Raw genomic sequence first — 72089 nt, forward strand, 5'->3', positions numbered from 1 at the left:
TGGCCAAGGATATAGCTACACAGCAAAGGAGCTCCCTCGGAACTAAAAGTGAAGCCTCTACCCAAAGGCTCTATTCAGGAACTGTAAGTGGGGATCTCAACCTTCCCGCTTTGGGTAGGAGTCTCCCGGAATGGGTGATCGGTCTCTCGGGCATTGCTCACGACCTGGGAGAAACAGTCCATGTTTGCATGGTCTGGGCGTGTGCAGTACCCCGACTGTCGTGGATTGTGACTAAACTGCAGCGTCTGCTGATCCCCTCGTTATTCAGAGCTTCATTGTTGATTGTGAGGATGACAGTATCAGGGCCAATGAAAATTGTCAGGAGAGTCCACGAGTTCAGGGAGCACAATTGGGGGAGTGGGGGTGGCAGAGAGAGAGAGAATGCAACACAAACTAAGTGGAGGGACAGAATCGCAAATAAGTGGAGGGAGAAAGAGAGGAACACAAACTGTGTGTGGTGGGGGGTGGGGGGGGAGCTCCTGTTGGCCGTGCTGTGCACTGTTGGATAATGTGTTTCATTCTCAGAGTCAGGCAGCTTTGGTGCCTCTTCCTGACAATTGAGCTTACCTCCATGACACTGGGCTTCAGTGGTGGGGGAGGGGGTGCGCATGATGGGAGTCAGTGAGACAAATTAGGTTTGTTTTTTTTTATTTTTATAACTTGTGTATCATTAACAAGTCAGAACATAGTATGAAAACTTCAATTCGAAATCATTTATTAAAATTATGTTTTTGTTGAATCAGTACTTCGTGTTTCTCATTGCAACGTATAAACACCACAGGAGTTTTTACTTTAAAATTATTCATTCCTAATCTTTTGAATCTTTTGTGCTATTTCTTTGATTAATATATGATATTATTCATCTCACTACAAAACAAAGTTAAATATTTTATTCAGAGTTTGATGAAGCAATTGCAATAATATTCACAAACTCTGGGCACATGTCATGTGAACGAGTGTCATGTGATTAAGTACTGTATGAGTGATGTAACATGATCAAGTGCCATGTGATCAAATGTCATATGGTCAAATCTCCAAGACGACATCAAACCAGAACTGGAAACCTTAAACTCTAAGCGAAGCCTCTACCTGAGGCTTCTACTCAATGGCCATAGGTGAGGCCTTGACCTGTGGTTCTTGTGTTGACATGATACACCTAACCTGTACCTGTAGTTGACACCTGTGATCTGTCCCTACAGCCATTACCTGTGGTCATGCTGTGCAGCTACTTTTCTCACTCACACCCCAAGGAAATAATCAGGAAAAACCAGAAATGTCTTTTGTTTAATTTAATTTGTGGTAAAAACTCATTTAAATTAAAATACAAGTTACTGGGCAATGAGAGATGGTCTGTATGTGATGGAGCATATCCACATACACGACACAGCGGATACTGTAAGAGCAGATAGCTTTCAGTGCGAACAATGGAACTGAGTGGTTCTTCCCGATGACACACAATGGCTTTTCAGTTGCTGAGTGACATCAGTGTGGAATCAGGAAAGGTTGTTGATGTAAAGGCTTGGCTGCTTGTTGCTTCTGGTTACTTGTTCACTGGCAATCGCACTGTTCGCCAGAAAGAAAGAAAAAATGATCAGCATTTAGAAAGGAGGCCTGACATTAACTTTCTCAGCACTTCAGCACAAACAAATTAAAGTCACATAGAAATAAATAGTTTACAGCACGGAAACAGGCAATCAGCACAACTGGTCCATGTTGCTGTATATACTCTACATGATTCCCCTTCTACCTCACTTCCTGTTACCCTATCAACATGTCACTTGAGTTTTGATGGCAGCTTTCATAACCTCCAGGTGTCCCAGAGTGCTTAACAGCCAATGAAGTAATCTTGAACTGTAGTCACTGTTGTAATGAAGGCTGGTAGCAAAGTCCCCACAAACAGCAATTAAATAACTAACCAGATAATATGCTTTGGTGGGATTGGTTGATGGATAAACGATGGCCAGGATACAGGGAGATACTCCTTTGTCCTTCTTGGTTTAATAAGCCATCCAAAGTCAGCACCTTGGACAGTGCAACACTCTCTCAGCACTGCACTGAGGGTCAGTGTGGGATTTGTGCTCATGTCTCTGAATTGGGACTTGAGCTCACAACAAATCACAGGATCACAAAATCATTACAATGCAGAAGGAGGCCATTTGGCAAATCGTGTCTGCACCGGCTCAGAGATCAGATAGCCACCACTGAGTCACGGCTGACACTCAATCATGTATAGAAATTATCTGCTGCTAAGGTCAGTAACATGGGTTAGATACAGAGAACAGTTCCGTCTACATTGTCCCATCAAACACTTCCAGGGCAGGTACAGCAAATGGGTTAGATACTGAGTAAAGCTCCAAAGAAAAAAAAACGAGTTAGTTACAGAGTAAAACTCCCTCTACACTGTCCCCATCAAAAATAAAGGGTTAGATACAGAGTAAAACTCTCTCTACACTGTCCCCATCAAAAATAAAGAGTTAGATACAGATTAAAACTCCCTCTACACTGTCCCATCAAACACTCTCAGGGCAGGTATAGCACGGGATTGGCTGGAGAGTTTGGAGCACTTCCTGTGTGTAATTAGGCGAAGTAGCTGCACCTGTACAGGCTGGTGGGATTAGCAGCTGGACAGGAGAGAGGAGAGAGAGCTGAGAACTACACAAGAAAAGAACTGATTCTATCTATTGGATTAAAGGATCTGTGAGTATTTTGAAGAGGTGGGTGTTGGAGCACTGGTGAACTGTTTTGCTTGGACTGTTGGGGGAGGGAGGGACAGCTGGAAGATCCAGGGGGTGGGACGGCCGGAAGATCCAGGGATGGGACTGAAAGGTTCTATAGGGAGCCCCTGTATTTGCTCTTGTGTTTTCCTCCACCTTGCACAAAGGGAGCTCCCTCCCCATCACAACTGTATGGGTTGCTGGAGCCGCACGGGTGAAGGAAGTCTTTGTAACAACAGCAGAAAGTGAGAAGAACCAGGCAACTCCAGCCGACCCAGGTGAGGAACGCTCCCCTGACCAGAAGACTGGGCTTTGTATTCTCTGCAGTAAGGTGCTCCAACCACCAATTTAGAGAAACATTCTCGCAGCCTTTCTCTCCTTCCACCACTCAGCTTCCTATCCTCTCCTCTTCTTTTCCTTTCCACCCCTATTGTCCTCTACTCCCACCACCACTCCCCCAATGCACAGTGGCGCAGTGGTTAGCACCGCAGCCTCACAGCTCCAGGGACCCGGGTTCGATTCCGGGTACTGCCTGTGTAGAGTTTGCAAGTTCTCCCTGTGTCTGCATGGGTTTTCTCCGGGTGCTCCGGTTTCCTCCCACAAGCCAAAAGACTTGCAGGTTGATAGGTAAATTGGCCATTATAAATTGTCACTAGTATAGGTAGGTGGTAGGGAAATATCGGGACAGGTGGGGATGTTTGGTAGGAACATGGGATTAGTGTAGGATTAGGATAAATGGGTGGTTGATGTTCGGCACAGACTCGGTGGGCCGAAGGGCCTGTTTCAGTGCTGTATCTCTAATCTAATCTAATCTAAATATAGGTTAAAGTTTTTAAAACAAAACTGTTCTTTGCTTTGTTTGTTAGGGGTGGGCATGGCTCTTTGACTCCATGGCAAGCTTCTCTTCACCAGTGGTGGGGCCACCTTGCACATATGCTGCTGCGGCTGTTGCAGCTGCACCTGATGCCCCGTCACCATTTATGCTGTTAACATAAAAGCATAGGGTCAAGAGCTACTTCCCCCCCAATATGTCAATCGAGGCATGTGTGAAAACAATGGCCGAGGTTGTCGGCCCCTCCGGGAGCGGGCAGTGAGGCGGTGGACTCCCTCATGCCTCCCACCCAGTCTCCTCTCATCCCCATCGCGAAACTCCAGGACCTCCTCAGGGGTTAAGTATAACAGGTAAGGCAGAGGAACTTATAGCTTCGATTAGTACTTGGAACTATGATGTTGCTGTTACAGAGACTTGGTTGAGGGAAGGACAGGATGGGCAGCTAAATGTTCCGGGATTTAGAAGCTTCAGGCAGGATAGAGGGGGATGTAAAAGGGGTGGGGGAGTTGCATTACTGGTTAAGAAGAATATCACAGCTGTACTGCAGGAGGACACCTCAGAGGGGTCATGCAGCGAGACAATATGGGTGGAGCTCAGGAATACGAAGGGTGCAGTCACGATGTTGGGGGTTTACTACAGGCCTCCCAACAGCCAGCGGGAGGTTGAGGAGCAGATATGTATACAGATTTTGGAAAGATGTAAAGGTAACAGGGTTGTAGCGGTGGGTGATTTTAACTTCCCCTATATTGACTGGGACTCACTTAGTGCTAGGGGCTTCGATGGAGCAGAATTTGTAAGGAGCATCCAGGAGGGCTTCTTGAAACAATACGTAGATAGTCCAACTAGGGATGGGGCCGTACTGGACCTGGTATTGGGGAATGAGCCCAGCCAGGTGGTCGAAGTTTCAGTAGGGGAGCATTTTGGGAACAGTGACCATAATTCCGTAAGATTTAAGGTACTTGTGGATAAGGATAAGAGTAGTCCTCGGGTGAAGGTGCTAAATTGGGGGAAGGCTAATTATAACAATATTAGGCAGGAACTGAAGAATTTAGATTGGGGGCGGCTGTTTGAGGGTAAATCAACATCTGACATGTGGGAGTCTTTAAAATCCAGGACCGGCATGTTCCTGTGAGGTAGAAGGATAAGTTAGGCAGGTTTCGGGAACCTTGGATAATGAGGGATATTGTGAGCCTAGTCAAAAAGAAAAAGGAAGCATTCGTAAGGGCTGGAAGGCTGGGAACAGACGAAGCCCTTGAGGAATATAAAGACAGTAGGAAGGAACTTAAGCAAGGAGTCAGGAGGGCTAAAAGGGGTCATGAAAAGTAATTGGCAAACAGGATTAAGGAGAATCCCAAGGCTTTTTATACGTATATAAAGAGCAAGAGGGTAACCAGGGAAAGGGTTGGCCCACTCAAGGACAGAGGAGGGAATCTACGTGTGGAGCCAGAGGAAATGGGCGAGGTACTAAATGAGTACTTTGCATCAGTATTCACCAAAGAGAAGGACTTGGTGGATGATGAGTCGAAGGAAGGGAGTGTAGAAAATAGGCGACATGTTTAGATAGAGGATCTGGATCGGCGCAGGCTTGGAGGGCCGAAGGGCCTGTTCCTGTGCTGTAATTTTCTTTGTTCTTATAGTCTGGGTCATGTCGTTATCAAAAAGGAGGAGGTGTTGGGCATCTTGCAAAGCATTAAGGTAGATAAGTCCCCTGGGCCTGTTGGGATCTACCCCAGAATACTGAGGGAGGGAAGGGAAGAAATTGCTGGGGCCTTGACAGAAATCTTTGTATCCTCATTGGCTACAGGTGAGGTCCCAGAGGACTGGAGAATAGCCAATGTTGTTCCTTTGTTTAAGAAGGGTAGCAAGGATAATCCAAGAAATTATAGGCCGGTGAGCCTTACGTCAGTGGTAGGGAAATTATTAGAGAGGATTCTTCGGGACAGGATTTACTCCCATTTGGAAACAAATGGACTTATTAGCGAGAGGCAGCATGGTTTTGTGAAGGGGAGGTTGTGTCTCACTAGCTTGATTGAGTTTTTTGAGGAAGTGACGAAGATGATTGATGAAGGGCAGTGGATGTTGTCCATATGGACTTCAGTAAAGCCTTTGACAAGGTCCCTCATGGCAGACTGGTACAAAAGGTGAAGTCACACGGGATCAGAGGTGAGCTGGCAAGATGGATACAGAACTGGCTCAGTCATAGAAGACAGGGTAGCAGTGGAAGGGTGCTTTTCTGAATGGAGGGATGTGACTAGTGGTGTTTGCAGTATATATAAATGATTTGGAGGAAAATGTAGATAGTCTGATTAGTAAGTTTGCGGACGACACAAAGGTTGGTGGAGTTGCGGATAGTGATGAGGATTGTCAGAGGATACAGCAGGATATAGATCGGTTGGAGACTTGGGCGGAGAAATGGCAGATGGAGTTTAATCTGGACAAATGTGAGGTAATGCATTTTGGAAGGTCTAATGCAGGTGGGAGGTATACAGTAAATGGCAGAACCCTTAGGAGTATTGACAGGCAGAGAGATCTAGGCGTACAGGTCCACAGGTCACTGAAAGTGGCAACACAGGTGGATAAGGTAGTCAAGAAGGCATACGGCATGCTTGCCTTCATCGGTCAGGGCATAGAGTATAAAAATTGGCAAGTTAATTGCTGCAGCTGTACAGAACCTTAGGCCACACTTGGAATATTGCGTACAATTTTGGTCACCACACTACCAGAAGGATATGGAGGCTTTGGAAAGGGTACAGAAGAGGTTTACCAGGATGTTGCCTGGTCTGGAGGGCATTAGCTATGAGGAGAGGTTGGATAAACTCGGATTGTTTTCACTGGAACGACAGAGGTGGAGGGACGACATGATAGAGGTTTACACAGTTATGAGTGGCATGGACAGAGTGGATAGTCAGAAGCTTTTTCCTAGGGTGGAAGAGTCAGTTACTAGGGGACATAGGTTTAATGTGCGAGGGGCACAGTTTAGAGGGGATGTGCGAGACAAATTCTTTACACAGAGGGTGGTGAGTGCCTGGAACTTGCTGCCGGGGGAGGTGGTGGAAGCAGGTACAGTCGTGACGTTTAAGAGGTATCTTGACAAATACATGAATAGGATGGGAATAGAGGGATATGGACCCCGGAAGTGCAGAAGGTTTTAGTTTAGACAGGCATCAAGATCGGCGCAGGCTTGGAGGGCCGAATGGCCTGTTCCTGTGCTGTACTGTTCTTGGTTCTGAGTTCTTTGGTTGCCGCAATAAAATTCAGCTGGCCTTCGGCCGGTGGATGAGTTTGGCGCAGATCATCCAGTCCATCCGTGCCGCCCTCATGAAGGGAGGGAAGGGTACGGGTGTGAAACTGATTGAGAGGCGCCAGTTTAACGTGTTCCTCAATGGGTTGCTGGAGGAGTGGAAGGCGAGGTGTACTTCCGCTCACTCCTTACAGTGAGGTGACTGGTTTCCAAGTACTTTTGACATGAAGATAACCATATCCAGCCTCAACATCAAGGCAGCAGGGGGGTCTCTCTGCAGATTTCACAATCTCTCAGTCCTCAGGGAAGTGAGATATGTGGTGAGCTTTCTGCAGGAAACCCACACCGTTGCAGGAGATGAAGCCACCTGGCTCCTGGAGTGGCAGGGTGGGGTCTACATGAATCACCTCACCCCTATTTGTAATGGGGTGGCTAGCTTATTGGACCAGACTTTTCAACCAGAGATCTTGGGGGTCAAGCAGCTTGTACCGGGCCTCTTGCACCACCTTGCCATTCGCCTGGGTAGCGTGTTGCTCCACTTTGTGAATGTTTACGCGCCCAGGCCCGGCGCATTGCAATTGCGCTTCTTTAGAGAAGTGTCCACTCTCTTGAGCTCTATCGATAGTGGCGAGTGCATCATCCTTGGGGAGGGGGGGGTGGATTTTAACTGCACCGTCAAGGTGACGGATCGCTCCAGTCCCCAGCGTGGCCAAGCATTGATGGAGAATTTGAGGGAACTGATCAGCTCCTTCGACTTGGTGGACATCTGACAGAATCTCAATCCCGACTCCAGCGCCTTCACCCGGAGGTCTGGAGGAGGAGGATCCCGAATTGACCGCCTCTACATTTCGCCAGTGTACGTCTCCCACGTCTCTGTGTCCTCCATGCGGCTGGTGCCGTGCTTGGATAACAACCTGGTGTGAACGGAGTTCACTTCACTCCGCATGCAGGCGAGGTCCGCGTACTGGCACTTTAACAACCAGCTGCTGGAGGATGAGCGATTCCAGGGCTTGTTCCGTTGATTCTGGGCCAACTGGGGAAGGAAGCGGGGGGCTTCCCCTCCTTGAGGCTATTGTAAGACGTGGGCAAGATTCACATCCGTGTCTTCTGTCAGGAGTACACGAATGGGTCAACCAAGAGGTGGGAAACCGAGATTAGATGCCTGGAGAGAGAGGTCTCGACTTGGAGTCGCACCTTGGTCATGTTGTTGTGGATCTGGCCCTGTGGCAGACATACAAAGAGAAGAAAGGCGTGCTGATAGACCCGCAGCTCATAGGGTCCCGAGGCACGTACGTGAGGTCGTGGATCCAGATCCTGGAAGATTTGGATCGTGCCTCAACCTTCTTCTACTCACTGGAAGAATGGTGGAGGGTCCACAAGCAGCTCGTTGAGTTGCTGGCCGATAATGGATCCTCCGTCACAGATCCAGAGGTCCGTACCTATTACAGTGCTTTGTTGTCCCTGGATCCGTGCAACGAGGATGCGTGTAGGGTTTTGTGGGAGGACCTGTTGAAGGTCAGCCCAGAGGATGTCGAAAGAGTGGATGCTCTGCTCATATTGGCGGAGCTGACTGGTGCCCTCCACCAGCTCTCGAGGGGCAAATTCCCAGGGCTGGATGGGCTGACCGTGGAGTTCCTCAGGACATTCTGGGATGTCCTGGGGAGCGATTATGCGTGGGTGCTGGGGGAAAGCCTGGCGACTGGGGAGATGACCCTCTCGTGGCACAGGGCAGTCATCATCCAGCTGCCGAAGAGGGGCAATCTCCATTTGCTTAAAAACTGGCATCCGGTCTCCCTCCTCAGCACGGATTATAAGATCTTTGTCAGGGCTATGTTTACCCACTTGGGCTCCATGCTGGCCCATGTGATCCACCCCGACCAGTCCTGCACGGTCCCGGGCCAGTCCATGCAGGACAACATCCACCAGGACCTGATCCATCTTTCCCAGAGGACTGGTCTGTCAGTCACCTTTCTCTCCCTCGACCAGCAGAAGGTGTTTGACAGGGTGGATCACGAATACCTTTTCGGGACACTGCCCGCATTCATTCGGATGCCACCGCAGAGTATCTGGTCAAAGATAATGGGTCCTTGACAGCACCCTTTTGCTTTGGGAGAGGAGTGGTTCAGGGATGCCCCATGTCCGGTCAATTGTATACCATCTGTGTGGAGCCCTCCCTCTGCCTGCTTTGCAGGAGGTTGGCGGGTTTGGCTCTGCGCGGCTTGGCCATACAGGTCATCCTCTTAGCTTACGCCGATGACGTGCTCCTCATGGTCAGAGATCCCGTTGACTTGCGGAGGATGCGCGACTGCTAGCAGACCTTTTCTGCCGCGTCCTCCACGAGGATCAATTGGGAGAAATGTTCCACAGTGGGTCAGTGGCGGATGGACTCCCTGCCGGAGGAGTTGACATCTTTTGCATGAAGCACCACACACCATCCTCTATCTGGGAGTCCGCCTTAGCCCCGCTGAGGAAGCCTGGCCGGCAAACTGGCAGGAGTCGGCTGGGGCGCTGGACAGGACTGCTCCGAGTGCTTTCCTACAGGGGTCGAGCGCTGGTCATAAATCAACTGGTAGCCTTGCTGCTGTGGTACCAGTTGGTCTCTTTGGCCTCGCCCCCTGCATTTGTCACCAAGATCCAGAAGAAGCTCGTTGATTTCTTCTGGGGTAAGAGGAAACACTGGGTCTCTGCCGCAGTCCTGAGTCTCCCGATTGAGGATGGCGGCCATTCGCTGGTGTGCGTCCGCACCCAGGCTGTGACTCTCCACCTTCGGACCCTGCAGAGATACCTGTACGTCGAGTGTCCTCCCAGATGGTATGCATTGGAGATGTAGTTTTTCCACCAAGGGCACTGCCTTCAAGACAACACGCAGCTCCTAGCGGAGCACGTTAGCCACGCCTCTCTGAGGGAGTTGTCTGTCTTTTACTGGGATCTATTCAGAGTCTGGAACATGGTCGCCTCCAGTCAGGGCATTCCCCCACAGGTGGAGGAGAGTGCCTTTACTGTCCGGGTGGCCAGCTTCAGGGACGGACCGACGGGCGGAGGAGTAGCCGAAGCCCCTGGGATGCCTCTCACTGTGGGTGATGAGGAGGCTTGGGAGTGTGGAGTGCTCCCGGCCAAGCTGACCCCCGCTCGGCCAGAACTGCTCATCGGACCCAGGCCCCAAAACACTCCTCGGGAGCCAGTCCCCCACAACCGAAGCCGCCTCTCGGAAATCCCCTCTGCCATTCTACACGGCACGGAGGGGTTTCCTGTATGGGCTGCTCCTGCACACTCTCCACTTCCTTGCCCTCGACAGCTGGCTGGACACGCCCTGTCGGTCTGTGTTGCCATCTGGCGGTGAGGGAAAACCTCGGTGGAGGTCTCTCTGTGTGGGAGTCCTCCTCCTTTACATCGGGAACCTGGGGTGGAGGGTGCTGCACAGGGCAGTCCAGTGCAATAGACTTTTAAGCAGGTTCACGGACTCCCAGGCCACCTGTAATTTCTGCAGCCTGGATGAGTCCATTTTCCATGTATATATGGAGTGTGCGAGGTTGCAGCCCCTGTTCGAGTATTTGAAGGGGCTGCTCTCAAAACGTGGCTGCATTTCAGCCCCAGCTCCTGATCTTTGGGCACCCGGTGCGGAGGGGGGTGGGCCAGGAGGAGGATCTGCTTGTTGGCCTGAGGTATAAAGGCTACCTGATTTTTAAAAAAAACTGGGTTAGTTACAGAGTAAAGCTCCCTCTACACTGTCCCCATCAAACACTCCCAGGACAGGTACAAAAAAAAACGAAAAAAAAAACGGGGGTTAGATACAGAGTAAAGCTCCCTTCTGAGGTCCTCACTATCCGAGATCCCAGTCTTCAACCAAATCGATTCACTCCACATGATATCAAGAAACAGCTGAGTTCACTGATACAGCAAAGGCTATGGGCCCTGACAGCATCCCAGTAGTAGTGCTTCAGCTGATTCTTCAATGACCTATTCATTATCAAACCAGGGGACCAACGTTGGTTCAATGAGGAGTGTAAGAGAGCATGCCCGGAGCAGCACCTAAGGTGTTCCTAAGATGCCAACTTGGTGAAGCTCCAACACATGACTACGTGCACGCTAAACAGCAGAAGCAGCATGCGATAGACAGAGCTAAGCGATCCCACAACCAACAGATCAGATCAATGCTCTGCAGTCTTGCCACATCCAGTCGTGAATGGTGGTGGACAATTAACCAGAGGAGGAAGCTCCACAAACATCTCCATCCTCAATGATGGAGCAGCCCAGTATGTCAGTGCAAAAGACAAGGTTGAGCATTTGCAACCATCTTTAGCCAAAATTGCCGAGTGGATGATCCATCTCGGCCTCCTCCTGAGGTCCCCAGCAACACAGATGCCAGTTTTCAGATAATTTGATTCACTCCACGTGATATCAAGAAATGCCTGAAGGCACTGGATACTGCAAAGGCTACAGACCCTGACAATATCCAACTGTAGTACTGAAGAAAAACAAGAAATGCTGGAAACACTCAGCAGGTCTGGCAGCATCTGTGGAAAGAGAAGCAGAGTTAACGTTTCGGGTCAGTGACCCTTCTTCAGAACTGACTCGAAACGTTAACTCTGCTTTTCTTTCCACAGATGCTGCCAGACCTGCTGAGTGATTCCAGCATTTCTTGTTTTTGTTTCAGATTTCCAGCATCCGCAGTATTTTGCTTTTATTGTAGTACTGAAGACTTGTGCTCCAAAACTATCTGCGCCCCTAGCCAAGCTGTTTCAGTACAGCTACAACACTCGCATCTATCTGACAATTGGGATTGAGTTGACTTAAGGTAGATGGGTAGGGAAGCTACATTGAAAGATATCACAGCAGAGAAGCAATGGCTAGCATCTAAAGAATTAATGCATAATTTGCAACAAATATACATTCAATTAAGGTACAAAAACACCACAGAAAAGGTGCTCCAATCACAGCTAACAAGAGAAGTTAAAGACAGCATTAGATTTTTTAAATATCCGTTCATGGGATGTGGACATCGCTGGCTAGGACAGCATTTATTGCCCATCTCTAATTGACCTTAAGAAGGTGGTGGTGAGCTGCCTTCTTGAACCGCTGCAGTCCTAGGGGTGCAGGTACACCAACAGTGCTATTAGGAAGGGGGTTCCAGGATTTTGACCCAGAGACAGTGAAGGAACGGCGATATAGTTCGAAGTCAGGATGGTGTGTGGCTTGCAGGGGAACTTGCAGGTGTTGGTGTTCCCATTGTGACAGAAAACCTACATGTCAAATGGAAAATATTAATTTTGTCATCGGGAAATCTGCCTGAGGCCTTTTTGCTGGACATTATTACAAATAACTTTTAAAAGGCAGAACAGACCAGCTAAAGATGGCCATGCACAGTTTGCAAATAAGAAGCCAAAGGCTGGCTGGGAGTCAGAGGTGACTACTCAGTCTAGCCAGAACAATGGGGGTGCGACCTGATTCAATTACCTAGAATGGTTTAGTCAATGTTGGACATCAAAAGCCATCAACACCCATTGACTTTGAAAGAGCCAAACCCCCTATCAAGTATGTTTGCACAGCCTGAGAGGAGAACTTTGAATTTCAAACAAAACTTCCAGAAACTTCTGTTTCAAACAAAGAGGTGGTCATATGACATGCCTGCATGTGTAACTCTGAGTTTGTGAATTGTACCTCTGAAAGCAGACAGTAACTGAACTCCAAGAAAGAATATTTGATTTTGATTTAGAGATACAGCACTGAAACAGGCCCTTCAGCCCACCGAGTCTGTGCCGACCATTAACCACCCATTTATACTAATCCTACACTAATCCCATATTTCTACCACATCCTCACCTGTCCCTATATTCCCCTACCACCTACCTATACTAGGGGCAATTTATAATGGCCAATTTACCTATCAGCCTGCAAATCTTTTGGCTGTGGGAGGAAACCGGAGCACCCGGAGGAAACCCACGCAAACACAGGGAGAACTTGCAAACTCCACACAGGCAGTACCCAGAATTGAACCCGGGTCGCTGGAGCTGTGAGGCTGCAGTGCTAACCACTGCGCCACTGTGCCACCCTTTCTCCCTCTCCAGCAAAGTCCAAGGAAAGCCTCGGCTGCAGCTGAACCTCGAATCTACAGATCCTCATTTCCATCAACAAAGAGGATGGATAAAGCCTCTCTTCAGTCTTCTGGAACCAGAGAGGCAAGCCTGAATTGTGCACGTGGCCCAGTGAGGCCTTCAAGACTTCAATTTCAACTAAGTATACTGGGACTACACTTCCATATTTAAATTCCATTTTTATTAAGGACTCTACTCCAACCTCCCATCTCTGCCTTTTGCCTTCTCTATCTGTGTGTGTGTGTGTCTGTGTGTGTCTCATATGAATGAGAGTGTTGATGCGTCGCATATTTGAGTAATTTTAACCGGTTTAGAGTGATAAGGTTAATAAACTCACATCTTTCTTGTTAAACTCAATAAAACCTGTCTGATTGGTTCAGTTGAAATTATAATTAGAGGAATAGGAGCAAGTGCTGACTGAGTTGGTACGTTAAATTGCTGTGTTAAAAGGATAAACCCTGTTGTGGTCAAAGCAGAGAAGGGGCAAAAGGGGAGCCTGAGACCCCTTCCTCACCTGATCGTAACAGAAATTTGGGGGCTCTAATCTGGCATTGTACCCACAGACAAACGAGAAATTGGAAGTGGGAAATCAAATTGATCCCAATCAAAACAAATAAAAAAGGCTTCAATATTGGTTTTCTTGTGGTTTGTGTTGATAGAATACTAACATGTCTGCATCAGAAGCCAGTACCTTCCCAAGCCAGAGTGAAGTAACTTGGGATAAGTTAAAGGCACTATCCATGTAAAAGTTGAAATAATGTAGCTGGGCAGTGTGGGATCACTTCCCACATTAAAGCTAAGAAGTCTGAAATCTTAAGACTTATGGCCAACCATTTTTCCCTCAAACCTGAAGAGTCAGAGATAGGGTTGGAATTAAAGTCAGACAGGGTAATGATAGCTAAGATACAATTGGAACAAAAAAAACTTGAGTTGGAAGACAGGGAGAGAGAGAATGTTCCAGAAGGAGCAAGAGGAAAGAGAGTTATGGCGGCTTGAGTTAGCTAAGGGCGACAGAGTAAACCCAGTGACCAATATGGAGGCTATACTTAACTTAGGGCTGTGTGCTAAGCTTTTAACATTCTCCCAATTGATCCCAAAGTTCAATGAGGGAGACGTGGAAGCATTTTTTGCAACTTTTGAAAAGCTTGCTAGATAGTTAAAATGGCCGGCCGAGAGCTGGACACTACTGCTACAAAGCAAGCTAACAGGAAAAGCCCATGAGGTTTATTCCCTATGGCCAGATGAAAGTTCCTCAAATTATGAACTGACTAAAAATGGTATCCTCGGGGCATACGAGCAAGTACGGGAAGCCTACCGCCAGAAATTTCGAACCCTCCGGAAAATGATCAAATTTACCTGGAGTTTGAGAGAAGTAAGCAGCTGGCTTTTGACCAGTGGTTGAGGGCCCTTAAAGTACAGCCTACCTATGAAAACCTCAGAGGGGTGATTCTACTCGAGGAATTTAAAAACTCTCTCCCCTTCTCGATAAAGACCCATGTGAAGGAACAAAAAGTGCACAGAGCGAGGCAAGCCACAGTTCTGGCTGATAGATTCGCTCTCATATACAAGTCGGTTCCCCAAGGAAAACCCTTTCCTAGTCACCCCCACAATACTGAAAAGGAAAAGAGGTGGGAGGGGGATAGGAGCCCAAAGAGTCCTGGGAGAGAAAGGAAAGTGGGACACACAGGGTCCCCTCCTCAAGCCAAAAAAGATAGTGCTGAAAGCTGGAGTGAGACCCGCAGACCTGTGTGTTTCCATTGTAATAAGGCAGGTCACCTCAGGGCTGACAACTGGAAACTACGGGGAAAGCCTGTAGGGTTAATCAGGGCACTCCTGCCCGGTGCAGCAAAAGGTGCCGTGATGGAAAGCACAGGAGAGCAGGCTGTGGCTTTAACTGCAACAGCAGTAAGACCCAGGGAACATACTGCTGTGGGTGCAGGAAAATTTAATGAGATCCCTGAAGGTTATCAGGATTTTGTATCCAAAGGGAGAGTAACCCCAAACCCCTCGAGTGCAGCAAGCAAACCCATTGTCATACTCAGGGATGCATGCAGCCACCTTTGCTGGGAAAAGGCATGACCTTTCCCCCAGAGAGTGCAGTGAATGCAAGGATGATTGTGAATGGTATCGGAGGGCAGTGTACGCCTATACCTTTTATATTGGGTGCACCTGGGGTGCGACCTAGTTTTGGGACCGGTGACCGTAGGGATTGTCCTTAGTTTGCCTGTGGACAGGGTTGACCTGCTCCTGGGTAATGATCTGGTGGGGGTGAAGGTGGTAGCTTCCCCAGTAGTGAAAGAGAGACTGAAGGAGGTTAGAGAGAGATGAGAGTGGCAGGAAACGGTCCCCTGCCGTTCCCTTGATTGTATAGTGACTCAGGCCATGGTCAAACCAACTCCGCCAGAGGGGACTGAACTGGAACTACAGACAGACGACCATGCTGTCTGCTGTCTGAAACTTTCTTTGGGGAATTAGAGGACCCAGGGAATGGGTTAAACAAATCTTCCCTAGTTGAGGCTCAGCGAGCCGACTCAGTATTAAGAAAGTTAGCACAGACTGCCCGAACTGAAATTGAAGCAGTGGGAGTCCCTGATAGCTACTATGTAAAGAATGAGGTGCTGATGAGGAAATGGACCTGAGGGCAAAAAGTGGACAGTGGTTCACCAGTTAGAGGTGCTGCCAAGGTACCGTAAACAGGTATTAAGAATGGGCCATGAGTTTACAATGGCTGTACATGTCAGTGTACGAGAAACCAAAGCCTGCATAAGGTAACAGTTTGACTGGCCAAAACTCCACAAGGATGTAGTGGAGTACTTTAGAACTTGCCACTTGTGCCAGGTTATGAGAAAGCCCCAACCTACAGTGAAATCTCTACCCCTAATTCCTGTACCATCTTTTGGGGAACCCTCCAGCAGAGGGCTGGTGAATTGTGAGGGACCCCTGCTGAGAACAAAAGGGGACAGACAAGCGCAGGGCTGGCCGAGAGCTCGGGAGGAAGGAGACGAAAAGGACCATGAGCACAGGCTAAAAGAGATCGGGATGATTCCCAAATGAAAACCCCTACAACCCTGAAATGTTGAGAAAATTAGACCGCACATCCTCCAATGCAAATACAGACAAAAGGACCACCCTACCAGGGCTGCTGACTGTATTTACATGGAACCTGCAGGGACAAAGAAAGTCCCCAAAAGGACAGAGAAACAGTGAGGAACCTAGTCAAAGTGCTGCAGGGGAGTGCAGTGGAACCTGGACAGATACCTGTGAGCAGGAATGTTCCAGAGGACTTAGGGGAGATTAACATAGAGACCCTCCCCACAGTCAGGAGAAAAAGGAAAACAAAATTGCCCTGAAGTGAGCAGCACTTGAATGATTCACCAGAGCACTGAAAGTGAGGCATTTCAATTCACATGTGGTTGCTGGGGGAGCTTGGTGTCTGCAAGTTTCCATAATTGTCTAGGGTGAGTTCTCCTTTGTGCACGAGCTTTAACCCCTCAGCTGCTGTTTCTGTAACATGTGGCTCGAACCCTTCAGGTTCCAATTCCTTGCTAATTTCTCTCTCTAGGGTAGTATTGAGTGTTGAGTCGGGTTTAAGCCCCTGGGCTTAAGTGAGGTCAGACTGGATCCAACCACTGCAGACTCCCATGATCCAAACTCAAGCCCAAAGCTAATTAAACCCAACAACCTCACTTCAGGTTCCAACAAGAACAAAAGCCCAGAGGAAATCGCAGAGATCTCAGAGGGGCTTAAACCCAACTCAGCACTCAATACTACCCTAGAGACAAAATCTGCAAGGAACTGGAACCTGAAGGGTTAGAAACACATGTTGCAGAAACAGCAGCTAACGGGTTAAAGCTTGTGCACAATGAAGAACTCACCCTAGACAATTATGGAAACTTGCAGACACCAAGCTCCCCCAGCAACCACATGTTTATTGAGATGTCCATCCCCAAGTTATTGCAAAATGATACAAAAGAAACTTCAAACCCATTAGACAACACCTAACTATCTCAAACCCACCTCAAAGGAAAAGGGCAGTTTAAATCAGCACTGCTACTCATAGAATCACAGAATAATACAGTGCAGAAGAGGCCCTTTGGCCCATCGAGTCTGCACCGATGCATTAAAACACCTGACCTGTCTACCTAATCCCATTTGCCAGCACTTGGCCCATAGCCTTGAATGTTGTGACGTGCCAAGTGCTCATCCAGGTACTTTTTAAAGGATGTGAGGCAACCCGTCTCTACCACCCTCTCAGGCAGTGCATTCCAAACTGTCACCATCCTCTGGGTAAAAAAGTTCTTCCTCAAATCCCCCTTAAACCTCCCGCCCCTCACCTTAAACTTGTGACCCCTCGTAACTGACCCTTCAACTAAGGGGAACAGCTGCTCCCTATCCACCCTGTCTATGTCCCTCATAATCTTGCACACCTCGATCAGGTCACCCCTCAGTCTTCTCTGCTCCAGCGAAAACAACCCAAGCCTATCCAACCTCTCTTCATAGCTTAAATGTTCCATCCCAGACAACATCCTGGTGAATCGTCTCTGCACCCCCTCCAATGCAATCACATCCTTCCGATAATGTGGCGACCAGAATTGCACACAGTACTCCAGCTGTGGCCTTACCAAAGTTCTGTACAACTCCAACATGACCTCCCTGCTTTTCTAATCTAGGCCTCGATTGATAAAGGCAAGTGTCCCATATGCCGTTTTCACCACCCTATTAATCTGCCCTTCTGCCTTCAGAGATCTATGGAAAAACACGCCAAGGTCCCTTTGTTCCTCGGAACTTCCCAGTGTCAGGCCATTCAGTGAATACTTCCGTATCACAGTACTCTTTCCAAAGTGTATCACCTCACACTTTTCAGGGTTAAATTCCATCTGACACTTTTCTGCCCATTTGACCATCCCGTCTATATCATCCTGTAACCTAAGACACTCCACCTCACTGTTAACCACTCGGCCAATCTTTGTGTCATCCGCGCACTTACTGATCCTACCCCCCACATAGTCATCTATGTCGTTTATATAAATGACAAACAATAGGGGACCCAGCACAGATCCCTGTGGTACGCCACTGGACACTGGCTTCCAGTCACTGAAACAGCCGTCTGTCATCACTCTCTGTCTCCTGCAGCTAAGCCAATTTTGAATCCACCTTATCAAGTTACCTTGTATCCCATGTGCATTTGCTTTCTTGATAAGTCTGCCATGTGGGACCTTGTCAAAGGCTTTGCTGAAATCCATGTAAATACATCAACTGCACTACCCTCATCTACACACCTGGTCACATGCTCAAAAAATTCAATCAAATTTGTTAGGCATGACCTCCCTCTGACAAAGCCATGCTGACTATTCCTAATCAAATTTTGCCTCTCCAAGTGGTGATAGATTCTCTCCTTCAGAATTTTCTCCAATAGTTTCCCTATCACTGACGTGAGACTCACTGGTCTGTAGTTCCCTGGCTTATCTCTACAACCTTTCTTAAATAGTGGGACAACATTAGCTGCTCTCCAGTCCTCTGGCACCTCCCCCGTGGCCAGAGAGGAATTAAAAATTAGGGTCAGAGCCCCTGCAATCACCACCCTCATCTCCCACAGCATCCTGGGACACAAATCGTCCGGACCTGGATTAGTATAAATGGGTGGTTGATGTTCGGCACAGACTCGGTGGGCCGAAGGGCCTGTTTCAGTGCTGTATCTCTAATCTAATCTAAAAAAAAAATCTAATTTGTCCACTTTTAAGCCTTCCAAAACCTCCAATACCTTGTCACTCCTTATGACAATTTGCTCAAGAACCTCACAGTCTCTCTCTGAGTTCCACATCTACATCCTCTTTCTCTTGGGTGAAGACAGATATGAAGTATTCGTTCAACACCCTACCAATCTCCTTTGGCTCCACCCACAAATTTCCTCCTTGGTCCCTAATGGGTCCTACTCTTTCCCTGGTTATCCTCTTCCCATTGAGATACTTATAGAATATCTTGGGATTTTCCCTACTTTTATCAGCCAGAGCTTTCTCATATCCCCTCTTTGCTCTCATAATTGCTTTCTTGAGCTCCATCCTGCATTTTCTGTACTCCACTAATGCTTCCATTGATTTGCTCTTCTTGTATTTGCTAAAAGCCTCTCTTTTCCTTCTCATCGTACCCTGAATGATTCTGGTCATCCATGGTTCTCTGGGCTTGTTGCTCCTACTTATTACCCTAGAGGGAACATGTTGGGCCTGTACCCTCCCCATATCCTTTTTGAATGCCTCCCACTGCTCTTCTGTAGATTTCCCGACAAGTAACTCTTTCCAGTCTACCTTGGCCAGATCCTGCCTTATTTTACTAAAATTCGCTCTCCCCCAATCCAAAACCTTTTTTTGCAACTTGTCTATTTCTTTCTCCATAACAAGCTTAAACTGTACCATGTTGTGGTCACTATCACCAAAATGCACTCCCACCAACACATCAACCACCTGTCTGGCTTCATTCCTCAGAATTAGGTCCAGCACTGCACCCTCCCTTGTTGGATCCTCTACATATTGAGCTAAAATGTTCTCCTGTATACATTTTAAGAACTCCACTCCGTCTAAGCCCTTAACATGATGACTATCCCAATTAATGTTGGGAAAGTCGAAATCACCTAATATAATCACCCTATTATTTTTACACACCTCTGCAAATTGCGCACATATTTGCTCCTCAATTTCCCACTGATTATCTGGGGGTCTATAATAAACACCTAGCAATGTGGCTGTCCCTTTTTTATTCCTAAACTCTACCCATAAAGCTTCATTTGATGCCCCTCCAAGAAATCATCTCTCCTTACTGCAGTAACTGACTCCTTAACTAATATTGCATACCCCTTCCTCTTTTACCCCCTCCTCTGTCTCGCCTGAAGATTCTATATCCCGGGATATTGAGCTGCCAATCCTGCCCCTCCCTCAACCATGTCTCCGTGATGGCTACTATATCACAATTCCACGTGTCAATCATTGCCCTTAACTCTTCCGTTTTACCTGCAATACTCATGGCATTAAAGTAGAGGCCTTCCATCCTGGTCTTACTCCCTTGAAACTTACTTCCGCTGTAATCCCTCTGACTTGTTCGCTTTCCTGTGTTTAGCTACTGCAGAGAAAAGACTAGCTGCAGCAATGTTAAGATTTCTGAGTGAATGAGAGAAATGCATGTGTGTTTTCCTGTGTTTTCTCTTTTTTAACTCCTAAGATGAAATGCTCTCCATTATCACATTTCATTTGGCGTGGAAATCCCACATGCCAAATAGAAAATATTAATTTGTCATATGGAACATTGCCTGAGACTTTTTTACCAGATACTATAACAAATAACTTTTAAAATGCAGGACAGACCAGCTAAAGATGGCCATGCACAATTTGCATATGAGAAGCCAAAGGCCGGCTGGGAGACAGAGGTGACTACCCAGTCTAGTCAGAACGATGGGGATGCTCTCTGATTCAATCACCTAGAATGGTTTTGTCAATATTGGTCATCAAAAGACATCGACACCCATTGACTTTGAAAGAGCCAAACCACCCCCCCCCCCTTCCAAATATGTTTGCACAGCCTGAGAGGAGAACTTTGAATTTCAAACAAACCTTCTGTTTCAAACAAAGAGGTGGTCACATGACATGCCTGCCTGCGTAACTCTGAGTTTGTGAATTGTGCCTCTGAAAGCAGACAATAACTGAACTCCAAGACGGAACATCTCTCCTTTCTCCCTCTCCAACAAAGTCCCAGGAATGCTTGGCTGCAGCGAAACCTCAAATCTGCAGATCCTCACAGTCATCAACCAGGAGGATGGATAAACCCTCTCTTTGGCCTTCCAAAACTAGAGAAGCAAGCCTGAATTGTGCTTGAACCCAGCAAGAGCTTCAAGATTTCAATTTCAACTAAGGTCACCGGGACTACACTTCCGTATTTAAATTCCATTTTTATTAAAGACACTCCCAACTCTGCCTTTTCTCCTCTGTATCTATTTGTGTGTGTGTGTATGTATGTGTTTGCCTCTCGTATGAATGTGAGTGTTGATGCGTCGCATATTTTAGTGATTTTAGAGTGATAAGGTTAATAAACTCACATCTTTCTTGTTTAAACTCAAGAAAACCTGTCTGATTGGTTCATTTGCAATTATAATTAGAGGAACAGGAGCAAGTGCTCACTGAGGTGGTAAGTTCAATCACTGTGTTAAAAGAATAAACCCTGTTGCGGTCAAACCAGAGAAGGGACGAAAGGGGATCCTGAGACCCCTTCCTCACCTGGTTGTAACACCATGCATCTGCTGTCCTTCAAAGGAAGAGGCTAAGAATGTTGCCAAAAAGAGTAATAAGCCTGAGGATTGGAAGGATTTTAGAATTCAGCAAAGGAGGACCAAAGTACTGATAAGGAAAGAGAAAAGAGGATATGAGATTAGATGAGCAAGAGACATAAAAATGAATTAATAAAAGCTTTGATAAGTATATAAATAGGAAGATATTAGTGAAAGTAAGTGCGGGCCCATTAGAGGCAGAGACAGGTGAAATTATATTGGGGAATAAGGAAATGGCAGAAATATTAAACAAAATGTTTTTTTTTTTAGATTAGATTAGATTAGAGATACAGCACTGAAACAGGCCCTTCGGCCCACCGAGTCTGTGCCGAACATCAACCACCCATTTTTTATACTAATCCTACACTAATCCCATATTCCCAACAAACATCCCCACCTGTCCCTATATTTCCCTACCACCGACCTATACTAGTGACAATTTATAATGGCCAATTTACCTATCAACCTGCAAGTCTTTTTGGCTTGTGGGAGGAAACCGGAGCACCCGGAGAAAACCCACGCAGACACAGGGAGAACTTGCAAACTCCACACAGGCAGTACCCGGAATCGAACCCGGGTCCCTGGAGCTGTGAGGCTGCGGTGCTAACCACTGCGCCACTGTGCCGCCCTTTTCAAGGTAGAAGACACAAAAAGGATTCTGGAAATAATAGGGAACCAAGGGTCTAGCAAGAATGAGGTACTTAAAGAAATCAGTCCAAGTAAAGAAATAGTACTGGAAAAATTGATGGGACTAAGTAGTGACAGGTCCCTTGGTCCTGACAACCTGCATCCTAGAGTTTAAAAAAAGGTAGCTGCGGAGATAGTAGATGCATTGGTTTTGATCTTTCAGAATTCCTTGGTTTCTAGAACAGTTCCCAAGGATTGGAAGGTAGCGAATATAACCTCCTATTTAACAAAGGAGGAAGAGAGAAAACGGAACTATAGGCCAGTTAGCTGAACATCAGTAGTAGGCAAAATGCTGGAATCTATCATCAGGGATGCAGTAACAAGGCACTTAGAAAATGATAGTATCGTTAAGCAGAGTCAACACAAAGTTATGAAAGGGAAATTGTGTTTGACAAGGCTTTTTTAGTTTTTTGAGGATGTAACTAGTAAGATGGATAATATGGATTTTCAGAAAACATTCAATAAGGTGTCACATAAGAGGTTACTACACAAAATTAGTACTTATGAGATTGAGGTAATATATTAGCATGGATTGAGGATTGGTTAATGGACATAAAACAGAGTAGGAATAAACAGGATATTATTACTAATGACATCAAAGGATATGGGGATAGCGCGGGAAAGTGGTGTTGAGGTAGCTGCTCAGCTGTGATCTAATTGAATGGCGGAGCAGCTTCGACGGGCTGAATGGCCTATTTCTGCTCCTATGTTCCTAGGATGTTTTCGGGTTGGCAGGGTGTAACTAGTGGGGTACACAAGAATCAGTTCTTGGGCTCAGTTTTTTAAAATCTATATTAGTGGCTTAAATGAGGGGACTGAGCGTAATGTATCCAAGTTTGCTGGCAATACAAAGTTAGGTAAGAAGGCAAACAGTGCGAAGGACACAAAGAGGCGGCAGAGGGCTATAGACAAGTTGGTTGAGTGAGCATGGCAGATACAAAACAATGTAGCGAAGCATTAAGTTATCCAATTTGGTAGGAAAAATAAAAAAGCAGAATATTTTTGAATGGTGGGAAACTGCAAAATGTTTGTATTCAAACAGACCTGGATGTCCTTGTACAGGAATCACAGAAAGTTAATGAGGTACAGCAAGCAATTATGTGGAGGCAGTGGTGATGTCTCTGGACTAGTAATCCAGAGCCCAGGCTAATGCTGTGGGGATATGGGTTCGAATCTCACCAGGGCAGATGGTGAAAAATGAATTCAATTAATAAATCTGGAATTAAAAGCTAGTCTAATGGTGACCATGAAACCTTTGTTGATTGTTGTAAAAACCCATCTGGTTCACTGATGTCCTTGAGGGAAGGAAATCTGCCATCCTTACCTGGTCTGGCCTACATGTGACTCCAGACTCACAGCAATGTGGTTGACTGTTAAAATGCCCTCTGAAATGGCGAAGCAAGCCACTCAGTTCAAGCGCAATTAGGGAATAAATGCTAGCCTAGCCAGTGACGCCCATATCCCACACACGAATATCAAAAAAAATGGTATGTTACCTTTGTCACAAAGGGTTTGGAGTATAAGAGTAAAGAAGTCTTACTACAACTATACAGAGCATTGGTGAGGTCACACCTTGAGTACTGTGTACAGTTTTGGTCTCCTTACCTATGGAAGGACATATTTGCTTTCGAGGGAGTGCAACTGGCTTCTTGAATGAGGAAAGTATCCTATGAGGCAAGCTTGTGAAGACTAGGCCTATATTCCCTGGAATTTAGAAGAATGAGAGCTGATGTAATTGAAACATATAAAATACTTAAAGGGCTTGACAAGGTAGATACTGAGAAAATGTTTCCCCTAGTTGGGAAGTCCAGAACACAGGGTCACAGGCTCAGAAAAAGGGGTTGGCCTTTTCGGGCTGAGATGAGGAGAAATTTCTTCACTCATGGGTTGTGAATCTTTGGAATTCTCTATCCCAGAGAACTGTGGATGCTCTGTTGTTGAGTATATTCAAGACAGAGGTTGATAGATTTTTGGGTACTAAGGGAATTAAAGGATACGGGGATAATGCGGGAATGAAGAGTTGAGGTAAAAGACCAGCATGATCTTGTTGAATGGCAGAACGGGCTCGAAGGAGCAGGTGACCTATTCCTGCTCATATTTCTTATAGAGTAAAGCTTGCAGGTACTTTCTCACCAACTGATCATCCTGTGCTCAGTCTCATTGTTTCGATCATGGGATTTTGAGATGAAAGACCTCTATTCAATAATCACCTGTGACTTTGTTTAACTCACCAGTTTAGAACTTTTCATCCTGATAAGATATGTTTCGCAAAAGCTGCAAAAGTAAAACAACAAAATTATTGCCATTCAATTGATGAGATCATGTTAAACAAAGTGGGCTGGAATACCTGAATACAGGCATGTTGGAGTGGGGTCCACAGTATTCCTTGTTACTACATCCTCATCACTATCTCTCTCTCATCAACTACCACATGCTGTTGGAAATATGATAAATGTCAAAGAAAGTATTTCTTGATCATTTTTCAAAATATAACATTTGTATACCTGGTTTCTATACAGTATTATATATTTCTGGGTTTTTGAGATTATTCAGTCACTTACTCTTCTTTACATTATTGTGTAGGCCATTGTATAGGGCTCACTTCGATAGGTCACTCCATATCTCTGGCAGAGTGTGAGTTGAGAGTTGAAGTGAGGGGGCAGAGTGTGAGTTGAGAGTTGGAGTGAGGGAGCAGAGTGAGTTGAGAGTTGGAGTGAGGGGGCAGAGAGTGAGTTGAGAATTGGAGTGAGGGAGCAGAGTGTGAGTTGAGAATTGGAGTGAGGGAGCAGAGTGTGAGTTGAGAGTTGGAATGAGGGGGCAGAGAGTGAGTTGAGAGTTGGAGTGAGGGAGCAGAGTGTGAGTTGAGAGTTGGAGTGAGGGAGCAGAGTGTGAGTTGAGAGTTGGAGTGAGGGAGCAGAGTGTGAGTTGAGAGTTGGAGTGAGGGAGCAGAGTGTGAGTTGAGAGTTGGAGTGAGGGAGCAGAGTGTGAGTTGAGAGTTGGAGTGAGGGAGCAGAGTGTGAGTTGAGAGTTGGAGTGAGGGAGCAGAGTGTGAGTTGAGAGTTGGAGTGAGGGAGCAGAGTGAGTTGAGAGTTGGAATGAGGGGGCAGAAAGTGAGTTGAGAGTTGGAGTGAGGGAGCAGAGTGTGAGTTGAGAGTTGGAGTGAGGGGGCAGAGTGTGTGTTGAGAGTTGGAGTGAGGGGTCAGAGAGTGAGTTGAGAGTTGGAATGAGGGGGCAGAGTGTGAGTTGAGAGTTGGAGTGAGGGGGCAGAGTGTGAGTTGAGAGTTGGAGTGAGGGGGCAGAGTGTGAGTTGGAGTGAGGGGGCAGAGAGTGAGTTGAGAGTTGGAGTGAGGGGGCAGAGAGTGAGTTGAGAGTTGGAGTGAGGGGGCAGAGAGTGAGTTGAGAGTTGGAGTGAGGGGGCAGAGTGTGAGTTGAGAGTTGGAGTGAGGGGTCAGAGAGTGAGTTGAGAGTTGGAATGAGGGGGCAGAGTGTGAGTTGAGAGTTGGAGTGAGGGGACAGAGTGTGAGTTGAGAGTTGGAGTGAGGGGACAGAGAGTGAGTTGAGAGTTGGAGTGAGGGGGCACAGTGTGAGATGAGAGTCGGAGTGAGGGGGCACAGTGTGAGTTGAGAGTCGGAGTGAGGGGGCACAGTGTGAGTTGAGAGTCGGAGTGAGGGGGCAGAGAGTGAGCTGAGAGTCGGAGTGAGGGGGCAGAGTGTGAGTTGAGAGTTGGAGTGAGGGAACAGAGTGTGAGTTGAGAGTTGGAGTGAGGGGGCAGAGTGTGAGTTGAGAGTTGAAGTGAGGGGGCAGAGTGTGAGTTGAGAGTTGGAGTGAGGGGGCAGAGAGTGAGTTGAGAGTTGGAGTGAGGGGGCAGAGAGTGAGTTGAGAGTTGGAGTGAGGGGGCAGAGTGTGAGTTGAGAGTTGGAGTGAGGGGTCAGAGAGTGAGTTGAGAGTTGGAGTGAGGGGTCAGAGAGTGAGTTGAGAGTTGGAATGAGGGGGCAGAGTGTGAGTTGAGAGTTGGAGTGAGGGGACAGAGTGTGAGTTGAGAGTTGGAGTGAGGGGACAGAGAGTGAGTTGAGAGTCGGAGTGAGGGGGCACAGTGTGAGTTGAGAGTCGGAGTGAGGGGGCACAGTGTGAGTTGAGAGTCGGAGTGAGGGGGCACAGTGTGAGTTGAGAGTCGGAGTGAGGGGGCAGAGAGTGAGCTGAGAGTCGGAGTGAGGGGGCAGAGTGTGAGTTGAGAGTTGGAGTGAGGGGATAGAAAGTGAGTTGAGAGATGGAGTGAGGGAGCAGAATGTGAGATGGAGTGAGGGAGCAGAGTGTGAGTTGAGAGTTGGAATGAGGGGGCAGAGTGTGAGTTGAGAGTTGGAATGAGGGGATAGAAAGTGAGTTGAGAGATGGAATGAGGGAGCAGAATGTGAGTTGGAGTGAGGGAGCAGAGTGTGAGTTGAGAGTTGGAGTGAGGGGGCAGAGTGTGAGTTGAGAGTTGGAGTGAGGGGGCAGAGTGTGAGTTGAGAGTTGGAGTGAGGGGGCAGAGTGTGAGTTGAGAGTTGGAGTGAGGGGGCAGAGTGTGAGTTGAGAGTTGGAGTGAGGGGGCAGAGTGTGAGTTGAGAGTTGGAGTGAGGGGGCAGAGTGTGAGTTGAGAGTTGGAGTGAGGGGGCAGAGTGTGAGTTGAGAGTTGGAGTGAGGGGGCAGAGTGTGAGTTGAGAGTTGGAGTGAGGGGGCAGAGTGTGAGTTGAGAGTTGAAGTGAGGGGGCAGAGTGTGAGTTGAGAGTTGGAGTGAGGGGGCAGAGTGTGAGTTGAGAGTTGGAGTGAGGAGGCAGAGTGTGAGTTGAGAGTTGGAGTGAGGAGGCAGAGTGTGAGTTGAGAGTTGGAGTGAGGGAACAGAGTGTGAGTTGAGAGTTGGAGTGAGGGGGCAGAGTGTGAGTTGAGAGTTGAAGTGAGGGGGCAGAGTGTGAGTTGAGAGTTGAAGTGAGGGGGCAGAGTGTGAGTTGAGAGTTGGAGTGAGGGGGCAGAGTGTGAGTTGAGAGTTGGAGTGAGGGGGCAGAGTGTGAGTTGAGAGTTGGAGTGAGGGGGCAGAGTGTGAGTTGAGAGTTGGAGTGAGGGGGCAGAGTGTGAGTTGAGAGTTGGAGTGAGGAGGCAGAGTGTGAGTTGAGAGTTGGAGTGAGGGGGCAGAGTGTGAGTTGAGAGTTGAAGTGAGGGGGCAGAGTGTGAGTTGAGAGTTGGAGTGAGGGGGCAGAGTGTGAGTTGAGAGTTGGAGTGAGGAGGCAGAGTGTGAGTTGAGAGTTGGAGTGAGGGAACAGAGTGTGAGTTGAGAGTTGGAGTGAGGGAACAGAGTGTGAGTTGAGAGTTGGAGTGAGGGGGCAGAGTGTGAGTTGAGAGTTGAAGTGAGGGGGCAGAGTGTGAGTTGAGAGTTGGAGTGAGGGGGCAGAGTGTGAGTTGAGAGTTGGAGTGAGGAGGCAGAGTGTGAGTTGAGAGTTGGAGTGAGGGGGCAGAGTGTGAGTTGAGAGTTGGAGTGAGGGAACAGAGTGTGAGTTGAGAGTTGGAGTGAGGGAACAGAGTGTGAGCTGAGAGTTGGAGTGAGGGGGCAGAGTGTGAGTTGAGAGTTGGAGTGAGGAGGCAGAGTGTGAGTTGGAGTGAGTAGTGAGCCTGAGTGATATTTCTTGATAATGTTCGGGGAGGTGTCAACGAGTTCTCATCCTGGACTCACCTTCATAGTTTATGCATCCATTCGAGTCCTCGTGACCAGCCATCAGCTGTTCCACCTCAGTCTCTGACATCTTCTCACCTACCAAGCAACAGATTCATTAGATTATTAAATGCAGGGGTCAAACTCTCTCTACTGCTTTATTCACGCAATAATACAAGCTGCATTTATCCTCTCAGATTTAAAAATGTTAAATGTCCCACAATGGGGCCAAATCAAATCAAAATAACATAAACGACAGGCTGGAATCTAATTGAGGGGTTCAGGGGTTTATATATACAATAACAGATAATCAGAAGTGAGGTACAGACTGGAATCTAATCGAGGGGTTTTGGTGGGGGTTGGGGGGTTTTATATATAGAACAACAGCTACTCAGGAGTGAGTTACAGATTGAAATCTGATTGAGAGGTTTGAGGGGTTTATGTATAGAATAACAGATACCCAGGAACAAGTTACAGTTTGGAATCTAAACGAGGGGTTCAGAGTGGTTTATATATAGGATAACAGATACCCGGGAGTGAGTTACAGACTAGGATCTAATTGAGGGAACTGTGTTTGGGCCTGAGGCTAACTGGGTGAGTCATGGCCAACCAAAACCCATCTGTGGATACACCCCTGCATGGACCCCAGCACCCATTGTATAAAAGATCCACCTGCCTATGGACTGGGAAAAGAAAAAAGGTGCCAGGTAGTGCCATGGAATCACTGGCAGTGACTGCCTGCATGGGTTCCTGCCAGTCAGAGTGTATTTACCGTTCCGAAGAAGGGTCACTGACCCGAAACGTTAACTCTGCTTCTCTTTCTACAGATGCTGCCAGACCTGCTGAGTGAATCCAGCATTTCTTGTTTTTGTTTCAGATTTCCAGCATCCGCAGTATTTTGCTTTTATTTTATGTATTTACTGCTTAGTTGTGGTGTTGGGATGTTTTAAGACATCAGAAGCAGTCAATTAGTTAAGAGGATGAGTGTGGGCTGTGATTTAGTTAACAGAGGCAAATGACTCTGCAGATCCCACTCAGAAAAGTGAGAGGCAGAGACAAGAGGCTAGTGAGTGTCAATTTCTGAACAGTTATTTGAAGGGAACAGAATAGGAACCAAAGATCAATAATAATCTAACATCAATACCCAGACCACCTGCGTGCTATGGAATGACCCCCATGCTCACCTCCCCCTGCAAACTGAAGTGTTACTCTACAACTCACCCAGTGTAGCCAGCACGTGACGAATCTCCGCTCCCATGACAGTGCCATTTCCTTCCTTATCAAAGACTTTAAAACCTTCTACAAAGTCTTCGTATGTGCCTTGGTCCTTGTTCCTGGAGATGTGCTGCAGCATAGGGAGGAAGGTTTCAAAGTCCAACACCTTCTGGTTCATCTCTGTGAGGGGCAAACAGACTGTCACTCAGACTGATGGGATCATCCACAGGGTGTCTCTGGTAGGAGTGGGAGAAGCTTGAAGCTCCTCGTGCATGAGGGTGATTCATGAGGAGAGCTGAACACAGATTAAGATACCATAAAGCCCATTCTAATAGAGATTAACAAGGGTATATGTGCCCTCATGGTGGGGGTGGGGAGGCCACGATGTGTTCACATGTGTATATTCATGTCTGTATTTCATTGCATATGTGTTTACATTTCTGCAGGTGTGTTCATGTGTATCTGTTCATAGGTATGTAGGTGTTTCTACATGTGTACATGCATGTGTACATGTGTGTGCATATGTGCTTGCATGTATTTGCATATATGTATGTGTATGTGGGTATATTTTTATGTGGACATGTACCATGTTCTTTCCCCCCCCCCCCCCACCCCGTTACATTCCCTCCGACATCACATCACTCTATGGGCCCAGCACAACTACGGCCCCAGGAGCCCCATGTCCCATCACTCCATGGGCACAGTGTCTCACAGCCACCATCACTGCTGCTTATTACTGACAGTATTGTAAGGCAAGATGAAAGGTCCAGAAGAATGGTGTAGCCCCAGTTCCTGATACTCACCTTCTGGTTTGGGTTTGCCAAGCACTTTCATGACGTCGGCATTGGTGGGGTTCTGACCTAAGGCACGCAAGACATCACCGCACTGCGCATAGGTAATCTTCATTTCACAGGAGGGAGTCCTGTCGAAAAGGGCAAAAGCCTCCTTGAACTCTGAAATTGGAGACATGAGTGGCGGGATTGTTATTCACCACACCTGAGGAACGTGGATTACACAAACCAGATACAAACCATTGTCATGCCAATGTGCTTTGTTGAATGATAATTTTCTTTAATTCACTGAAAGGAGATCTGAATTTATATGTTTTGAAAGAAATTTAAGAAGGAACAGATAAAAGGTGAATTTTCTAGCAGATTAAAATTGCCACCTAATTTGCAACACTGTATCCTACATTGCAAGACCTGTGAGGAGGGAGATGAAATGTCTGCTCATCTCAGCAAGAACCAAGGCCCAGGAAATTTATGGGAACTGTCTGGTTTTTTTTGAGCAAGAAGAAAAACACTGCTAACTACTATGTTTAATCACTGAGTGACTGTCATGTGACAAGCCTCCCCCGCCGTGGTTATAAGCTGGTGTTTCTCTGTTACGGCAAGGAGAAGCATCTGTACTCTGATGTGCAGACCCATTGGGGGCCCATCTCTCTCTCTGTCTCTCCATTCCAGTTTGCAAGCTTTGAACCTTGTCTGCTGACTGACCACCTCTGCACACTCTGGCTACAATCAGAAACCCCATTGGAGGAAATTATCCGCATTGCTGTCTTCAAGAGACCCACCGAACCAGTCATCTATCTCTTTAAACAAAAGCCTCAGGAACACTGAATTCAGCTAGAAGCCAGCCGAATCACCAAACCCCACAGACTGTATACCTTTTTTTTCTATGGACTCTAACTCGACCAATCTACCCTCCCCCACTCTGTAACCTATTTGTGTGTGTGTGAACCTCTAGTGTGTGTGTTTGAAAGTTGGCATATAGTTTATTATATTAATTAGTTCAGTTTAAGTACAATAAAGTTAACCTCTTTGTTAAACTCAAGAAAACCTGCCTGATTATTTACTTGCTATAATCATAACAAGAACCAATCAAACACCTACTGAATTGGCCAGTACATCCACTTTAAACAAGAATTAAACCTGTTGTGCTCCAGTGACCCGGGTTCAATTCTGGGTACTGCCTGTGTGGAGTTTGCAAGTTCTCTCTGTGTCTGTGTGTGTTTCCTCCGGGTGCTCCGGTTTCCTCCCACATGCCAAAGACTTGCAGGTTGATAGGTAAATTGGTCATTATAAATTGCCCCTAGTATAGGTAGATGGTAGGGGAATATAGGGACAGGTGGGGATGTGGTAGGAATATGGGGTTAGTGTAGGATTAGTATAAATGGGTGGTTGATGGTCGGCACAGACTCGGTGGGCTGAAGGGCCTGTTTCAGAGCTGTATCTCTAAACTAAAAAAAGAGGGAAGCCCTTCGACACCTCCTCACGTGACTGTAACATCAGACACAACAAGACACAACCTAACAGCTGCCGCCAACACTGGGTTCAATTCTGCAGGTAGATAAGGCCACCTGCAGCCACACATCAAACCCAAGGCTTTTACCTTCCGAAATAAAGGGACTGTAGTCAGTATCAGGGGGCGTGTACTCAGTGTCAAGGGGCGTGTACCCAGTGTCAGGGGGCGTGGCCAGTGCCGGGGGGCGTGGCCAGTGCCGGGGGCGTGGCCAGTGCCGGGGGTGTGGTCAATGTCAGGTTGGGGTGATGTGACAATCACATAGAATTAAAAGAAGGAAGCTGGCCATTCAGCCCAACGAGTCCCTGTTTTGGTGTTTATCCTGCACATGAGCTATGTACTAATTAAAGACTCACATTTATACAGTGATTTTCATGACCACCAGACATTTCAAAGAGCTTTACAGCTAATGAATATACTTTTGAAGTGTAATCACTGTTCTAATGTAGGAAATGCAGCATTCAATTTGCACCCAGCAAACTCCCACAAACAGCAATGTGATAATGATGAGATAATCTGCTTTTGTGATGTTGACTGAGGGGTAAATATTAACCGGGATACCGGGGACAACTCTCCTGTGCTTCTTCAAATTAGCACATGGGATCTTTCAAAGAACAAAGAACAGTACAGCACAGGAACAGGCCATTCGGCCCTCCAAGCCTGCGCTGGTCTTGATGCCTGTCTAAACTAAAACCTTCTGCACTTCTAGGGTCCGTATCCCTCTATTCCCATCCTATTCATGTATTTGTCAAGATGCCTCTTAAACGTCGCTATCATACCTGCTTCCACCACCTCCCCTGGCAGCAAGTTCCAGGCACTCACCACCCTCTGTGTAAAGAACTTGCCTCGCACATCCCCTCTGAACTTTTCCCCTCGCACGTTAAACCTATGTCCCCTAGTAACTGACTGTTCCACCTGGGAAAAAGCTTCTGACTATCCACTCTGTCCATGCCACTCATAACTTTGTAAACCTCTATCATGTCGCCCCTCCACCTCCGTCGTTCCAGTGAAAACAATTCGAGTTTATCCAACCTCTCCTCATAGCTAATGCCCTCCAGACCAGGCAACATCCTGGTAAACCTCTTCTGTATCCTCTCCAAAGCCTCCACATCCTTCTGGTAGTGTGGTGACCAGAATTGTAATATTCTAAGTGTGGCCTAACTAAGGTTCTGTACAGCTGCAGCATGACTTGCCAATTTTTATACTTTATGCCCCGACCAATGAAGGCAAGCATGCCGTATGCTTTCTTGACTACTTTATCCACCTGCGTTGCTACTTTCAGTGACCTGTGGACCTGTACGCCCAGATCTCTCTGCCTGTCAATACTCCTAAGGGTTCTGCCATTTACTGTATACTTCCCACCTGTATTAGACCTTCCAAAATGCATTACCTCACATTTGTCCGGATTAAACTCGATCTGCCATTTCTCCGCCCAAGTCTCCAACCGATTTATATCCTGCTGTATCCTCTGACAATCCTCATCACTATCCGCAACTCTACCAACCTTTGTGTCGTCCACAAACTTACTAATCAGACCAGCTACATTTTCCTCCAAATCATTTATATATACTACAAACAGCAATGGTCCCAGCACTGATCCCTGCGGAACACCATTAGTCACATCCCTCCATTCAGAAAAGCACCCTTCCACTGCTACCCTCTGTCTTCTATGACTGAGCCAGTTCTGTATCCATCTTGCCAGCTCACCTCTGATCCCATGTGACTTCACCTTTTGTACCAGTCTGCCATGCGGGACCTTGTCAAAGGCTTTACTGAAGTCCATGTAGACAACATCCACTGCCCTTCCTTCATCAATCATCTTTGTCACTTTCTCAAAAAACTCGATCAAGTTAGTGAGACGTGACCTCCCCTTCACAAAACCATGCTGCCTCTCGCTAATAAGTCCATTTGGTTCCAAATGGGAGCAAATCCTGTCCCGAAGAATCCTCTCCAATAATTTCCCTACCACTGATGTAAGGCTCACCGGCCTGTAATTTCCTGGATTATCCTTGCTACCCTCCTTAAACAAAGGAACAACATTGGCTATTCTCCAGTCCTCTGGGACCTCACCTGTAGCCAATGAGGATACAAAGATTTCTGTCAAGGCCCCAGCAATTTCCTCCCTTGCCTCCCTCAGTATTCTGGGGGCTTATCTACCTTAATGTTTTTCAAGACGCCCGTCACCTCCTCCTTTTTGATATCAACGTGACCCAGAATATCTACACTCCCTTCCCTAGACTCATTGTCCACCAAGTCCTTCTCTTTGGTGAATACTGATGCAAAGTACTCCATTTAGTACCTCGCCCATTTCCTCTGGCTCCACGCATAGATTCCCTCCTCTGTATTTGAGTGGGCCAACCCTTTCCCTGGCTACCTTCTTGCTCTTTATATATGTATAAAAAGCCTTGGGATTTTCCTTAATCCTGTTTGCCAATGACTTTTCATGACCCCTTTTAGCCCTCTTTACTTGCTTAAGTTCCTTCCTGCTTTCTTTATATTCCTCAAGGGCTTTGTCTGTTCCCAGCCTTCTAGCCTTTACGAATGCTTCCTTTTTCTTTTTGACTGGGCTCACAATATCCTTCGTTATCCATCTTACAGGGCAGATGGGGCCTCAGTTTAATGCCTCACCCAAAAGACAGCATTGCCAACTGTACAGCACTCCCTCAGTATTACACTGGAATATCAGCCTTGATTATTGTGTTCAAATCCTGGAGAGGGGCTTGAACTCACAACCTTCTAATTCAAGGGCAAGATTGCTACCCACTGAACCACATTACCAGCAATCTGTCTGCTCCCATAACCCTTTAACCCCCTTTCCTTTATCCACCAATCTAACCTATTAAATGTTGATGAGGCCTCTGCTTCAATCACTCACTCTGGTTGTGCATTCCACACCTCACAACCCTCTGTGGAAAAGGTTTTCTCCTGCTTGTTGTCCATTCTCTTTTACATTTAGTCTTATCTCTTAGTCCTCTTGCTCTAAATCCCTTGACCACTGTTTTATCTACTCTTCCACATCCCTTCACAATTTTAATCAATTCCATTAAATTGCCCCTTACTCTCCTCTGTTTTCAGGAAAACAGTCATAGATTTTTCAAGTCTTCTTTAGTGTTTGTATTTCTTCAGACCAGGCAGCCTCCCAGTAAATCTGCACTAGTACCCTCCCTCTCTGTTGCCTCAACACCCTTCCTATTGTGTAGAGCTCAAAACTGCACACAGTCTCCAACTGTGTTTTCACTGAGATTTTATATAGATTCCCCATTATATATCCACTCTAATATTCATGCATTTATCAAAGCTAGACGATAACGAAGCCCAAGGCCTAATGGCAGGTGAGCCTTGGGCCTATCTGTTCAGGCACACGGATCAGTCCCTTGCCTGTCTGTATTTGGGTGGCAATGAATTTTACCCCCTTTGATTTTACTGAGCTGCTGTTTGCTGGGCAGATGTTCTCAGACTGCACCTTGTGATGGAAAGCTTCACCTCTAAGGGCAGCAGAGGGACCTGTGGCCTGGTCCCCACTCCCTTCCCCCATTCGCTTAGCTGAGTGAGCTGCTTTGAGAAGAAGATTGAGAGCACAATCAGGAGACAAGAAAGGAAGAGTTGATAGTGTTTGCTTTGGAACAAAAATGTCAACTCACCTTCAATCTGGTCCGCGCTGAATTCAATCTGAAACAGAAACACAGTCAGTCTTACTAAAGGGGAAGTATTTTTGAGGGGATGTTACCAGTCTGTTGACGAGATACTCTAAACTGCCTCACATTGGGCCATTTCTGTGATATGAGCCCAATCAGATCAGATCTCAGGCTGAATTTCTGGTCAAGGTGGGTTAACATCCAGTCTACATCACATTCAGCAGGTCTCTCAGAAACATCTCAACATTTACCGACAATTACTTTTCTGGACTGCACTGATTGTTTATTGCAGCCAGCCATTTTAGGCATAGCAAGACAATAGAGTTAAAAACACACAAGTTTCCAAAGCCCTTCATGTCCTCAACACATCCTCTTTCAACCCCACATTCCAGCTCTCAACCTCCACTTTCCTGCACCTGAATGCACTCTCCTCTCCTGCCTCCCCCATCCTCCCTCCTCCCTCCTCCTCTCCACTGCCTCCCTCCTCATATCTCCCTTTCCTCCCTGTTGCCCTCCTCACTTCACCTCTTCTTCCTTCTCCCTCCTCATCCTCTCCAACCTTCTCCCATCCCCAATCCCCTCTTCCCTCCTCACCCTCCTCCCACTCCATCAACATCATCAGATCCTGCACCATATGAACCAATTTGCAGGAACTCTCTTCCTAAACCTCTCAAGCTTGCCTAAGCTGCAACACTTGGCACATTCTCCTCAGAGTTTAGTTTCTTGAAGCCCTTTCCAAACTCTGCTCCCAGTCTCTGCACTTCACAAAGGAACAGGAATTAAGCAATGTGTTTGTTGTAATGTTCAGGTGCTGTATGTGTAGGCTGCAGCTGTTGAGGTGAATACACAGTTATTCTATTAATGGTGATGTTGGTTGAGCGAACAATATTGACCTGAAGACTGGGAGAATTCCCAGCTCTTCTTCATCTGAACCCCCAGGAAGGAAAGGACCTCTGAATGCAGCACTCCCTCAAATACTGGACACAAGTGTTAGCCTCAGTTCTGTGCTGGAGTGGGTCTGAAATCCAGGAATCCGATTCTGAGACGAGAGTATATAACCATGGGAGTGCCCTGTGAGTCTTTGATGGGACAGTGTAGAGGCAGCTTTACTTTGTATCTAACCTATGCTGTACTTGTTCAGCTCTAATGTATTAATCTAATATTATTTCATGCAACTTGAGGCCCTGTTTGAAGTCCAGTGCTGCTACAGGGTGGTGAGGAGTTCCATTTGCTCCCTCTTCAACACCTCCTCAGCTGCCAGATTCTACCTCTGATGGAGTCAACAACCTGCTTATTGCTTTCAGAGAAAGGCAAGTAAGAAATGTGAAGCATGCAGAAATTATACAAGGTCTGAGCCTGCCTTGGATGGAGGTGGTGATCTCTCAAGGACACCAGAAACAGCAAATGGGTGAAAGCAACTCCATAAGTACTCAGAACCCACCCCCACCGCAGATATCCTGAGCACATTGACACAGAGTGTAGAAACTGTGGGCCTGGCCAATGCTTCATGACACAGCATTGTATCCATGGGATGGCACCATTAGTACCTCAGTCACCAGCTGATAGTAAGACACAATCGTCCGTTAGTCACAGATTTCCCACATGGCATGCAGGCAAGCAGTACATGCTGAAATAAAGCTGTCTGCCGCTAAACAACAAGGCAATAACCAATCACAGACTGCAGAGTCAGCAGCAAGACACATACTTACAATGTTATGTAATATCCAATCAGATTACAGCCTGTAACTCACTCCCGTGTATTTGTTATTTTATATATAAACCACCTGAACTCATTGATTAGATTCCAGCCTGTAACTCACTCCCAGGTATCTGTTATTCTATATATAAACAACCCAAACTCCTCAATTGGATTTCACTCCCAATAGCTATTCCTCCAGCAACTTTTAGTAATGTCACCCAGTGCCTTTTGAAATAATTGTCACATAAGAAGCTGATACCACTCTAATTAAATCCTGGCTGGTTGATTTGAAACCAATCTCTTTGTAAAACAGCATTTTCATTTACCAATTATATTCCCCTCACACAATCACAACATCTAACCACATCATTCATTCACATCACTGATATACAGTGTATAACCAGATCATCCAATTAAATCACTCAATTGTAATACCCAAACATAACACTGCTAAACATCACCAATCTCATCAATGATCAACCAATGCATCACATAACTCAATCTGCATCCTCCAATCCCATTGATAATTCACAGCAGCTAATCATATAACCCAAACATGTCAACTAATCACATCAGCAAATCACTATCCCACATGCACTCGATGCATTTTGCTGAATTCACATCACCCAATCAGGTCATTCAAGCATCTCACTGAAACTGTGATCATCATTGTTCAATGTGACAGCAGCATGAGGGTAATGACCTCCTCCATCTCCTAACTCTCTCCTCCACAGAATCATAGAATAATTACAGCACAGAATGAGGCCATTCAGTCCATCGCGTCCTTGCCAGCTCTCTGCGAGTGCAATTCAGCTCGTTCCACTCGCCCGCCCTTTCCCTGTAACCCGGCAATTTTTTTCTGTTCAGATATTTATTCAATTCCCTATGAAAAGCCACAATTGAATCTGCCTCCAACACACTCTCAGGCAATGTATTCCAGATCCTAACCACTCGGTGTAAAAAGGTTTTTCCTCAAGTTGCTGTTGATTCTTTTGCCATTCACCTGAAATTGGTGTCCTCTGGTTCTCGACCCTTCCACCGATGAGAAGTTTTTCCTTATCTACTCTGTCTAGAACCCTCAAGATTTTGAACACCTCTATCAAATCTCCTCTCAACCTTCTCGAAGGAGAACAGCCCCAGCTTCTCCAATCTATCTACGTAACTGAACTCCCTCATCCCTGGAACCATTCTCTTAAATCTTTTCTGCATCTTCTCATCCTCCCTATAGTGCGATGCCCAGAACAGGACATAATTCTCTAATTGAGGCCGAACCAGTGTTATATACAGGTTCCTCCCACTCCACCCCCTACATCCTCTGCTGCTCTCTCCACCCCTTGTCTCTCTCTTTCCATCCTTAGTCTCTCTCTCCACCCCCTGCCTCACTTTCTTTCTCCATTCTCTGTCTCTCTCTCTCTCTCTCCATCCCATGTCTCTCTCTTTCCCTCCTCTGACTCTCTCCTTCCTCTGTCTCTCTCTTTCCATCCTCTCTTAACCTTCCCCTGTCTCCATTTTCCTTCTCTAGCTATCTCTCGACATAGAATTATATAGAATATATGACACAGAAACCAGACAATTGGTCTAACTAGCCTCTGCTGGTGTTTATGCCCCACACTAGTCTCATTCCATTCCATCTACTGCTATCTCGGCCTTTCAGCATATCGTTTTATTCCCTTTTCTCTCGTGTACTGGTCTAGTTTCCTTTTGGAAGCATCTAAGCTATTTGCCTCAATCACATCCTGTGGTGGTGAGTTCCACATTCTAACCTCTCTCTGGGTAAAAAAAAATTCCTTCTTATTTCCTTATTGTCTTTATTGGTAACTATCTTGTTTCTGTTGCCTAGTTTTGGATTCTCCCAGAGGTGGAAGCACACTCTCCACATCTGCCTTGTCCATTCATAATTTTAAATACATCTCTCAGGTCTCTAAGCCTTTTTTCTAAAGAAAGAAGCCCAACTTGTCTACTCTTTCCTTTATATCTTTAAAGAATTCTAACAGGGTAACTAAACGTGATTGAGGTTTTCAGAATCCATGCTGACTTTATTATTTTATTTATTTAGAGATACAGCACTGAAACAGGCCCTTCAGCCCACCGAGTCTGTGCTGACCAACAACCACCCATTTATACTAACCCTGCAGTAATCCCATATTCCCTACCACCTACCTACACTAGGGACAATTTATAATGACCAATTTACCTATCAACTTGCAAGTCTTTGGCTGTGGGAGGAAACCAGAGCACCCGGCAAAAACCCACACAGTCACAGGGAGAACTTGCAAACTCTGCACAGGCAGTACCCAGAATTGAACCCATGTCCCTGGAGCTGTGAGGCTGCAGTGCTAACCACTGTGCCACAGTGATTTTCCTTTTAGTATCAATTCCAATATCTCTTTCCTATCACTGACATTAAGTTGACTGTAGTTCCCAGGTCTTGTTCTAACTCCCTTTCTGTTTATACGAATGGTATTGGCTGCCCGCCAGTCCTCTGGCTCTCCCTCAACAATCTATGAAACTTTTGTATATACAGTGGCGCAGTGGTTAACACCGTAGCCTCACAGCTCCAGCGATCCGGGTTCAATTCCGGGTACTGCCTGTGTGGAGTTTGCAAGTTCTCCCTGTGCCTGCGTGAGTTTCCTCCGGGTGCTCCGGTTTCCTCCCACATGCCAAAGACTTGCAGGTTGATAGGTAAATTGGCCATTAGCAATTGCCCCTAGTATAGGTAGGTGGTAGGGAAAATGTAGGGGACAGGTGGGGATGTGGTAGGAATATGGAACTAGTGTAGGATTAGTATGAATGGGTGGTTGATGGTCGGCACAGACTCGGTGGGCCGAAGGGCCTGTTTCAGTGCTGTATCTCTAAAACTAAAACTAAAAAAACAAACTAGTGCCTGTGCTCTTTCCTCTCTCATTTCCTTGCATACCATCTGAACCTGGGCTCTTATCCTCTTTAATGTCTTTAGTTTGTCAATTATTTTCTCCCTTTCCATCCCAACTATATGAATATTCTTTTTCAACTCATCCGACAGTGAAGGTTCTATTTTCGTTATCTTCTGTAGCAAAAACTGAGGTGAAGTGGTTATTCAATAGGAATACAATTCCTGTCATTCTCTTTTCTTTCTCTCTCCCCTCTTTCCCCTGTCATTGTTCCTTTCCCCAGTGTTTGAATTTTGTCCCTCCTTTCTGAGTTTTTCTCCCTCTAATTTCCTCCCCATTTTCCCAACTTGTCCTGAGGTTCAGGCCCACAATTACCAGACGGCCTCCAGTACCTCCCGCAGTGGCTGTTTATCTGGGGGAGAGGATATCACTGTACAGCTCATCGTTTTATCTCTGCATTTCCCATACCAGTCAGTGGACAGTAACTAGGTTGAGGAGCCTAGTCCTGTTTCTTTTCCGACCCAGATGAGCACGTAAGTCAGTCAGAGGCTCAGGATCCAACTGAGTTCCATAAGAACGTTCAACATTACTGCTTAAAGCCGGGTGAAGGTTATTGAGTCAGTCTCCAATCAGTGCAACATTAAAGTGTTTTGTACACTAGCCTCAGTGCCTCAGGGGAAACTTCAGCAATCAGTTAGCTGCTAATTGTGTAAAGTAATCCTGCGTGATGTCTGATTGCATTTCCCTCTCAGTTAATGTACTATAGCTTTTTCAATGTAAAACCTAACATCACTGCACAGCTCTCCACAACCCAAATGTTGAGGAAATGTAAAATGCTCACACTGAGAAATGCTTGTTCACAAGCAGCCTGCCAATGGTAAACTGAGAGCAAGGCTCTCCACCTGTGCACAGGGTCAGTGCTGAGACAGGGTAGAGGACATGTAGCTGGGAAGGCAGTGTCTTAGCCTGCTCCAGTCACCCTTTCTATCTGGAGTGCCTGAGGTTTCCGCAGCCTGACTTGGATTAAAGGCTGAGAGTCTCTCTGCCTTAGCTTCTCTGTTACCATGCCATCTTTCTTTCCCCACAGGTGATGCTGTATGGGGGCTGCAGTGGCAGGCATCCTGTGATGAGGTATGGTTGTGCAGCTCACGTAGGCTCTCACCGATACTTTTTCAGCCCATGGAGCCACAATAGTTAGAAATCTTGCTTCAGACAGTGACGTAGACTGCAGCTCAAGAGAAGACCCCTTCTGCTGGTCCACCATTGCCTGAAGCAATTGGTAAAATATAGGAAATGCACAGTTGGTCAGGAGCTAGATTGAGCCGATTTAAATTTTCATTAATCACAGTTTGGACCGGAAGTGGGGAGCGAACAGTTTACCCCCCCAGCACCACCTGGGCTATGGCTGGGAGCGTTAGACAAGGTCCCTGCTCGAGGGATGGGTGTTGGGTGAATCAAGGTCAGAAACCTCCCTCCTCAGGAATGAATATTCAGACTAGATGCCTGCTGTGCTGACGAGGTTCACAGAGAAACCTCCCAAAATCACAGCGCTGTTACCTAGCAAGGGCCAGTGCCTTCAGGAGGCAGGAGTGGAGACAAGGAACAAGAAAAGATAAAGGTGGTTGCAGCTATTTGTTATCTCATTCTCGGGAACAGATCCTCAGAGAACAAGGAGCTGAAAGAAACAGCACTCACTCCCCCAGCATTAGCCAGGTTAACAAATTGTTATTGGAGCCTTTGACAGTCACGGAGCCAAAATCGAACATTAAAACTATAACCTTTAAAACACAATGGGGTTCCCTGCAGACAATTAGTAAAAAAGCAGATAACCCTTAAAATAAACCTTTCAATTCCTCAATAGCTGCTTTTGTCTTTTTATTGTCTCCTTAGACCTTTTGTCCTTTAATAATTCATGCAGTTACTAACTGTAGGTAGCCAGTACAATAATTACTCTGACATTGTCAGGCTGGTCTTGGTGCGGCTTCTCGGCTCTACTTACCATCACGCTCTTGGGGTCGAAGACTGGTTCCTTGGGGCGCTCTGGTTCTGGAGGAGGGGGTGCAGCAGCTGCTGCTGGCTTGGCAGGTTCCTTCTTCAGTTCTTTCTTGGGGGCCATGGTTTAGCGGGAGCAGCAGAGCTGCGTCTGCAGAAGCTGTAAGCACACGGACGAGCATCCGCAGCCCCCAGCCCACCCTTATATAGCACCCTCACTCAGCCACTCGACAGCTGAGAAAGCAGCAATCACTGCCTATAAATGGAAGAAATCACCATCCCTCCAGGGAATAATGGGGCATTGCTGGCTGCTTCCATCAGCCTGTGCTGCCATGACAACCAGAAAGCCGACAGGTCTTGAAATCTGAGCTAATACAATTAAAGGGGAACTGTCCTCATGAATAGATATTTGGTAACCTCTTTGGTGGAGCGTGAAGGGAAAGAGAGGAGATCAAAAGATTCGAGATGCTCCCAGTGAATTTGAGCAAATCTGCAGTGATGCTTTGACGAAACCTCCATCACTAGGTTGCGTGATTGCAAACAAACAAAAAGCTGGTGCAGATCTCTGCGGTGAGAGGGCCCCTTTAATGATTTTATTTAAAGAGATCGACTGCAGCAAGGACTTTATAATAACACCGTTATCTGTTGGACTTCAGTGCCCCGGAGATCAGAGAGATGATGCTCCAGATCTTTAAATAGCATTTTTACGGGTAGCACCAGGGAGGCTTCTCCATTCTCCTGGGCTGGAGAAGCTGGAGATGAATAAGCTGCCATCTGTCAGTGCCTGTCTGCAGGAGCAGAGCGTCAGGAAGGAGCTTTATAAAGAATTAAGACTCCATCCCTACCTTTCTCATGCATCTGCTGAGCACTGTACCCACTGACCACTGTACCCACTGACCACTGTACACACTGACCACTGTACCCACTGACCACTGTACCCACTGACCACTGTACCCACTGACCACTGTACACACTGACCACTGTACCCACTGACCACTGTACACACTGACCACTGTACCCACTGACTACTGTACACACTGACCACTGTACACACTTACGACTGTACACATTGACCACTGTACACACTGACCACTGATCCCTGGACCCAATGACTACAGTACCCACTGACCCCAGTACCCACTGACCACTGTACCCACTGACCACTGTACCCACTGTCCCCTGCACCCACTGACCACTGACCCCTGCACTCACTGACCACGATACCCACTAATCACTGTACCCAGGTGCCCACTGACCACTGTACCCAATGACCACTGTACCACTGATACTCAATGACCACTGTACCCACTGATCAATGACCCCTGTACCTACTGACCACTATACCCACTGACCACCATATTCACTGTCCACTGTACCCACTGACCATTGTACCCAGGTTCCCACTGACCACTGAACAGTGGGAAAATTGTCAATGAGAACTGCTTGATAAAAGGTCCCATAATGGGAGTGAACCCTCCTATTATGGAGTTGAACTTGCCCTTAGAGGGGCCGAGGGAAGGCAAGGGAGGGAAGGGGAGGTGAAGAGAGGAGGGGTGGGAGAGGATGAGTGAGATGAGGATGAGGGGGAAGGAGTGGGTCAAGGGAGGGTGAGGGATGGAGGGGTGGGTAGGGAATGGGGCAAGTGGGGAGGTTGTGGAAGAAGTGGTTGGGAAGTGTGGGAGGGTGGCTTTTGGGGCAGAGGAGAACGAGGAGGCAGAAGGGAGGGCGAGGAGAGAGAGGGAAGGGAAAGGAGGGGTCATCTCCAGGCTGCCAGATCCTGCAAGGGTGTTCCAGCAGCACTCGCCCGAGATCTGAGTGGGATTTCAAGCCCATTGGAATTACAGCACCAGAGCAGTTCATTTGGCCCATCGAGCCTGTACCAGTGCTAGCTCTTTAACTGGAACTCTCTACCCACCCATTTCCCATTACCTGTTATTATTATTTTTCAAGTAGTTATCCAATTCCCTTTTAAATGATGTCACAGTTTCAATCTCCAATTGTGGTCAAACATTCCCCGTTCTAAAAACGGGGAATATTTCTTCGACCCTTCCCCATCATTGTTTCAGTGCTGGTCTTCAGTCCGTGCCCTTGTTACAAATTCACCAACAATATTTCACTGTTCACCCTGTCATACCTTTCAGATCCTATATTAGATCCTACATTAGTGAATTTCAGATATAATTATGGAATAAATTGTGCACAGCTCATAGCCAGCCAGGTTCCCACATACAGTCTATGGCATCCAAGGGTACATTATCAGGGTGCATACAGCACTCATGGGTACACAGATAGGGTGCATACAGCTCCTGTGGGTACTGACAGGGTATATACAGCACCCATGGGCATGATTCTCTGCCTATTCAATGGCGCTGTTCTAATAATCTCAGTGGTCTCCACTGGCCATTTGCTGAAAGTCCAGTCAGACATCAGTGGAGCTGCCGTCATATTTCAGCCCTGGGCTTTAGTGACCCGGTCACTGCCAACCCCTGACCTCTAACCTGTCTCAGCATCTGTTGACACATCCTCATCCCTCCACCCTCAAATAAAATCCAGGAATTGTTTCCAATTTCCCTGTGAGTTCAGTTGTGTGCAGTGAACCTCAATCCATTGCTACAAAGGCTCCAGCTCCCCACACATCTGAACAGACTGGTCCAAACTGGCCCACTGTTCACAGACTCTGATGGATCCACTAAACATTCTGCCAAATCTCTCCTTTTATAAATTTAATTTTTCTAAATTCTGAGCTTGAAAATGTACAACCCTGTCCCTTGGAACATGCCATATTCCCATTCCAGGAAGCTCTCATTTTGTGGGTCAAAGATTCCTTGTTTGTTCTTGTTAATCTGGTAATTTGAGGTGTTTTACTGTTGGGTTGTCTCCAAAATCCTGCCAGTTTGCCTGGAAATATTTCCTTATCTCTTCATACAAAACTGATGAGAGCCAACTATGAGCATGTGTGATTGTGGGGGGCAGTTTGACTTCCCCTCGCTGCTACGCTGATAGGTGTTACAGGGCGATTTCTAGCACTGTCTTCCAAGCAAACAAACTCTCGAACTCTTCAAAAGGTGTATCATCGTCAGGTAGAAGAGAGTAGAGGAGGTGAGAGAAGGTCAGGTCAATCCCTGGGCCCTTGCCTTCCCATTGGCATGGAGAGGTGAGTTGGTTCTTTTCCATTTTGCAAGATTGTGTCCCTTTGATTGTGATGAGACAGATACCTAACCTGGAAAAACTTTGTTCCATTGTCCATCTGACACCCATTGTCTCACTGAGAAGCAACCACAGCCTCACAATGTTTTGTATCACGCACCCTCCTGCAGTGAACAGCTCTAAGTCTCCCTGCAGACACTCCTGCAGTTTCCAGGTAACTCCTGCGGCACTCGATTGCCCTGCTCCACATGTTACTGAACTTGTAACTTATGCATATCGAGTGCAATGATTAATAGGCAGTGATTTATTATTGAGGCTCAGATTACATGCACAACCAAATCCAGATTCATTGCCCAATCATAACACCTATAATCTCATCAATGTACATTCATTGACTTATTGCACACCTGAGTTTGATTTACCCTGGTAGTGTTTGATGGGAAAGTGTAGCGGGAGCTTTACTCTGTACCTAACCCTTTTTTTTCTTTTTTTTTATTCATTCATGGGATGTGGGCGTTGCTGGCTAGGCCAGCATTTATTGCCCATCCCTAGTTGCCCTTGAAAAGGTGGTGGTGAGCTGCCTCTTGAACCGCTGCAGTCCATGTGAGGTAGGTACACCCACAGTGCTGTTAGGAAAGAAGTTCCAGGATTTTGACCCAGCAACAGTGAAGGAACAGTGATATAGTTCCAAGTCAGGATGGTGTGTGACTCGGAGGGGAACTTGCAGGTGGTGATGTTCCCATGCATCTGCTGCTCTTGTCCTTCGAGGTTGTAGAGGTCATAGGTTTGGAAGGTGCTGTATAAGGAGTTTTGGTGCATTACTGCAGTGCATCTTGTAGATGGTACACACTGCTGCCACTGTGCGTCGGTGGTGGAGGGAGTGAATGGCACACCATCCACAAACAATCAAGTGGGCTGCTTTGCTCTGGATGGTGTCGAGCTTCTTGAGTGTTGTTGGAGCTGCACCCATCCAGGCAAGTGGCGAGTATTTCATCACACTCCTGACTTGTGCCTTGCAGATGGTGGACAGGCTTTGGGGAGTCAGGAGGTGAGTTACTCGCCTCAGGATTCCTAGCCTCTGACCTGCTCTTGTAGCCACGGTATTTATATGGCTACTCCAGTTCAGTTTCTGGTCAATGGTAGCCCCTAGGATGTTGATAGTGGGGGATTCAGCGATGGTAATGCTGTTGAATGTCAAGGGAAGATGGTTAGATTCTCTCCTGTTGGAGATGGTCATTGCCTGGCACTTGTGTGGCGTGAATGTTACTTGCCACTTATCAGCCCAAGCCTGGATATTGTCCAGGTCTTGCTGCATTTCTACACGGACTGCTTCAGTATCTGAGGAGTCGCGAATGGTGCTGAACATTGTGCAATCATCCGCGAACATCCCCACTTCTGACCTTATGATTGAAGGAAGGTCATTGATGAAGCAGCTGAAGATGGTTGGGCCTAGGACACTACCCTGAGGAACTCCTGCAGTGATGTCCTGGATCTCAGATGATTGGCCTCCAACAGCCACAACCATCTTCCTTTGCACTAGGTATGACTCCAACCAGCAGACAGTTTTCCCCCTGATTTCCATTGACTCCAGTTTTGCTAGGGCTCCTTGATGTCATACTCGGTCAAATGCTGCCTTGATGTCAAGGGCAGTCACTCTCATCTCATCTCTTCAGTTCTTTTGTCCATGTTTGAAACAAGGCTGTAATGAGGTCAGGAGCTGAGTGGCCATGACGGAACCCAAACTGAGCATCACTGAGCAGGTTATTGCTGAGCAAGTGCCGCTTGATGGCACTGTTGATGACACCTTCCATCACTTTACTGATGATTGAGAGTAGGCTGATGGGGCGGTAATTGGCCAGGTTGGACTTGTCCTGCTTTTTGTGTACAGGACATACCTGGGCAATTTTCCACATTGCAGGGTAGATGCCAGTGTTGTAGTTATACAGGAATAGCTTGGCTAGGGGTGCGGCAGGTTCTGGAGCACAGGTCTTCAGTACTATTGCCGGAATATTGTCAGGGCCCATAGCCTTTGCAGTATCCAGTGCCTTCAGCCGTTTCTTGATATCACGCGGTGTGAATCGAATTGGCTGAAGTCTGGCATCTGTAATGCTGGGGACTTCAGGAGGAGGCCGAGATGGATCATCAACTCGGCACTTCTGGCTGAAGATTGTTGCAAATGCTTCAGCCTTATCTTTCGCACTGATGTGCTGGACTCCCCCATCATTGAGGATGGGATATTTGTGGAGCCACCTCCTCCAGTTAGTTGTTTAATTGTCCACCACCATTCACGACTGGATGTGGCTGGACTGCAGAGCTTAGATCTGATCTGTTGGTTATGGGATCGCTTAGCTCTGTCTATCGCATGCTGCTTACGCAGTTTGGCATGCAAGTAGTCCTGGGTTGTAGCTTCACCAGGTTGACACCTCATTTTGAGGTATGCCTGGTGCTGCTCCTGGCATGTCCTCCTGCACTCTTCATTGAACCAGGGTTGGTCTCCTGGCTTGATGGTATTGGTAGAGTGGGGGATATGCCGGGCCATGAGGTTACAGATTGTGGTTGAGTACAATTCTGCTGCTGTTGATGGCCCACAGCGCCTCATGGATGCCCAGTTTTGAGTTGCTAGATCTGTTTGAAATCTATCCCATTTAGCACGGTGATAGTGCCACACAACATGATGGTGGGTATTCTCAATGTGAAGATGGGACTTTGTCTCCACAAGAAGTGTGGTGGTCACTCCAACCAATACTGTCATGTACAGATGCATCTGCGGCAGGCAGATTGGTGAGGATGTGGTCAAGTATGTTTTTCCCTCCTGTTGGTTCTCCCACCACCTGCCACAGACCCAGTCTAGCAGACATGTCCTTTAGGACTCGGCCAGCTCGGTCAGTAGTGGTACTACCGAGCCACTCTTGGTGATGGACATTGAAGTCCCCCACCCAGAGTACATTTTGTGCCCTTGCCACCCTCAGTGCTTCCTCCAAGTGGTGTTCAACATGGTGGAGTACTGAGTCATCAGCTGAGGGAGGGCGGTAGGTGGTAATCAGTAGGAGGTTACCTTGCCCATGTTTGACCTGATGCCATGAGACTTCATGGGGTCTGCAGTCGATGTTGAGGATTCCCAGGGCAACTCCCTCCCTACTGTATACCACTGTGTCACCACCTCTGGTGGGTCTGCCCTGCCGGTGGGACAGGACATACCCGGGGATGGTGATGGCAGTGTCTGGGACATTGTCTGTAAGGTATGATTCCGTGATTATGACTGTGTCAGGCTGTTGCTTGACTAGAATGTGGGACAGCTCTCCCAACCTTGGCGCAAGCCCCAGATGTTAGTAAGGAGGACTTTGCAGGATCAACAGGGCTGGGTTTGCCGTTGTCGTTTCCGGTGCCTAGGTCGATGCCGGGTGGTCAGTCCGGTTTCATTCCTATTTTTATGAAGCCTTTTTACCGCAGGCCCCTTTTATTTTTGTTGAGGGGGCTTTTATTCCTAAGGTCCTCTTTACATTCATTTCATATAAATAACTTTATGAAAAGCAGATAAATCAAACAAAAACCCAAATTAAATCGCATTTTCTGCATTGATGATGCACTCCAGCCCTTGCGCTGCCCACCGGTCGCGAAAGGCCTCAAACAAACCGGCGGACACCGCATGCTCCTTCTCCAGGGACACCCGGGCACGCATGTAACATCAGAAGAGGGGCAGGCAATCAGGGCGGACGGACCCCCCCCCCCCCACGATGGCCTGCTGCCTGGACCTGTGAATTGCCACCTTGGCCAGGCCCAGGAGCAGACCAACAAAGGGATCCTCCTCCTGGCCCACGCCCCTCCTCTGCACCGGGTGCCCAAAGATCAGGAGTGTGGGGCTGAAGTGCAGCCAGAACTTGAGCAGCAGCCCCTTCAAATACTCAAAGAGGGGCTGTAATCTCACACACTCCATAGATACATGGAACATGGACTCGTCCAGGCCGCAGAAATTACCAGCGGCTGGGAGTCCGTGAACCTGCTTAAAAGCCTTTGCATGGGACTGCCATGTGCAGCACCCTCCACCCCAGGTTCCCGATGTAAAGGGAGAAGACTCCCGCATAGAGAGACCTCCACCGGGATTTCCCCTCGCCACCAGATGGCAACACGGACCGCCATGGCATGTCCAGCCATCAGACGAGGGACAGGAAGTGGAGAGTGTGCAGGAGCAGCCCGTACAGGAAACCCCTCCGTGCCATTCCAAATGGCATGGAGGGCAATTCCAAGAGACGGCTCAGCTTGTGTGAGACTGGTTCCCGAGGAGGGTTTCGGGGCTTGGGTCTGATGAGCAGTTCCGGCCGAGTGGGGGTCAACTCGACCAGGAGCGCTCCACACGCCTAAATCCCCTCAATACCTGCAGTGAGGAGTGTCCCGGAGGCTTCGGCTACTCCTCCACCTGTCGGTCCATCCCCAGAGCCAACCACCCGGATAGCCAAGACCCTCTCCTCCACCGGCTGGGGAGTGCCCTGACTGGCGGCCACCATGTTTCAGACTCTGAATAGATCCCGGTAAAGACAGGCAACTCCATCAGAGAGGCGGGGCTAATGATCGCCGCTGGGAGGTGTGTGTCATCTTGAAGGCAGTGTCCCTGGCGGAAAAAACATGTCGCCAGTGCACACCATCTGGAAGGACGCTCCATGTACAGGTATCTCTGTGGGATCCGAAGGCACAGAGTTGCAGCCTGGATATGGACACACATCAGCAACTGACCATCCTCCTCAATTGGAGACTCAGGACCGCACCAGAGCCCCAGTGTTTCCTCTTGCCCCAGAAGAAATCGACAAGCTTCTTCTGGATCTTGGTGGCGAATGCAGGGGGTGGGGCCAGAATGACCAACCGGTACCACAGCATCGAGGCCACCAGTTATGACCAGCGCTCGGCCACTGTAGGAAAGCACTCAGAGCAGTCTTGTCCAGCGTCCCAGCTGAGTGGTGACTTTCGCCTCCAACTCCTGCCAGTTGCCGGCTAGGCTTCGTCAGCGGGGCTCAGCTGGACTCCGAGATAGAGGAGGTGTGTGGTGCTCCACACAAAAGGTGTTAACTCCTCCAGCAGAGAATCCACCCACCACTGACCACCAGGAGTCCGTAACATCATCAGCGTGAACTGAGAGGACGACCCCCATGGCCTGCCCGTGCATAGTCAAACCCGCGTGTTTGGACTCAGGCCGCATTTCGTGGACGGGACTGACTTTTATACACTGCTGCAGAATGTCTGGTGAAAGTTAACGAGTAATTGACAGCGCCCCTTTGCTTTGGGAGAGGACTACGTCAGGGATGCCCCATGTCCAGCTCCATGCAGATGATATAAAATTAGCCGGACATGGGGCACCACTGATGCACTCCTCTCCCAAAGGGAAGAGGCGCTGTCAAGGACCCATTAAGGACAATGACTGCCTTGAGCCACGAGAGGGGCATCTCCCTGGCCGCCAGGCTTTCCCCGAGGACCCGCACGTAATCGCTCCCCAGAAGTTCCAGAATGCCCTGAAGAACTCCATGGTCAGCTCGTCCAGCCCTGGGGATTTGTCTCTCAAGAGCTGGTAGAGGGCGCCGGTCAGCTCTGCCAATGTGAGTGGAGCCTCCAGTCCTGCGGCACCGTCCAGGCTGATCTTTGGCAGGTCCTCCCACAAGACTCTGCACGCATCCTTGCTGGACTGATGCAGAGAAGACAACATGCCGTAATACCTGCCCTAGGAGTGTTTGATGTGACAGTGTAGAGGGAGCTTCTGTCTATAAATAACACGTGCTGTATCTGTCCTGGGAGTGTTTGATGTGGCAGTGTAGATGGAACTTTTCTCTGTAACTAACACATTGTTATGGACAGGTGGTAAGGGGTGTGGGTAGTTCCCACTGTTCACCTCCCAACTGACCGCAATCATGTTTTGTTAAAATAAAGCTTTAACCCCTGAGCATTTTTCGGGTCAAATAAACAGACAAATGACATGTATTCCCATGGGGGAAAAAAAGATAACTGTCTTCAAAACAAATCCTGAAATGATCGTAACCACACTCACACACACACACACACACACACACACACACATTTGCCCACACATACATACACAAGAATAGATAGATAGAGAGAAAAGGGTAAGAGGTAGCTTAAAGTCCCAGGTGAAGTGTTTATGGTTTACAGAAGATTATTGAATCTTCTCGGGAGGAAAAATCTTTCTTTAAAAGGTTGCAGGCCTGATTATTTGCAGTCTTGAACTTGCACAGGTATTGTAGGGCTTTATTGTTGTAATACAGCCCAAAGTTGGTGGTATGTAGTTTGTTACTTTCTCAGATGATTAGTCTCAAAATCACTTTGTGATGTCTCTGCTGTGGTGGCTGTTCTTGGTTAGCAGGATTCTTCTCTTCTGCCGGATCCTTCTCACAGATTTTCAGTGATGTTGGCTTGATCTCCCCCTCCCTCTCTCCAGAGATCTACCTTTAAAGGTAAAAATCTCTCACATTAGCTTCTGTTAAGAGATGCATGGCCCTCTCCCCTGTAGTAACCACACAATGGGCCAAGATATGATAACCATGACCATTGTTTGATGTTTGAATGGGAATTAATCTGTTATGATGTTGCTGCTTCACACCCTTGTTATCTTGATTTGGCTGTGATCCAGCATCCTCTGTTAGTCCATTCATGCCGATTTGAGTCATTAATGTGCAATAGCTCCTTTCAATTTCAAAAGGGTTCTCCCCAAAGCTAAATCAGAGGAGGTTAACGAGCCTCATCCTTGCAGACAAGTTTGTGGATTTCCAATACAGGAAGGGTCACATTTTTACTGTGTATAAATGTCCATGTTCTTGTGATTTTGTTCAGCAGTTAACTTCTTTAAAATTCATAATTCTTCCATTTCATTATTTATTTCATCATGGCACCTTCATGACATCTCCCCACAAAAGGGAAAAATGAAATTCCAATTTAATTTTTGTTGTTTTTTTGTTTCTTCTCAGAAAGAAGGAAAGTAAGACCTAGGGTAGCACACATTGTACATGTTCACCCCATACATTCCTTAGGCTTTCAGTCATGAGTTCTGTGCAGGCTACTGCATTAATTTTGTGGTAATCAATGCAAAGTCTGGTTGATCCATCAGGTTGGGTACCAGTACAATAGGTGAGCTCCAGCTGCTTTGGCTGGTTCCCATTAAATTGTTGTGCAGCTTATCTTTGATTTCTGTGAAGATCTGAGCCAATCTGTCAGGGCTCAGTCTGTATGCGTGTTGTTTTATTGGCGGGGTCTCTCCTACATCTACATTATGTATTGTTAAGGAAATGCGACCTGGTATGACCCTGAAAATTTCCTTGAACTTCAGTAGCAGTGTTGCTCGGTCTTGTCTCTGCTGGTCAGAGAGATATGGTGTCTAGTCTCCTTAATATTTCTGTATTCTCCAATTCTATGGTGGAGGGTTCAGTTTGACAGTTTTCTGGTGTTACGAACAGGTAGTTAATTTTTTTAAACAAATTTCTCTGTCCTTTCAACAATCTGTCTATAAGCAGATTGTGATTCAATTTCCTTCCCTTGAACTCTCTGACTTCAAAGGACCACAACAACACTGTTGTTTAAGTTAAAACAAAGAAATGGGGTTTATTAACACACACTCTTAAACTCGGGAGGGGATTAACTTCGCAACACACGCTCACAAACATACAAGGAACGGTAAAGGCATCAAAAGGGTAAGAACATTTACTAAATGGAAAATAGCTTAACTGCAGCATAACAGGGGTTTCAGTTGAAACTAGAGACTGTTTTTTTTAATTAACAGGAAGTCCAAAAACTGCAGTTAATCAACTGGAAAAGCCGAGTGGGGGTAGGAGTTGTTACGACCTCTTCACTTACACTTTCTCTGTTTGCACTTTCGAAGATAAGTTGAGGTAGCTTAGATTCTGATGTCACCCTTGTTTGACGAAGAGAAAACTGGCAGAGAACAGATTTTACTTGCTGTTTTGCAGACTGTGCTTTCTGTTCTTCCTTGCAGAAAGGCCTCAAAGAAGTGAGATGCAGCTTCAAGGCAGCTGTGTTTTTGAACAAGCTGCTCCCTCAACTGATACTGTTCCCTCAACTGATACTGTTCCAAATCCACGCAGGCTGAAAAGGGTGGCTTCTGGGTCATGTGACTGGACCCCTTCAAGTAGCTGTCACACCTCCTGTTAAACAAGTGGAAGACAGAAGTAAAAATAACTTAACATGCTGTGTATAATGGCAGTTGACAATAACACTCAAGTGCACAAAAATACAACTTATAGTTGGTTCTCATCTGTTCATGACACCTTTCCCCCTCGAAGACAAAAAATGAATTCTACTTCATTTTTTTTCTTAACATTTTTTTCATTGAAAAGAAAGAAGTAAAGAGGTTTTCATTCATTCTCTCAATCACGCTTAAAGGTTTGCTGAAGTCTGGGGGAGCTAATACGGGCTCATTCACTAAAATGGCTTTCAATTTTGTAAAGGCCTTCTGACACACCTCTGTCCATATCAGCTTTGATTTTTTTTCCAGTGCATCTGTTAGTTGGGCAGCTAGGGTGCTAAAGTTTGGGACAAACATTCTGCAAAACCCACACATCCCTAGGAATCACCTGATTTTCCGCTGGTTCTTGGGAGTAGGGAATTCAACTAGGGCACATACTTTGGCTTCGCAGGGTAGCACAGTTCCTTGTCCACTACATTAACCAGGTAAGTCACTCTGGCCCTGGTGAACTCGTTTTTTTTCCAAGTTCAGCACAAGGTTTGCCCTTTTCAGACCCTGGAACCCTGGAACACAGCCTCCAGGTGGTTTAAATGCTCCTTCCAGGTGTCATTGTAAATGATCACGTCATCCAGGTACACAGCACATTTGCTAGGTCCAGCTACTACCTGATTTGTCAACCTCTGAAATGTTACTGGGGCTTTTTAAGACCAAAGGGCATAACCTTACACTGATATAGGCCATCCGGGGTGACAAAGGCCCGAGATCTCTCTCTATCTGGGGGAAATGGGGACTTGCCAGTGCCCTTTTAAAAGGTCAATTTTGCTGAGGTAGGCCGAGTGGCCCACCTTGTCCATACAAACGGCAAGGTGTGGGATTAGATAGGAATTGGCTCCGGTAAGTGATCAGTAATCAATACAGAACCTTGTGGATCCATCCGGCTTTGGCACGAGTACAATAGGGGAACGGCAACTACTTTGGCTGGGCTCAATTATATCATTATCCAGTATGTACTGGATTTCCTGCCTAGCCTGTGTTAGCTTGTTGGGGCCTAGCCAGTAGGGTTTTGTTTGATCGGTGATGTGTCTCCCACATCCATGTCGTGAACTGCTAGGGTGGTACACCCTGGCTGGTCTTCACAGATCTCCTTAAATTTTCCCAGCAGGGTGGACATGTCCTCCTGCTGTTTTTGGGTTAGGTGTGTCAGCTGGGTGGTTAAGTCTTTTAAGACTTCCGCGCTTGCCAGTTCTTGTAGTCGGGGTTTCAACTGGGATATCCTCCTCCTCGAGTGACTCCGACTGGCTGCCCTCAGATATTTCCACCCTCTGGCAAACACCCACCGGTTGATTGAGCTTGGTTTTGGGTAGTGGCCCCACACAGACTATCAATATCCAGTCAAAACATTCACAGAATGCGGGGATGGTTTTGAGGTAGGCCGGTTTAATTATGGCCTGGGGTTTGTCTGCAACCTGGCAAGCATGGCAGATCTTGCAATATTCGGCTACGTCAGACCGGAATTGAGGCCAGAAAAAGTGCTTGCTTATTCGGGCTAAAGTTTTCCAAGTACCCACATGTCCAGCCATTGGGATAGCATGGGCTATCCTTAAAATCTCTTGCCGTTATTTTGGGGGCACTACAATCTGGTGGAGCACTGTCCACTCCTCCTCTGCAGATCTCCCGGGAGGTCTCCACTTCAGCGTTACTACCCCATCTCACACGTAGTAACACTCAAGGATCAGGATGGCCTCTGCTTCAGTGCAAGGAGTCTATGCTATGTGTTTTATTTCAGGATCTGCCTGCTGGGCATTAATTAGGGAGGCTTGACTGAGCATCTCCTCAGACAGGTCCTTGAAGGTTTTAGCTAACCAAGCTTCTGGCTCATCCAGCTGGCACACTGATTCCCTCTCAACTAATCTGGCCTGTCACCGAGTTACTACACAATTGGGGAAGATCCCTGGTATTTCCTCCTGTTTGGTTTCCCTGGGCTGGTCTAAGATTATAGATGTTGTTATTATCTTGCTGCCAGCCAAGTCATTCCCTGCTGCCAGTAACTCTGGGACAATTTCTACAGTTATGGGGCCCGAGACTAGGTCCCACTGTAGGTGGACTCCATGGAGTGGGACAGACAGGTAACCACCCCCCGCTCTGCTGATTAGAGCCCTGGCTTTCATGGAGAAGCTTAGGCTGTTTCCTAACATTAAGGACTGAGTGGCCTCTGTATTCCTGAGTAGTACAATGGACTTGCTCACCTCCCGGGAAGGGTAAGGGGACATGGCTCCTTCGAGGACAAAACTCCGGTAACTCTCGGGGATTTTCTCAAGACCGGCAATGCATAGGGTAATACCCTCAGAAGGTTTAGGCTTTTTTTTATTCATTTGTGGGATGTGGGTGTCACTGGCTTGGCCAGCATTTATTGCCCATCCCTAATTGCCCTTGAACTGAGTGGCTTGCTAGGCCATTTTAAGAGTCAATCACATTGCTGTGGGTCTGAAGTCACATGTAGGCTCGACCAGGTAAGGACAGCAGACTTCCTTCCCTAAAGGAGATTAGTGAACCGGATGGGTTTTTATAACAATCAACAAAGGTTTCATGGTCACCATTAAACCAGCTTTTTTTAAATTAAATTCCCAGATTAATTGAATTCAAATTTCATCATCTGCCAAGGTGGGATTCAAACTCATGTCCCCAGAGCATTAACCTGGGTCTCTGGGTTACTAGTTTTTTTTTTAGATTAGAGATACAGCACTGAAACAGGCCCTTCGGCCCACCGAGTCTGTGCCGAACATCAACCACCCATTTATACTAATCCTACACTAATCCCATATTCCTACCAAACATCCCCACCTGTCCCTATATTTCCCTACCACCTACCTATACTAGTGACAATTTATAATGGCCAATTTTACCTATCAACCTGCAAGTCTTTTGGCTTGTGGGAGGAAACCGGAGCACCCGGAGAAAACCCACGCAGACACAGGGAGAACTTGCAAACTCCACACAGGCAGTACCCGGAATCGAACCCGGGTCCCTGGAGCTGTGAGGCTGCGGTGCTAACCACTGCGCCACTGTGCCGCCCGTAGTGATAATGTCTAGTGACATTATCACTACGCCACCACCTTCTTACAATGTGGGTCTCTGCCGGTTCTGTTATACTCTCTGCTGGGGTATCCTCCTTGGCACCCCCCTTGCGGTGACCTATCAGACTCACTGGCTTTTGTTTTAGCTTCCTCATTCGAGCCTGGAGTGACCCACTTTGTTGCAGTGGGAGCACACAGGTCTCCAGGGTTTCTCTTTGTGGGCTTGGGGTGGACTCTTCGCACCCTCGTTTGTACTCCCCTTTCCGGGTGTGGCTCCCTTTCTATCCCACTCTCCACTCTTTATCCTCCCACAGTTTTTGGGTGTGGTTTTGTAAGAGTCTGCCTGAGTTTTATTTTAGAGATACAGCACTGAAACAGGCCCTTCGGCCCACCAAGTCTGTGCTGACCAACAACCACCCATTTATACTAATCCTACATTAACCCCATATTCCCTACCACATCCCCACCATTCTCCTACCATCTACCTACACAAGGGGCAATTTACAATGGCCAATTTACCTATCAACCTGCAAGTCTTTGGCTGTGGGAGGAAACTGGAGCACCAGGTGGAAACCCACGCGGTCACAGGGAGAACTTGCAAACTCCGCACAGGCAGTACCCAGAACTGAACCCGGGGCGCTAGAGCTGTGAGGCTGTGGTGCTAACCACTGCGCCACTGTGCCACCAGGCCTATGGGTGATGCCATAGCTATCGGCAGCAACTGCGGCCTCTCTGCTTCTCCAAGTGCATTCTCAGGTTGGGGGATAGGCAATTTTTAAACTCCTCCAGCAACATTAGCTCGCATAATTCATCATAGGTGCACTGTATTTTTACAGATCGGACCCAGACTTGAGCTCCCAATTTCTGTTACGAACAGGTAGTTAATTTTTTAAAAAACTATTTCTCTGTTCTTTCAACAACCTGCCCATAAGCAGACTGTGATTGAATTTCCTTCCCTTGAACACTGATTTGTAAAGTAGCACAACAACTCTGCTGTTAAAGTTAAAACAAAGAAATAGGGTTTATCAACACACACTCTTAAACTCGGGAGGGGATTAATTTTGCAACGCACGCTCACAAACATACAAGGAACAGTAAAGGCATCAAAAGAGTGTTACGACCAGGTGAAAAAGGGGTGCAGGGCTCCCCTCTCGGCCTTTTACTGGTTTGGCCGTAACAGGTTTTAACTTTTAAAACACAGTGTTCTTTTAGATTCCCCTCAGTGAATCCTTGCTCACTGCTCTCTAATCGTAATTGCAAAGGAATCAACCAGACAGGTTTTCTTTAGGTTTAAATAAGAAAGGTGTAAGTTTATTAACCTTGAAACTCTAACTCAGTTAAAACTACTAAAGATAACGACGCAACCACGCTAGCATGCATACGCGATAAACACACACACAAATAGATACAGAGGAGGAGAAAGAATTAAAGGGGAAAGGTTTGAGGTAGTAGATGGAATTCAGTTACTGGTTTTGGGTTGGATGTAAAGTCTTTGATTGAAGTTAAGTTTTGCAGTTCTCGTTGGGGCCCAGTGCACACTTTCAAACTTGTTTAGCTGGTACCAGAAGGGTGCAGGGTCTTCTGTCATGAGGTTTAGGTTACTTCTGTGGGTCCCTGGAACTTTGCATGAGAGTCAGAGAGAGAGGGAGACTTTGATTATCTTTTAGTTTTCAAAAGAAGTCTGCCTCAAAACTTTTCAGTGAGCACAATTCAATCAATTCCCAGGTTGGCCAGTGGGTTAGTCATGTGACCAGCTCTTTGTTTGAGACAGAATCGCCTGCAAGGTTTGTTGATTCTTCAAAGCCTACCAGACACACTCAGTGGGGTGCGAGGGGGGTGGTAGTGGAATGCTGGTTCTTACACAGACAATGACTCTCAATGTCTTTTGATCATCACTATTGACAAAACCCGTCTGGCTAATTGAGTCAGGGAACACTCCCACTGTCTCTCAGAATGCAAATGCGTAGCCATGTTTTCAGCCACTGCTCTGTGGTCTTTTTAAACAAAGTTATTTTCAATGTCAAGTAAGCGTTCAAATTAGTGATCCATACGACAAAATTAATATGTTTCCATTTGGCAGGTGTGGTTTCCGTCACAAGGGTAAGGGCATTTACTAAATGGAAAATAGCTTAACTACAAACTAATGGGGGTTTCAGTTGAAACTAGAGTCTTTTTTTTTTATTAAGAGAAAGTCCAAAAACTGGAGTTAACTGAGTGGGGGTAGGAGTTGTTGAGACCTCTTCACAAGCTGGCAAGATGGATACAGAACTGGCTCAGTCACAGAAGACAGAGGGTAGCAGTGGAAGGGGGCTTTTCTGAATGGAGGGCTGTGACTAGAGGTGTTCCGCAGGGATCAGTGCTGGGACCTTTGCTGTTTGTAGTATATATAAATGATTTGGAGGAAAATGTAGCTGGTCTGATTAGTAAGTTTGCGGATGACACAAAGGTTGGTGGAGTTGCGGATAGTGATGAGGATTGTCAGAGGATACAGCAGGATGTAGATCGGTTGGAGACTTGGGCGGAGAAATGGCAGGTGGAGTTTAATCCGGACAAATGTGAGGTAATGCAGTTTGGAAGGTCTAATGCAGGTGGGAAGTATACAGTAAATGGCAGAACCCTTGGGAGTATTGACAGGCAGAGAGATCTGGGTGTACAGGTTCACAGGTCACTGAAAGTGGCCACGCAGGTGGATAAGGTAGTCAAGAGGCATACGGCATGCTTGCCTTCATCGGTCAGGGCATAGAGTATAAAAATTGGCAAGTCATGCTGCAGCTGTACAGAACCTTAGTTAGGCCACACTTAGAATATTGCGTGCAATTCTGGTCGCCACACTACCAGAAGGATGTGGAGGCTTTGGAGAGGGTACAGAAGAGGTTTACCAGGATGTTGCCTGGTCTGGAGGGCATTAGCTATGAGTTGGATAAACTCGGATTGTTTTCACTGGAACGACGGAGGTGGAGGGGCGACATGATAGAGGTTTACAAAGTTATGAGTGGCATGGACAGAGTGGATAGTTAGAAGCTTTTTCCTAGGGTGGAAGAGTCAGTTACTAGGGGACATTGGTTTAAGGTGCGAGGGGCAAAGTTGAGAGGGGATGTGCGAGGCAAGTTCTTTACACAGAGGGTGGTGAGTGCCTGGAACTTGCTACCGGGGGAGGTGGTGGAAGCAGGTACAATAGCGACGTTTAAGAGGCATCTTGACAAATACATGAATAGGATGGGAATAGAGGAATACGGTCCCCGGAAGTGCAGAAGGTTTTAATTTAGACAGGCATCAAGATCGGTGCAGGCTTGGAGGGCCTAATGGCCTGTTCTTGTGCTGTTCTTTGTTCTTTTACACTTTCAAAGATAAGTTGAGGTAGCTTAGTTTCTGATGTCACCCTTGCTTGAGACATAGAGAGATACAGCACTGAAACAGGCCCTTCGGCCCACCAAGTCTGTGCCAACCAACAACCACCCATTTTATACTAATACTACATTAATCCCATATTCCTACCACATCCCCACCATTCCCCTCCCACCTACCTACACTAGGGGCCATTTACAATGGCCAATTTACCTATCAACCTGCAAGGCTTTGGCTGTGGGAGGGAACCAGAGCACCCGGCGGAAACCCACACGGTCACAGGGAGAACTTGCAAACTCCACACAGGCAGTACCCAGAACTGAACCCTGGTCACTGGAGCTGCAAGGCTGCGGTGCTAACCACTGCGCCACTGTGCCGCCCTGAAGAGAAAGCTGGCAGAGAGCAGATTTTTCTTGCTGTTTTGCAGGCTGTGGCTTTTTTCTTCTTCCTTGCAGAAAGGCGTCAGAGAAGTGAGATGCACCTTCAAGGCAGCTGTGCTTTTGAACAAGCTGTTCCCTCAACTGATACTGTTCCAAATCCAGGCAGGCTGAAAAGGGGGGGGGGGGGGGGGGCAGAGGCTTCCTGGTCATGTGATTGGACCCCTTCAAGTAGCTGCCCCACCACCAGTTTTATTTTTATTCATTTGTGGGATGTGAGCATCGCTGAATCGGCCAGCATTTATTGCCCATCCCTAATTGCCCTTGCATTGAGTGGCTTGCTAGGCCATTTCAGAGGGCAGTTAAGAGTCAACCACATTGCTGTGGATCTGGAGTCACATGTAGGCCAGACCAGGTAAGGACAGATTTCCTTCCCTAAAGGACGTTAGTGAACTAGATGGGTTTTTTATTTTACAACAATTGACAATGACTTCATGGTCACATTAGACTAGCTTTTTAATTCCAGAGCTATTAATTGAATTCAAATTTCACCATCTACCGTAGTGGGATTCAAACCCATGGCCCTAGAGCACTAACCTGGGCCTCTGGATACTAGTCTAGTGACATTACCACTACACCACCACCTCCCTCAACAAGTGGAATACAGAAGTAAAAATAACTTAACCTGTTGTGTACAATGGTAGTTGACAATAACACCCGAATGCACAAAACTACAATTTACTGTTGGTTCTCATCTCTTCATGACACTGGGTTCTTCCTCATTTAGCTCTTCTTCACTTGGGCTTTCTCTACTGGTCTTACTGTTTGGTATACAGTTACTGGTCTATGTGGTTCCCGGTTGTGGTATTGTTTTAACATATTGATGTGACACAGACTTTGGTTTTTCCTCAGGCTGGGCTATTAATCAAGTAAATCACATTATTCACCTTTAACCCTATTATTGTATGGGTCACTAAATCTGGCTTTTAGAGGTTCTCCTTGTAATGATAACAATACCAGATTTGGTCCCCTGTTTTGAATTCATGGGCTGCAGCCTTTTCTGTCTGCCTGTTTTCATCTTTTGCTGAGCTGTTTTTAGGTGATCTTTTGCTACAGCACAGGCTTTCAAAAGTCTCTCACAAAATTTGGAGACGTAATTTAGTAGTGTGGTTTCCTCCCTTTGATATAGGATTTTTTCATTAATTAGTTTTAGGGGGCCTCTCAGCTCATGTCAAAACCTATTTCAAATGGACTGAAACCTGTGGATTCGTTAGTGAATCTTTAGTAGCAAACAGCAAGAAAGCTACTCCTTCATCCCAGTTATGAAGGTAATTGCAGCAATATGCCCTGATCATGGTTTTCAGGGTTTGATGGTATCGTTCCAGAGCCCCTTGACACTATGGGTGGTAGGCTAAAGACTTCAGATGGTCAATACAAAAGTTTTGTACTACTTCTTGGAATATTCAGGACATGAAATTAGTTCCTTGATCGGACCGAATTCCTTTTTATTGTGTGCAAAATTGGGTCAGCCCCTAGACTATAGCTTTAGCAATGATTTTCCTTCAGAGAATTGGGTGGCCATATCCATGATGGTCAAAAGGTATTGATAACCTGTCCTGGTTTTGGGTAGGGGTCCCATGCAATCGATTAGAACTCTACAGAAAGGTTCTGCGAAAGCAGAGATGGGGATCAATGGAGTAGGTTTGATTGTAGGTTGTGGTTTCCCAAAAACCTGGAAGATATTACAGGTCTGACAAAATTTAACCACATCTTGGTGGATTTGTGTCCAGTAAAAGTGTTGGCTTATCCGGGCCTGCGTCTTTTTGATACCCACATACACAGCCATACGGATTTCATGGGCAATCCTCAAAATCTCCCTGCGATATTTAGGGGAACTGCAATTTGGTGAATTACTGTCCACTCCTCCTCTGCGGGTTGCCGTGGGGGTCTCCATTTTCTTAGGATTTCATTTTTAAAATAGTAACACTCAGGCAGTTTGTCTGCCTCTGCTTCAGAATAGGCTGTATGCACTATCCTTTTCAAATCAGAGTCTGCCTGCTGGGCTTCAATTAAGGCGGGCCTATTGTATACCTCCCCTAAATCTCCAAAAAATGTTTCAGCCGGCCAGACCTCTGAGTTGTCTGACTGAGTTTCTGGCTCAATTGGAGCTTGCTTAGCCATGGGTTGGGTTACTATACAGGCAGGAAAGATTCCAGGGACTTCCTCCTGTATTTGTTCTGTCTCCCTGGCAACATTTGGCTGGTCTAAGACCACTGTAGCTGCTTCCATTTTACCCCCAGCCAAATAATTGCCTAGCAGCAAATCTTTTCCGGCCACAGGCAGACTATGAACAATCTCCACTGTTACTGGTCCAGATAGCAGATCATGCTGCAGGTGAATCTAATACAAGGGCACAAGGATACAAGTATCCTCCTTCAATGCCTCTCACCATAATCTTTGTCTTGAGTGAGCCCTCTGGTGGAAAGTTCATGGCTTTACCTAGCATTAAGGATTGAATGGCCTCTATCTTGGAGCAGGACAATGGATATGACTGTTGCATCAGAGGGGTATGGGGACACATTTCCCTTTGAAACAAAATCTTGATAACCTTCAGGGATCTTGTCCATTTCTGCCACATAGAGTTGTACAGCATAGAAACAGGCCCTTCAGCCCACCGCGTCCATGCTGACCATTATGCCTATCTATATTAATCCCACGTGCCTGCATTAATTCCATATCCCTCTATGCCTTGCTCATTCAAGTACCTGTCCAGATGCCTCTTAAATGTTGCTACTGTTCCTGCCTCCACCACCTCCTCAGGCAGCTCATTCCAGATACCCACTATTCTTTGTATGAAAAATTTACCCCTTTGATCCCCTTTAAACCTGCTCCCTCGCACCTTAAATCTACGCCCTCTAGTTTTAGTCACCCCTACCATGGGAAACAGACTCTGGCTATCTACCCTATCTATGCCTCTCATAATTTTATATACCTCTATCATGTCCCCTCTCAGCCTCCTTCGCTCCAGGGAAAACAGACCCAGCCTATCCAATCTCTCTTTATAACTCAAGCCCTCCAAACCAGGCAACATCCTTGTGATTTGTTTCTGCACCCTCTCCAGCTTAATCACATCTTTTCTGTAGTGCGGCGACCAGAACTGCACACAGTACTCCAAATGCGGCCTAACCAACGTTATGTACAACTGTAACATGATGTCCCAACTCCTGTACTCAATGCCTCGGCCGATGAAGGCAAGCATGCCATACGCCTTCTTCACCACACTGTCTACCTGTGTTGCCACTTTCAGGGAACTATGTACTTGCACCTCAACAACACTCCCCAGGGCCCTGCCATTCACTGTATATGTCCTGCTCTGGTTTAACTTCCCAAAATGCATCACTTCACACTTGTCTGCATTAAATTCCATTTGCCAATCCCTTGCCCACTTTCCCAGTCAATCTATATCCTGTTGTAACCTTAGACAACCTTCTTCACTGTCCACTATACCACCAATTTTGGTGTCATCTGTAAATTTACTAATCATACCCCCTACATTCACATCTAAGTCATTAATATATATGACAAACGACAGAGGGCCCAGCACCGATCCCTGTGGCACACCACTGGTCACTGGCCTCCAATCTGAAAAACACTACCGCCCTCTGCCTCCTATCACCAAGCCAAATTTGTATCCAATTGGCTAGCTCACCCTGGATCCCATGTCAGAGTCAGAATCAGAGTTACACAGCACAGAAACAGGCCCTTCGGCCCAAAGCGTCTGCGCCGACCCTCAAGCACCCATCCAATCTAATCCCATTTTCCAGCACTTGGCCCGTAGCCTTGTATGCTATGGCGTTTCAAGTGCTCATCTAAATATTTCTTAAATGTTGTGAGGGTTCCTGCCTCTACCACTCCTTCAGGCAGTGTGTTCCAGATTCCAACCACCCTCTGGGTGAAAACATTTTTTCCTCAAATTCCCTCTAAGCCTCCTGCTCTTTACCTTAAATCTATGCCCCCTGGTTATTGACCCCTCCGCTAAAGGAAAATGTTTCTTCCTATCAATCCGATCAGTGCCCCTCATTATTTTATGTACCTCAATCAGGTCCTCCCTCAGCCGTCTCCGCTAAAAAGGAAAACAACCCCAGCCTATCCAGTCTCTCTTCATTGCTGAAATTCTCCAGCCCAGGCAAAATCCTGGTGAATCTCCTCTGCACCCTCTCCAGTGCAATCACATCCTTCCTATAATGTGGTGCCCAGAACTGTACACAGTACTCCAGCTGTGGCCTAACTAGTGTTTTATACAGCTCCATCATAACCTCCCTGCGCTTATATTCTATGCCTCAGCTAATAAAGGCAAGTATCCCAAATGCCTTCCTAACCACCTTATCTACCTGTGCTGCTGCCTTCAGTGATCTATGGACAAGTACACCAAGATCCCTCTGACCTTCTGTACTTCCTAGGGTCCTACTATCCATTGTATATTCCCTTGCCTTGTTAGTCCTCCAAAAATGCATTACCTCACATTTCTCAGGATTAAATTCCATTTGCCACTGCTCTGCCCATCTTACCAGCCCAACGATATCGTCCTGTAATCTAAGGCTTTCCTCTTCAATATTTACAACACCACCGATTTTCGTGTCATCTGCAAACTTACTGACCATACCTCCCATAGTCACGTTTAAATCATTAATGCACAGTACAAACAGTAAGGGTCCCAGCACCGATTCCTGCAGTACACCACTGGTCACAGGCCTCCATTCGCTAAAACAACCCTCGACCATCACCCTCTGCCTCCTGCCACTAAGCCAATTTTGGATCCAATTTGCCAAATTACCCTGGATCCCATGGGCTCTTACCTTCTTAACCAATCTCCCATGCGGGACCTTATCAAAAGCCTTACTGAAATCCATGTAGACTACATCAACTGCTTTACCCTCATCTACACACCTAGTCACCTCTTCGAAAAATTCAATCAAGTTTGTTAGACACGATCTCCCCCTGACAAAGCCATGCTGACTATCCCTGATTACTCTCTGCCTCTCCAAGTGGAGATTAATCCTGTCTCAGAATTTTTTTCCAATAGTTTCCCTACCACTGATGTTAGATTCAGCAGCCTGTAATTACCTGGTTTATCCCTGCTACCCTTCTTGAATAATGGTACCACATTCACTGTCCTCCAGTCCTCTGGCACCTCTCTTGTGGCCAGAGAGGATTTGAAAATTTGTGTTAGAGCCCCTGCTATCTCCTCCCTTGCCTCACATAACAGCCTGGGATACATCTCATCTGAGCCTGGAGATTTATCCACCTTTAAGCTCATTAAAACAGCTAATACTTCCTCCCTTTCAATGCTAATTTGTTCAAGTATATCACAATCCCCCTCCCTGATCTCTACCCCTACATCATCCTTCTCCGTAGTGAACACAGATGAAAAGTAATCATTTAAAACCTCACCTATGTCCTCCAGCTGCACACACAGATTGCCACTTTGGTCCTTAATGGGCCCTACCCTTACCCTGTTATCCTCTTGCCCTTAATATGCTTAAAAAACATCTTGCGATTTTCCTTTATCTTGTCTGCCAGTGTTTTTTCATGCCCCCCTGTTCGCTCTCCTAATTACTTTTTTTAAGTACCCCCCACCCGCCCCCGCCCCCACACACTTTCTATACTCCTCTAGGGCCTCCGCTGTTTTCAGCACTGAATCAACCAAAAGCCTCCTTTTTTTTTCTTTATCCAATTCTCTATATCCCTTGACATCCAGGGTTCCCTGGACTTGTTGGTGCTACCCTTCACCTTTACGAGAACATGTTGGACCTGAATTCTCACTGTTTCCTTTCTGAATGACTCCCACTGGTCTGATGTAAACTTTCCTACAAGTAGCTGCTTCCAGTCCAGTTTGGCCAGATCCTGTTTTATCAACTTAAAATCGGCCTTCCCCCAATTCAGTACTTTTATTTCCGGTCCCTCTATGTCCTTTTCCATAACTATCTTAAATCTTACTGAGTTATGGTCACTATCCCCAAAATGCTTCCCCACTGACACTTCTACCACCTGTCCGGCTTCATTCCCAAGGATTAGGTCCAGTACTGCCACCCACCACGCCCCCCCCCCCCCCACCCCCACCCCCCTTCTCTTGTAGGACTTTCTACGTGCTGGCTCAAAAAGCTCTGCAAAAAGAATTCTGCCCCCTTTTAGCCTTTTGCACTAATACTATCCCCTCTAATATTGGGCAAGTTGAAATCCCCTACTATTACCACCCTATTATTTTTACACCTCTCTGAGATTTGCCTACATATTTGCTCCTCTATCTGTCCCTGACTGTAGTACAATCCCAGCCAAGCGATAGCCCCTTTTTTGTTTTTAGGTTCTACCCATATGGCCTCATTAGAGGAACCTTCTAAGATATCATCCCTCCTTACTGTAGTCATTGACTCCAACAGTGCAATGCCACCTACTTGTTCTCTCCTGTCTCTCATTTGCTCAAATTCAAGACAGAATTTTCCTGCATTGCTTTGATACATCATTCAGAAAAAATAAGGCAGTGGACAAGCAAGTCCACCTGAGTAACTTGTTCAATTTTAACAAGTCTCTTGCCACTCAGGTCATTGAGTATCCCATCACACCCCAACTCAGTAAAATGGGGGTCCAAGGTTCCAAAGGAACATGGGAGCAGGACGTTGTCATTCAATCCCTCAAGCCTTTCGATTGCATTAGATCTTGCCAAGCTGCATCTTAACTCCATTTACCCACCTTGGTTCTGTAACCCTTAATATCCTTGTCTTAATCAGGTCTGCAGGAAGTGTACCCAATTGCAGCTCCTCACAGACCTTGTTCGAACCTTCCAGACTAGCCTACCATGCGGGAACTTGTCAAAGGCCTTGCTAAAGTCCATGTAGACAACATCCATCGCCCTGCCCTTGTCAATCCTCTTGATCACCTCCTCAAAAAACTCAAATTCGTGAGACATGATTTCCCACGCACAAAGCCATGCTGACTATCCCTAATCAGACCTTGCCTTTCCAAATGCATATAAATCCTGTCTCTCAGAATCCCTTCCAATAACTTTCCCACCACTGATGTAAGGCTCACTGGCCTGTAGTTCCCTGGCTTATCCCTGCTGCCCTTCTTAAATAAAGGCACAACATTAGCTATCCTTCAGTTTTCCGGTACCTCACCCGTGGCTAATGATGATACAAAAATCTCTGCCAGGGCCCCAGCAATCTTCTCCCTTGCTTCCCATAGCATCCTAGGATACACCTGGGGATTTATCCACCTTAATGCACTTCAAAACCTCCAATACCCCCTCCATTGTAATGTTGATATGTTCCAGGATAATCGCTGTTCCCTCCCTTGAACTCACTAGCTTCCATGACCTTCTCCATGGTAAATACAGACAAGAAGTATTCATTTAAGACCTCGCCCATTTCCCATGGCTCCACACATAGATTACCACACTGATACTTAAGGGGACGTACTCTCTCCCTAGCTACCCTTTTACTCTTAATATACTTATAGAATCTTTTAGGATTCTCCTTTATCTTATCTGCCAGGGAAATCTCATGGCCCCTTTTTGCCCTCCTAACTTCCTTCTTAAGTGTAGTCCTACATCCCCTATACTCCTCGAGGGACTCGCTCGATCCCAGCTGCCTAAACCTGACATATGTCTCCTTCTTTGTCCTGACTAGACCCTCAATATCCCTCGTCAACCAAGGTTCCCTAAACTTGCCAGCCTTGCCCTTCCATCTAACAGGAACATGCCGGCCCTGAACTCTTCCTATCTCACTTTTAAAAGCCTCCCATTTGCCAGACGTCCCTTTACCTGTAAACAGCCTCTCCCATTCAACTTTTGAGAGTTCCTGTCTGATGCCATCGAAATTAGCCTTCCCCCAATTTAGGACTTCAACCTGAGGACCAGTCCTATCCTTTTCCATAACTATCTTGAAGCTAATAGAGTTATGGTCACTGGTCCCAAAGTGCTCCCCCACTGACACATCAACCACCTGCCCAGCCTCATTTCCTAAGAGGAGGTCGAGTGTAGCCCCTTCTCTAGTCGGGCCATCCACATACTGCTTCAGAAAACTATCCTGGACACACTTAACAAATTCTTCCCCATCTGATTCCTTAGCACTAAGCCAGTCCCATCAATATTAGGGAAGTTAAAATCACCTACTATTACAACCCTATAATTCCTACACCTATCTGTGATTTCCCTACTTATATGCTCCTCCACTTCATTCTGACTATTGGGGGGCCTATAGTATAATCCCATCAAAGTGATCACCCCTTTCTTATTTCTAAGTTCTACCCATATGGCTTCGCTGGACGTTCCCTCCGGGATATGCTCTCTAAGTACTGCCGTGATGTCCTCCCTAATCAATAGTGCAACTCCCCCTCCTCTCTTACCTCCACCTCTGTCACGCCGGAAGGATCGGTACCCTGGCACATTGAGCTGCCAGTCCTGCCCATCCCTCAACCACGTTTCTGTAATTAGCTATAATATCACAATCCCATGTACCGATCCATGCTCTGAGTTCATCTGCCTTACCTGTAAAGGCTTCTTGCAATAAAGTGAATGCAGTTTAGCCTACCAGACCTTCCACGCTCCCTGTCCTGCCCCTGCCCGGCCTGCCTACTAGACTTGCTTGCTTTAACCTCTATATTTGCCTCAACTATCTCATCTGAGAGACTTCTACTTTAGGTCCCACCCCACTGCAAGACTAGTTTAAACCCTCCCGAGTAGTACTAGCAAACCTCCCCGCAGGGATATTGGTCCCCCTCCAGTTCAGATGCAACCCGTCCCTCTTGTACAGGTCACCTCTGCACCAGAAGAGATCCCAATGATCCAAGTAGCTGAAGCCCTCCCGCCTACACCAGCAATTCAGCCACGCATTCATTTGCCTTATCCTCCTATTCCTACCCTCACTAGCACGTGGCACAGGGAGTAATCCTGAGATTACAACCCTCGAGGTCCTGCTTTTTAACCTTCTGCCTAACTCCCTATATTCACTTTGCAGGACCTCATCTCTCTTCCTGTCTATGTCGTCAGTACCAATATGGACCATGACCTCTGGCTGCTCACTTTCCCCTTTCAGAATGTCTTGCAGCCACTCCGAGACATCCTTGACCCTAGCAGTAGGGAGGCAACATACCATCCTGGAGTCTCATTTGCGCCCACAGAAACACCTATCTGCACCCCTTACGATAGAATTCCCTATCGCCAAAGCTCTTCCACCCCTTTTCCTCCCCTGCTGTGCAGCAGAGCCCTCCGTGGTGCCACGAACTTGGCTGTTGCTGCTTTCCCCTGGGAGGTCATCCCCCCAACAGTATCCAAAGGCAGTTTATTATAGCTATCTAGGGCAATATTCTTTGAGGGGTCCATTACTGTGGTCAGGGTCACAGACTTGTCTGCTTTGTTGCCTGCTTGGGCACCTTTTTCTAAGCTAGTCTTGTGAACTCATACAAATTTATTAGTTTCCCTTTTAACTTCCAGCAGTCAGCTTTCACATGCCCTGTTTTGCTGCAATGGGAATACATAGGTCTGTGGGAAACATTCCTGCCTTCTGCATTTTCCTTCTTTACTGGTGGAGGTCTTCTTGCATTCTCACTTTTGGTTCCCTTTTCACTAGCACCCCATCTTGTTACTTCACTTTCTGTCCTTCCCAGACCTCTGGGAATTGTTATGGGTTTCCCCTGAAAAAAGGATTTATGAGTAAGCTTAGAATCATCTTCCATTGCAGCAGCTTCTCTTAACTTTGTAATTATTTGTTCTTCAGTATGTTAAGGGGAATGCTATTTTTAAATTCTTCGAGCAAAATCACTTCTCTCAGCTTTTCATATGAGAGGTCTAACTTGAGTGATCGGATCCAGCGCTCGAAAGCCATGTTTTTAATTCTTTCAAAGTCAATATAGGTTTGGGTAGGTTTTCTCCTAGCATTTTGAAACTGTTGCTGATAGGCTTCAGGGACTAACTTGTATGCATTTCATATAGCAGCTTTAGCCTGTTAATAATTGAGGGAGCTTTCCTTTGATAACATGGACTGAGCTTCACGAGCTCTGCCTATGAATTTGCTTTGTAAGAGAGTCCAATATTCTTTCAGCCATTTTAGCCTGGTAACTATTTTCTCAAAGGAGATAAAATAGGACTCAACCTCCTCCTCGTTAAATTTTGGCAGTAGCCATGAGTGTCTCAAAACATCAAAGTTTTGCTCTGGATTAGGGATAAGGTTTGAGTGGCAGGTGGCATTTTCACCTTAAGCTTGCAGCTTTTCTAACTCAAAATTTCTTGCTGCTCTCTCTCTTTCCTTCTGCAATTGCATCTGCTGTTTTTTTAACTGCAACTCCTCCCTTTGCATCTCAAACTCTAATTCAGTTTTTTTCATAGCGAGGTCCCTTTCCATTTGAAACTTAGCTAGTGTAATTTTATCTGTTTCAGGTTCCATGCCTGTTTCTTCTGGTTCAGGGGCAAGATTAAAATGGCAAGCTAAATTCTTCACTATTTCAGGTTTCTTTGTTTTTTGTTTGAAAGTGACTCCCAGCTGGACAGCTAAGCTTTTTAAATCTTTAGTCCTTAATTTATTTAATTCATCATGGGATAAAACTGCCTGCTCTACAAACACTTCAGCGTTAAATGTGGCCATGTCCTTTTGTTTCTAGCACTTGAGAAGAAAGGAATGATACAAGAAAAGCTGTTTGTTCTCTTTTTCGCAGTTCTGGAGGTCAATTTTTCTCCCTTTTCCAAATCTCTCATTTAGTCTGATTGTTCAGAATCTCAGCTTTGAGCCCCCAGTTTGTTATGGACAGGTGGTAAGGGATGCAGGTGGTTCCCACTGTTCACCTCCCAACTGAACACAGTTGTGTTTTGTTAAATTATGCTTTAGACCAAGTGTCTTTAGGGTCAAATAAACGGACAAATGACAGGTTTTCCCATAGGTAAAAAAAATATTTTTCAACAAATCCCGAAATGATTGCAACCACACACACACACACAATAGATAGATAGATAGAGAGAAAAGGGTAAGAGGTAGTTTAAAGTCCTAGGTGAGTTAAGTGTTCATGGTTTAGAAGATTATTGAGTCTTCTCAGGAGGAAAAATCTTTTTTTTTAAGAATTGCAGGACTGATGATTTGCAGTCTTGAACTTGCAGAGGTATTGTAGAGCTCTCGTGTTGTAATACAGCCCAAAGTTGGTGGTGTACAGTTTGTTACCTTTTCAGATGGCTCGTCTCAAAATCACTTTGTGATGTCTCTGCTGTGGTGGCTGTTCTTGGTCAGCAGGATTCTTTCTCTTCTGCTGGAGTCTTCTCAGGCTTTTTATGATGTTGGCTTGATCTCCGCACCCCCCCCCCCCCACCTCACTCGAGAGAGCTACCCTTTAAGGTAAAAATCTCCCCCATTAGTTTCTGTTTGGAGATGTATGGCCTTCTCCCCTGTTGTAAATACACAATGGGCCACGATATGATAACCATGGTCATCATTTGATGTTTGAATGGGAATTATTCTGTTATGATGTTGCTGCTTCACACCCTAGTCATCTTGGTTTGGCTATGAGTCTCTAGCATCCTCTGTTAGCTCATTTATGTCAATCAGAGTCATTAATGTGCAATAGCTTCTTTCAATTTCAAAGGAATTCTTCCCAGAGCTATTTCAAACGAGGGTAACGAGCCTATTCCTTGCAGACAAGTTTGCAGATTTCCAGTACAGGAGGGATCACATTTTTACTGTGTATAAATGACCATGTTCTTGTGATTTTGTTCAGTTGACTTTTTAAAAATTCATAATTCTTCCATTTCGTTGCTTATTTCATCATGGCTCCTTCTGTGCATGACTATGTGCGAGACCCATCCTGAGAGTGTTTGATGGGGACAGTGTAGAGGGAGCTTAACTCTGTATCTGACAATGTGCTCTACTGTCCTGTGGGTGTTTAATATCCAATATTGAATCTTTCACCTTAATTGATATAATATTTTACTGGCTATGCCTTTAATGTTATTGGATGTTTCTGGAAGGATCCATGTTGCTCAGACCCCCGATGCACCATCAGGTTATTGAGTTAGTTGAGTTATTTTAAAAAGGTCAGCTGGGCTGCCAGAGCTGACAGCAACAGAATTCATTCCTCAGGGATTTCGGCAAACTCCTGGAATCTGCTGAGCGGCAACATTGACATCACACCACAGACTGCTCTAGGAATCATGGAATCCTAGAGCACAGTAAGAGGACATTCAGCCTGACATGCCTGCGCCAGCTCTTTGAAGAAACTGTCCTATTTAGTCCTACACCCCAGCTTTGTTCCCATAACCCTGCAAATTAGACCTATTCAGGTACATATCCAATTGCCTTTCGAAAGTTCCTATGGAATCTGATTCCACCACTGTTTTTATGATTCCAGATCATAATAATCCACTGTGTAAATACATTTCTCCTCAGTTCACCTATAGCTATTTTGCCAATTATTTTAAATCTGTGAGCTCTGGAATGCACTCAGTCTTGGCACAGTCTGGACAGTAATGTACCGAAGCTTGACACAGAACATTATAGGAATGTATCCAGTCTTGGTACAGAATGTTGTCGGATTGTACCCTATTACGGACAGATAGGAAATGATAGGGGTGTTTTCCCTTTTCACGTCTCAACTGACTGCAGAATTATTTATTAGAATTATGTTTTAACCCGGGAGTGTTTTCTTCTTTTGGG

The 72089-nt window shown here is 46.6% G+C and overlaps 1 protein-coding gene across 1 annotated transcript; it reads right to left on the bottom strand.

The window, feature by feature from the left end:
• Positions 1 to 1339: 1339 nt before the first annotated feature.
• Positions 1340 to 41390, bottom strand: LOC137347885 (myosin light chain 4-like). Its single transcript, XM_068012924.1, has 7 exons — positions 41274 to 41390; positions 34712 to 34739; positions 29573 to 29722; positions 28776 to 28949; positions 27576 to 27653; positions 24106 to 24148; positions 1340 to 1563 (listed from the first exon to the last, which is right to left on the bottom strand). The coding sequence occupies exons 1-6, from the start codon at positions 41388 to 41390 to the stop codon at positions 24120 to 24122; spliced, it is 576 nt and encodes a 191-aa protein (XP_067869025.1). The 3' UTR covers positions 1340 to 1563; positions 24106 to 24119.
• Between the last annotated feature and the right edge of the window lie 30699 nt (positions 41391 to 72089).

Source organism: Heterodontus francisci, chromosome 33, assembly GCF_036365525.1.
Source record: "Heterodontus francisci isolate sHetFra1 chromosome 33, sHetFra1.hap1, whole genome shotgun sequence".
Lineage (NCBI taxonomy): Eukaryota > Metazoa > Chordata > Chondrichthyes > Heterodontiformes > Heterodontidae > Heterodontus > Heterodontus francisci.

Excerpts from the sequence above, each read along its gene's own strand:
- LOC137347885 (XM_068012924.1), bottom strand. The coding sequence starts at position 41,390 with ATGGCCCCCAAGAAAGAACTGAAGAAGGAACCTGCCAAGCCAGCAGCA. Across the intron at positions 28,950-29,572 it reads TGGCAAACCCAAACCAGAAG|AGATGAACCAGAAGGTGTTG; the intron begins GTGAGTATCAGG and ends TGCCCCTCACAG. Across the intron at positions 27,654-28,775 it reads TCACGTGCTGGCTACACTGG|GTGAGAAGATGTCAGAGACT; the intron begins GTGAGTTGTAGA and ends GTTGCTTGGTAG.